The 67,604-nt window shown below is 56.0% G+C and overlaps 3 protein-coding genes across 4 annotated transcripts; 2 read left to right on the forward strand and 1 right to left on the reverse strand.

Annotated features, from left to right (window-relative positions):
* Nucleotides 1-6,866: 6,866 nt before the first annotated feature.
* Nucleotides 6,867-10,280, forward strand: ACTB (actin beta). The gene is made up of 6 exons (XM_033096527.1): nucleotides 6,867-7,000; nucleotides 7,691-7,819; nucleotides 7,964-8,203; nucleotides 8,641-9,079; nucleotides 9,165-9,346; nucleotides 9,525-10,280. The coding sequence occupies exons 2-6, from the start codon at nucleotides 7,697-7,699 to the stop codon at nucleotides 9,666-9,668; spliced, it is 1,128 nt and encodes a 375-aa protein (XP_032952418.1). The 5' UTR covers nucleotides 6,867-7,000; nucleotides 7,691-7,696; the 3' UTR covers nucleotides 9,669-10,280.
* Nucleotides 6,888-7,684, reverse strand: LOC117016811 (translation initiation factor IF-2-like). Its single transcript, XM_033096528.1, has 2 exons — nucleotides 7,282-7,684; nucleotides 6,888-7,030 (listed from the first exon to the last, which is right to left on the reverse strand). The coding sequence occupies exons 1-2, from the start codon at nucleotides 7,670-7,672 to the stop codon at nucleotides 6,888-6,890; spliced, it is 534 nt and encodes a 177-aa protein (XP_032952419.1). The 5' UTR covers nucleotides 7,673-7,684.
* A 3,416-nt stretch (nucleotides 10,281-13,696) lies between the features above and the next one.
* FBXL18 (F-box and leucine rich repeat protein 18) lies at nucleotides 13,697-45,022 on the forward strand. 2 transcript variants are annotated; one of them, XM_033096529.1, is made up of 5 exons: nucleotides 13,697-13,851; nucleotides 18,854-19,069; nucleotides 20,929-22,472; nucleotides 30,209-30,427; nucleotides 42,648-45,022. In XM_033096529.1, exons 1-5 carry the CDS (start codon nucleotides 13,834-13,836, stop codon nucleotides 42,802-42,804), a joined length of 2,154 nt encoding a protein of 717 aa, XP_032952420.1. In that variant the 5' UTR covers nucleotides 13,697-13,833; the 3' UTR covers nucleotides 42,805-45,022. The 2 variants fall into 2 exon arrangements, 1 of the variants encoding a protein (XP_032952420.1); XR_004421969.1 differs by lacking the exon at nucleotides 42,648-45,022 and having other exon boundaries at nucleotides 13,712-13,851; nucleotides 20,929-22,537; nucleotides 30,209-30,339.
* Nucleotides 45,023-67,604: the final 22,582 nt, after the last annotated feature.

Consider the following 67,604-nt stretch of genomic DNA (forward strand, 5'->3'; position numbering starts at 1 on the left):
GGAGCCATGATGAACCAGCCTGGCCCTGCCCTCTGGGCTCCCCCGGCCTGCAGAGAGGCAGCAGTCGGTCTCAGGAGCAAGTAGTGGGTGGCAAGGATGGCACCCCCTACCCCCTTTCTAGCCTGACCCTTTGAGGGACCTGAAGTCCCTCTGACTTGGGGAGGAATGAGGGAAGAGGCTGTGTAAGTCAGCAGGGCTAGGTTTAGCCAGGCCTGGAATGCCAGGCCAAGGCATGCAGCTTCCAGCCGGGAGAAGCAGACCCTGTGTGGCTGGCTGCAGAAGCTGTCTGAGTAGGTTACGTTTCAAATCATGGTCCCTTTTGGCTGAGGAGAGCGGGTCCTGCACCCATCCTGGACAGACCCGCCTGGCTCTCCCAGTGGCACACAAAATGCAAACCCCCAGCCCTCCAGGCCTGGCCACTGGCTTGTCACTGTGCTGTGTGATGTTGGGTGAGCCTCCGCCCAGCTGTGGGCCTTGGTTTCCCCTTTGGTAAGGGGGCAGGGGGGGCCGGCTTCCAAGGGGTCTGTGACAAGCCCTGAAAAGCCCAGAAGGCCCCCCCAGGTGGTGCCGTGCACACATGGTGTTACTGACCCCAATGGGCTCAGAGATGCTGAGTCACTTTCCAGTGAGTGAGTGACAGAACTGAATCCCACTTAACATGGAACCTGAAAGTGCTTCTGAGAAAGAAAGACCGGGTAAGTCCGGGGAGGACCCTGCATTCCTTCCTGGGATACCCCATCTGCTCTCGGGTGCTCTTTACTCTGGCTTCACTGAGAGGGCACAGTGTGATTGCCCGCCCCCCAGGCCCGGCACTGTGCACTGTGGGCTCGTTGCTGACCAACCCCCTGCAGTCTCATCATTACATGATCTGGTACACGTGTCCTCAGGCACATCTGTGTGCCCCCTACACTGTCACCCCCAATGCTATGGGTCTCAGGTGACTTAATCAGACAGCCAAAATCATTCCTTAGTAACCCAGGAATTGAGGGGACAGGGAGCCCTGGCTGCTGCCCCCCAGTCCTGAGCAATGGCCAGTGTGCCAGGGAAAACCCCTCCCCACTTGGCCCATCAAACCCAAGCCTGCAAGTTGGGTGCCTTTTCTGGGCTTGCATAGGACCACTGTCACCAACTCAGGACTGTCCCCAGTGGACAATGCAGGCTGTGGGGGAGGGGGATCCCCTAGTGTCCACAGCAGCTGACACAGGGCCAGGCATGGGGGAGACGTCAGGAAGCACTGGTTCCTGGCGAGCCCAGTGGCAGCTGAGATTTCTGGCTGAGGAGGGCCTGGTTACACAGGAACGTGGCCGTGCCAGATAGGGTTTCCACTTGGATGGGCCCCAGGCCCCACGGCCAGAGGAGTGTCCCACATGGAGCCCCGTGTGTGCCCTACAGCCAGGCAGGGTGGCTGGGAAGCATGGCTCTGCCACTGCCCGCTGGCCACTCTGAGCCTCAGTTTGCCCATCAGGAACATGGTGAAGGCCTCAGGGGGCCCCTTCAAGGCACGCTATGGGCCTTGGCCCCTTGCCAGGCCCTGGGCTCCTAGGTGCCAGTCCATTCCAGTAACAGTGTGCTATTAACTGCAAGGCCAAATCTCTCACTCTCACTGGTCTCAGTTTGCTTGTCTTAGAAATGGGGAGATTCCAGCTCAGCTGGCAGGGGTGCAGTGAGCTTTCTGTGTGGTGACATAGGCCGGGCTCTGGTTATAGCAGGCTCTCAAGGACTCTGCCTTCCTTTGTCCTCTCATGGATTGGGGAGGCCACGCTGTGCCCTGAGGTGGGTGAGGTAGTGGCCTCCCTGAGTCAGCCGGCCCCGCCCACCTACACGTTCCCAATCCCTCCCTTCCCCCTCCCATTCCCCTTTCACTCCCTTGGCTCCTCCGGACCTCCATGTCCCCAGCTCTTGTGGTTCTGAACCCCTGGGCCCAGCAGGGATGAGGCCATCCAGCTAGGAGGGTGCTGAGCTCCTCACACTGACCACGTCCCTGGGTGCCCACTCGGGGCCTGGGACTTCAGACTCCACGTCACTGACTGTCCTGGTCCCCTGGGTCCCAGTCGCCCCTCTGCCCTTTATCACAGCCCAGGGACAGATCCCTGAGATGCAGGGTCTGTATGGCAGGGCCTCCTATCTCTGAGATTCCTGCTGGCATGTCTGCTGACACCTGGGGTGTCAGGGCCAAAAGCCTCCAAAACCCCACTTGGCCTGAATCTGAAATTGCTGCTGACCTCACCTGACTTCGTCCAACCTGTCGCCCTGCTTCTCAGGCTCCTGTGTGGAAAGCCAGAGGAGCCTGGCGTCTGAGGGCTACCTTGACCTCCAGGTGACTTTGGGCAGGTCCCCACCAGCTCTAGGCCAGTTGCTGTGGGCCCAGGTGACAAATGGGCTTCAAGAACCTCCTGGAACCACAATTTTGGGGAGACCTATGAGGCCAGGATGCCTCAGCCTCCCCACACCCCCAGACTGCTGGGAGGATCTTTAGGCCCCAGGGATTTTCTCCTTTCCAGCACTAGGAGTCTGTCTGAGGCACCTCAGTTTTCTCATGTGGAGAATGGGGACAACTAGCCCCCCCAGGAGGAGGGTTGGGGAGAAGGAAGGGCTAAGCTGGTGTGTGTGTGGGGGAAGCCCAAGACACATTGTTTTCTATTTCTGAAAAAGTCAATCAAATAAGCAAGGCTGGGAACTCCCCAGGAGGACTGGGCATTTCTCTGACTGCCCTGGGGGACTGGAAGAGAGAGGGTAGTTCTTAAAGATTTTTTAAAACTCTCCCAAGAAGTGTCAGCAGTTCCCAGTTTCTCCAGGGCAGGGATCCCCCTTTCACAGATGACTCCATCAGGGAGCAGGGAAGGCCCAGGGCAGGCTGGGCCTGAGGGCCCTGGGAGGGGCTCTGGCTAAAGGCCAGGCCTGGGTGGGGACCAGGCCCCTGGCTGCTGCCCAGAAGAGCACACAGGGCCCAGCCCCTCCCTTCTGCCTCTGAGCCTCACTTCAGGGGCTGATCACCTCGGGCTGGTCACCTCGTGGGGGGACCTTCCCTGACTGCCCTTTAAGGAGCTCCCTCCTTCCTAAGGAAACCTGCTGCTTTCCTTCATAGGCCATCAGACTTTGTTCTCTGCTCTCTTGTTTGAGGTGTGTCTCAGGGATCACACCTGCTTTATTCAGGGTGTTACTCAAAACTGTTCGGTGCTGTTGTGTTCTGGAAGCATGCCTGGCTGGTTGGTGCTGGTGCGTAGGATGCAGGAGCAATGTGATCCAGGAGGTTTGGCTCTTGGCTGTGCCCTTGCTGTGTGATCCTGGCTGGGTTGCCTCCCCTCTCTGAGCAGGAAAGCTACAGCTGTTATGGTAGAGGATGGAGGAAGTCATGGCAGGCTTCCTGGAGAGGGCAGCCTGAGAGCTAGCCTTGAAAGCTGAGGTCAAGTTAGGCAGCAGGCAGAGGAATGGCAAGCCCAGTCCCTCCCAGAACCTCAGGAATCCTGAGGTCCAAAATCTCCTCTTGAGACCATCCTGGGAGCAGAGGAGGAAGCAAGGGAAAGAAGTGGCAGAAAAGAACAGGCTTGGAGCCTCAGGACCCATTTCATTACTGACTAAGGGCTGGTGGTTGTTCTCTCTGGGCCTCAGGAGATAAGAGCTGGCTGGGGTGGGAGGAATTTAGACTTTGGAGCAGCCTTTGGACCCAGTCCCTGGGGGCACTTCAGGGGACACTTTACCCAGGGAGGGGCAGTGTGAGGCCTGGTAGGGGGTGGGGGACTGGGCCTAGAGTCCTTCACACTGGACTCTGGGCCTGGGTGTCTCACCAGTCCTGCCTCAGTTTCCTCATCTGTAAAAAGAGTGTGTTTGCTGGAAATGTTTCATCCCTTCATTCAGTTACCCTTCACTGAGCACCTACTGTGTGTGTGTGGGTCTTTCTTCCACCTCTCAGCCCCACCTCAGTTTCTTCCTCTGAAAAATGGAGCTGGGGGTCCCCACCTGGTGGGGCGGCAAAGGGGCTCCAACACTCAGGGCAAGGGGACTGTTTTCCGGAAGAGGGTGAGGGAGTGGGCCTTTGGAATGGACTGTAAATGTCCCCTGGCCTGGAGGCCTTTGCAGGGTGGGGGAACCACAAAGAGAAAAAAATCACCAGAAAGGCAGGTGAAGTCCCCATTGGCTGAGCTAGTGTGGGCTGTGTGCCTGCCCCAGTGACAGCTCTGAAACTCCCTGCAAGGGCAAAGTTCCCAAGCGAAGAACCTGTTCACTTCCTCTCCCGCTGGTCTCCTCCCCCTTCCTCTGGCCTACTCCACTTCCTCTTTTCCTCCTCCCGCTTGCCTTTTCTCTGCAGCTCCTCCCCTCCTCCAAGGCTTGTGGCCCAGTGCCCACCGCCAAATACCCTCCATCTGCCTAGGGTCTTTTGTAAGGGCTGAGGAAGGACACCCAGGCACTCACTCATTCAACAAAGCAGAGCCCTGGGGTGGGTATAGTGGATGTGATGGCGACTCCGGAAGGGTTTGCTGAGGATGGACCCCCAGCTCTATTTTTCAGAGGAAGGAACTGAGGTGGGGCTGAGAAGGGAAAGAAACCGCACACACAGTAGGTGCTCAGTGAGGGGTAACTGAAAGGGGATGAAACATTCCAGCAGAGTCTGGTGGGGTAGGCTGAGTTCTAGATGCTGCCCCAGTGCAGTTGCTTTAAGTGGGGGGAGGGTGCATGTTGCAGATGCTAAAGGGCTCCCACTGAGGAGGGACCTTCTAGGCTGGGCCTTGAAGGATGCATAGGAGAGCACCAGGAAACGGCTGCTACAGATGGCCGGGATTGTCCCAGTCTCAGGTCAGGTGTCCCAGTCTTGGCCAGCCCTTGGTTTAGAAGAGGTGAGGTGGCAGCACAAGTCCTGCTTGGGGACCAGGTCTGCTCTCCACCTCGTGTCGCTTCCTGGAGCCATCCCAGAGTCTCCCATCCCATGCCCTGCAGCCCTGGTCCCAGCCTACCCAGCACCCCTCCAGGCTCAGCGAACAGCCAGAAGTAGCCTCATCAACAGGCAGCAGAAAGGGTCACCCCCTAGTCCCTGAATCACAGGGTTGGCAGGTCCCAAGGTGGCTGGCCAGATGCCCGTGACTGAGAGACACAGGCCAGGGACAGAGCAGTCTGGTCCTTGGGAAGCCGGGAGTGGACAGGCTAGGAATGTCCACCCAGGGCGGGGATGGTGACTGGGGAGCTGCAGCGAGTTTCTTGGCAGTTATCTGGGAATGCTAGCATGTGGCTCTGAGCCTGTGGGCTCTGCTGTGCACTAGGTGACGGTCACCCTTCCCACCTGGTTGTGGCCTCCACAACCTTCAGAGACCTGCCACCAGCCTCCTAGGCAGTGGGCTGGACCAAGCCACCTCTTCCCTGGACACACATTCCACTCCCATATATGGACTAATTGGTCACTGGTTACAACACTCTCTCAGTGAGCACCTATTATGTGCTGCAAAGCCCTGGGCAGGCCTGGCTGGAGACAGACCAGTGGTGACAGGTCAGTGCCCCCACCTAAACCACCTTTCCCATTCTCATTCCTGTGACAATGCAGCTTCTTGTCACCACCTCTGAGAAGGTGCATGCTCCTCTAGGCAGAGCCACACAGATGTCCCTCTGGGGTCCCACAGCCCCTGGGCTTCTGTCTGCCATACCCTGAGCACTGTTGGCCACCCTCTGGATACAGGCTCTGCCTGCCTAACTGGCAGCTCTCAAAGCAGGGAACCACCCAGAACAGGACACCCAAGTTTTGCCTAGTATCTGGAATGTCTCAGGGCAATAAAGAGTGACAAGGAGAGGGTCTCCTCTGAAGGCAGCTGCTCTTCAGCCACTGTCCCTTATGCCACGCCCCCCCAACCCTAACTCATCTCTGGCTCATTGAGTGCCTTTCCCCAGGCTTCGGGGACCTCCAGATGGTCCAGGAGGGCAGTTCAGCTGTGGCTACACATGACAGAGGATGGATGGGCTCTAGAGCTGTGCTGAGCAGTCCTGCCTGCCTACCAGTGCCCACCAGTGTCTGGCAGCTGCCCTGGACACCGGCCTAACCTCCCAGGCCTGGCCTTGTCTGGGTGTGACCAGGCAGCCCTGAGAGGTAGCCTGGCTCCATGGGAACAAGTTTCTGTGCTCTATAGAACCCACCTCTTCCCAGGCCGGCAGCAGGGAAGCCTTGGAGGCCTTTTTACAGGCAACTAACTTCCAGCCACTGGCTCCTGGGGGCCTGCCCTGTCCCTGGGGACTGTGGCCCTGAGGCCCTTGTTAAGTAGCTACAAGCCCCCTGACTCCCCCAGGCCGTATCATATTTCGCAGCTCCAGGTCTCTGAGTAGAAACGATCCCCATTTAGCAAGGTGAGCACCCCGGGCCAGAGGTACCCTAACCCAGGCTTTCTGGGTAGTTGAGCCAATGTTGGGAAGAGTGGATGGTGACTCCCTAACCACCCCTCCCCCACAACTGCTCCTTAAGCATGCGTCCACAGCAACCAGGGACCCTCGCATCTATGTTGACTCTTGTGCCCACGGGGGAGCGGGGAGCTCACGGCACATGTGACATCCACACCCGGAGGGTCCCGAGGTGGGGGACACGGAGAGACCGGCAGGCCGAGTCCAGGCCTGGCTACGCCTGGCCGGACTAAGCACTGCCCAGCGGGGCGGTGGCCCACGGCTTGCACCTTTCATCCGCGGGCCCAGCTCCTAAGAGCGGCCAACGCCAAAACTCTCTCCCTCCTCCTCTTCCTCAATCTCGCTCTCGCTCCCAGTCCATCTCTCTCTTTTTTTTTTTTTTTGCAAAAGGAGGGGAGAGGGGGTGAAAAAATGCTGCACTGTGCGGCGAGGCCGGTGAGTGAGCGGCGCGGGGCCAATCAGCGCTCGCCGTTCCGAAAGTTGCCTTTTATGGCTCGAGCGGCCGCGGCGCCGCCCTATAAAACCCGGCGGCGCGACGCGCAGCCACTGCCGAGTCCGCGTCCACCCGCCAACACAGGCCTCTCGCCTTCGCCGCTCCGCCGCCGCTGCCAGTCTACACAACCTCCAGGTAAGGCCCCAAGCCGGCAGGGCGAACTGACTGGCGCCGGGCCCCGGCCTCCCCCGGGTACACAGCGCCTCTCGCCTCGGCCCCGAGGGCAGCACTTGAGCTTGGGGAGTGGGGCTCGTGAGCCTCCCAGGTCGGGGCCGGGCTGCGCCCGGGCCGTGCGCCCAGGGTGCTACCGTCGGGGCCGCGGGCCTTCGTCGGAACGGACAATTAGCTCCATTGGGCCACCGGCTGCTAGGGTGGGTGGGTGGGTGGGCGCGGCGGGACCGCGGGCCGGGTGGGGGCTGGGGCCACCACTGATCCTGCGCGTGCGCTTTCGGGCTGGCCGCCGCGGTCGGCCGGAAGGGGTGGGTCGCCGCGGCGCCAAGGCGCATGCGCACATTTCTTGGCCGCGCCGTCGGCTCCCGCGGGTGTGGCCTCCGCGCGCCTGGTCGGCGGCGCTTTTTGAACGGGGCAGGGGCGGGGCCGGCGGCTGGGGAGGGGCTGGAGGCCTGGCTTCGTGCCGCGCGCCGCGGGGCCGTCTCTAACCAGCGTTTGCCTTTTATGGTAATAACGCGGCCGCCCCGGCTTCCTTTGTCCCCAATCTCGGCGCGCGCCGGCGCCCTCTGGCGGCTCGAAGGCGCGTTTTGCCGGAAGTGGGCAGGGCGGGGGCCGCCCCACCCGACGCGGGCTCATGGTCCCCTTTCCTCGCAGCTCGCCATGGATGACGATATCGCTGCGCTCGTGGTCGACAATGGCTCCGGCATGTGCAAGGCCGGCTTCGCGGGCGACGATGCCCCCCGGGCTGTCTTCCCCTCCATCGTGGGGCGCCCCCGGCACCAGGTAGGACGCCAGCCTCGGGTCTGACTTGGGAGGTGGGGTCTCTGAACGGGCGGAAGATGAAGTCGGCTCCTCCGCAGGGGAGGCCTTGGGCTTTCTGCGTTGGGTCGTGCCCATGCTGAGGGCGCCTTGCTCCTCCCTCCGCAGGGTGTGATGGTGGGCATGGGCCAGAAGGACTCCTACGTGGGCGACGAGGCCCAGAGTAAGAGAGGCATCCTGACCCTGAAGTATCCCATCGAGCACGGTATCGTCACCAACTGGGACGATATGGAGAAGATCTGGCATCACACCTTTTACAATGAGCTGCGTGTGGCTCCTGAGGAGCACCCTGTGCTGTTGACTGAGGCTCCCCTGAACCCCAAGGCCAACCGTGAGAAGATGACCCAGGTCAGTGCTCTACTGGCCTTCCTCGGGAAGCCACTCCTTCTTTTCTGGCCCTTCTGTGCCACGCCTTTTCTCACTTGTTCTTTCTTCTGCCATTCTCCTAGGATTTTCTTCTCTGACCTGAGTCTCCTTTGGAACTCTGCAGGTTCTATTTGCTTTTTTCCAGATGGAATCTTTTTCGTGTTTGGTTTTCTGACTAGGTGTTTAAAGTATAAAGTGCTGTGGGTGTAGGTACTAACACTGGCTCATGTGGCAAACCCAATGAGGATGGTGTGAAGTGGCCTGGGAGTGTGTATTCAGTAGGTGCACAGTAGATCTGAAAATCCCCATCTTGGGGTCCCCAGCACACTTAGCGGCGTTCCTTGCACTCTGCATGTTCCCAGTTTGGCCTGGCTGTCTGATGGCTTCCTGAGAGTGAAGTGGCCCATCTTTCCCTACAGATCATGTTCGAGACCTTCAACACTCCAGCCATGTACGTGGCCATCCAGGCTGTGCTGTCCCTGTACGCCTCTGGCCGCACCACTGGCATTGTGATGGACTCCGGTGATGGGGTCACCCACACTGTGCCCATCTACGAGGGGTACGCCCTCCCCCACGCCATCCTGCGTCTGGACCTGGCTGGCCGGGACCTGACGGACTACCTCATGAAGATCCTCACAGAGCGTGGCTACAGCTTCACCACCACAGCTGAGCGGGAAATTGTGCGTGACATCAAGGAGAAGCTCTGCTATGTCGCCCTGGACTTCGAGCAGGAGATGGCCACTGCGGCCTCCAGCTCTTCTCTGGAGAAGAGCTACGAGTTGCCTGACGGCCAGGTCATCACCATTGGCAATGAGCGGTTCCGCTGCCCCGAGGCGCTTTTCCAGCCTTCCTTCCTGGGTGAGTAAGGCTTTGACCTTGCCACCACACAATGGTCACCCTTGTGGCCACACTGGAAGCTAAGTCTGGCCTCTGTTCCCCTCAGGCATGGAATCCTGTGGCATCCATGAAACTACCTTCAACTCCATCATGAAGTGTGATGTCGACATCCGCAAGGACCTCTATGCCAACACAGTGTTGTCTGGTGGGACCACCATGTACCCAGGTATCGCCGATAGAATGCAGAAGGAGATCACCGCTCTGGCTCCCAGCACGATGAAGATTAAGGTGAGTGTCCGCGCAGCCTGTGCTGGCCTGGTCACATGGAGTGTTAGAGAGTTCCCATGCTGACTTTACTGTAGGATGCAGCCACCTGTGGTTGTCAAGGCAACCTTTCTGGGGTAACGCACAGCCCTTGGGGCTGTTCCATCAAGGTCCTTATGCTAACTGTCCTGTTCTCTCCCAGATCATTGCGCCCCCTGAGCGCAAGTACTCGGTGTGGATCGGTGGCTCTATCCTGGCCTCGCTGTCCACCTTCCAGCAGATGTGGATCAGCAAGCAGGAATACGACGAGTCCGGCCCCTCCATCGTCCACCGCAAATGCTTCTAGGCGGACTGTTACTTAGTTGGTTACACCCTTTCTTGACAACCTAACTTGCGCAGAAAACGAGATGAGATTGGCATGGCTTTATTTGTTTTTCTTTGTTTTGTTTTTTTGATTTTTTTTTTTTTTTTTTTTTTTTTTTGGCGCTTGACTCAGGATTTAAAAACTGGAACGGTGAAGGTGACAGCAGTCGGTTGGAGCGAGCATCCCCAAAGTTCTGCAATGTGGCTGAGAACTTTGATTGTACATTGTTCTTTTTTTTAATAGTCATTCCAAATACCATGAGATGCATTGTTACAGGAAGTCCCTTGCCTGCCCAAAAGCCGCCCCACTTCTCCCTAAGAAGGGCCAGTCCTTGCCCGAGTCCACACGGGAGGGTGATAGCATTGCTTTTGTGTAAATTATGTAATCCAAATTTTTTTAATCTTCGCCTTAATACTTGTTCTTTTTGTTTTGTTTTATTTGAATGGTCAGGCCTCATGGCCTCCCTTTTTATCCCCCAACTTGATGTATGAAGGCTTTTGGTCTCCCTGGGAGTGGGTTGAGGTGTGGGAGCAGCCAGGGCTTACCTGTACACTGACTTGAGACCAGTTCAATAAAGTGCACACCATAAAGAAACATGTGGCTTCATGGCGTGGATGGGTGTTGGGCAGCAGTGCAGCTGGGAGAAGGGTGGGGCTGTGGGTGCCCGGCCATCCCTATCAGCAAGGGGGGTTGAGGTGTTCTTAACCCTGACATTGAACAGTGAGGACTTGTGGGAGGAGTAAGGATCCTGGCCTCAAGACCTTAGTGTAAATGAATTACCTGGCCTGGCCCTTGCACTTGTCCTCCAAATATCCATTTTTTTTCTTGGTGGGTTCTGAGGTCCAGATGTTTTAAGAGGGAGGAGACTGGGTTCTTAGGAGTCAGGTGTTCCAGGTACCACCTCATGGGATTGAGTGAGCACCTTTGTACCACCTGCCAGTGGGGACTCTGCTCCCTCATAGGGTCTGAGTTTGGTGTCTTGGGCTGGGAGGTGCCTACAGCTACACAGTCCATGGACTTGGGGCTCAGGTTGAGGACAGGGTCACAATCCTACCAGCTCACCTGCAGTGGTAACTCGCTGCACAGCAAAAAAGGGACTTCTCTAGGGATTTGTAGCCTGGCACTCTGTGTCCAGAGCTGGGGGTGAGGAGATGTCAGGTTGGCAGTGATGGCTCTATTTGGCTCTGGGGAGTTTGGGTTCTGCCTGTGACTCCAGGGTGGATCCCTTTGCATCCTCAAGTACAGGCTTATCCTAGTTCTGAGACCTTAACTTCCACCTCCAGCTGCTGCTGCTACCAGCAGAGAATAAGGGAGATAAAGCAGGTGAGCCCCCCCCCACCCCCCCGCCCCATGAGTGATGCCCCATTTCTCCAGAGGGAGTGAGGAAGAGAAACGATCTCCAAGCCAATCCAGATTTGAGGCTTGACTCCAGGGCTGGAGGGACAAGTCATTTTACTTAGTGCAATGTGATGGTGGTGGTGGATGGGAGACTGTTCTAAGACCTCATGGTGGCTTCTAAAACCAGGCTTCCAAAACCAAACAGGAGCCTCTAGTCCCCTAGTTTACCCAGGCAGGCTTTCCTAGTTTAGTACCTAAAACACCGCAGCAGATACAAAGTGAGTTCTCCAAAATGGGTCCGGTTCCCGTGGGCCCAGTGGTAGGAACACAGAGCACCCAGGACACTCTCTGGCTCTGTCCCCCAACCCCATGCATTGTTAGAGGCCCCAGAAGCAGGGTCTGTGAAAGGTAGTCTCCTGGGCCAGTTCCAACTCTTTGGGCCAATTCAGGGGTGGTAGTGCGCCCTGGGCTGTGCTACAAGTAAGTTTCTACCTTGGGCCACTTATTCCACGGACGTTTTTTCATTGAGGGCCCAGTATTGCTGAGCCTGAGGCTACTGAGATGGCCTGGACACAGACCTCCCCTGGAGGAGCCATCAGTCTGGAGAGCGAGACTTCCTTTTTCCAATCACTGTACCAGGCTTGTTGCCAGGGTCGGGCGCAGTGGAGAAAAAAGCTAGTGTTTCCTGCCCTCATGAGGTGCCCAGTTTAATGAGGGGAGACATAATAAATATGTAGGCAAAGAAATGAACATACAATTACCAGTTGTGATAATGAAGAGTGGAGTGGTGGCTCTGTGGGAGAAAGAAAGATCATGGTGATAGGATGGTCATTGTGTCAATTGTGACAGTGTCACAGGCATAGACATAATCAAATTGTACCTTAACAAAGTGGGAAAAAAGTGAAAAAGCAATCATCATTTTGTTTTTTGAACAACAGGAAAGGTAATAATGGATCATAAATCCAGATGACTGGTGAGTGGGGAGCTGTCACTCTCCCTCACAGGCTTCCTGTGGGAAGGATGCCTGAGTTGGCACAAGAGGCCAGACGGCATCACCTGGGCAGGTGGATTGATTAGTGGGCACGTGTGTCTCAGACAGAGGTCTGGATTGACTGGGGACAGAGGCTCAGGGACTGAGGACACAACCCTCAGAGAAGAAGGGGAGGGTGGTTGGGGACGGACATCTCGGGAAGTCAAGTCACTGGAAAATGGGACCATCAGTAACAACTGGAAGGGTGGTTGTGAGCAGGTGCTCCATTGATCTTTTGAAAAGCTCCAGAAGTGCAGCTGAGATACACATTTGAATTTGAGTCCTTTAGGCCCGCTCCTTCCCTCCCAAGTCTGCAGCCGGGCTGACCACCTACCTGATGCCTGGCTTGGAGCAAAGGCCCAGCATCACCCCTATTCAAGCCAGGCTACTCGAGACTAACTCTTCCTCTTAGCATACATTTTACAGGTTAGGAAAATGGGGCTCATAGAGAGGACAGGTGGCTGCCCTGGGTCATACACTTTATAAGTGAGAAAGCTGGACTTGGACACTAACTCCTATCAAGTATGATCACTGCCTGCTTCACAGCCTTCCCGGACAGATCAACAGACCAGATACACCAAGGTTTACGTCTGCATGACTGTTCTGTTTTATAGAAATGTGGACTCTCCTAAACACTCTGCAGCTTCCTCTGCCCTGTTGGTAACCTCTTTCTCAAGTGGCTAGCTCCCCCATGAGGCAGCTCTGATCACCTCAGGTGCACCTTTTTTTTTTTTTTTTTAAACTTAGGAATTCTTTTTTATTTTTCAATTGGGGAATATTGGGGAACAGTGTGTTTCTCCAGGGCCCATCAGCTCCAAGTCGTTGTCCTTCAATCTAGTTGTGGAGGGCGCAGCTCAGCTCCAAGTCCAGTTGCCATTTTCAATCTTAGTTGCAGGGGGTGCAGCCCACCATCCCTTGCGGCTATTGAACCGGCAACCTTGTTGTTAAGAGCTCACTCTCCAACCAATTGAGCCATCAGCCGCCTCAAGGTGCATCTTTTTAATGAGCTGAGATCCTTCTTGCTGGATTCTCTCTCCTCTGCAAAGCAGCCCTGCCTGGACAGAACTGCACCCCAACAAGCCTCTCCGAGTGGAGCGGAGTCCTGGCTAGTCCCAGGGTCATTCCCTTCATCCTGACACTTTCCTAGAGCCTGGTGGTGAGGACTCAGGGAGGATGTTCATAGTCACACTGATGCAGGGCAGTCATCTTTCTAGTGGGGCAACTGAAGCCTGGAGGGTAAGACATCTCCCCAGGCTTCAGGAGTCGAACACATGTTCTGGTTTGGAATCACCCAAGGGACATAGGGTCTGGAATCAGAGACCCCTGCCAGGGGCTGGTGCTTCCTTCACTCATTCATCATTCAGCTTGTATTTTGAGCAGCCCCGCAGTGGCTGTGGTACATGGCAGTAACATGGAGACGTTGTCCCTGCCCTCATGGCCCCATGGGGGGGGCCACTAGCTACATGTGGCTATTTAAATGAATTAATTAAGAGATGAGTTTAGAGAGCAAGCGGGAACCCTTAGGAGATGCTCTCAGGCTCACTACAGGCCTTAGCGGGGCCTTATTGGCGGCGCCACACCCAACATGGCTGCCGCACAGGGCAAGCCCGCGAGCGAGCGGAAACGCGTGTCGGAGGGCGCCGGAAGTTAGGGGAGGCCCCGCCCCCTGCCGGGGTCTCTGTGGAGCCGCGGACGCGCTGGCTTTGAGCATCCCTGGCGGGCTAAGCGGGAGACCCTGGCGCTGCGGCTCCCGCGCCCGCGGCTCTGCCCTCCTTGGACATGGCCAGCTCCGGAGAGGTACGGCCGGCGCCTCTCTCCGCTCTCCTACCTGCCCGGCGACCCCGGCCCCGCTTTCTTTCCCATCCCGACTCTGGTCCTCCTGCGTCCTTTTCATTCCACCTCCTACCCACTCCGTCCTTCCCGGCCCCGCGTGGTCCTTTCCACCCCGACCCTGGCATCGTCCGGGCTTTGGTCTTTCCTGGTCCGACCCTGGCCTTGGCCTGGCCCTGTCTATCTATCATGACCCTGGCCTTGCCTCATTCTCCCCTCCCCCCCGCCCCCGGCCTTCACCCTGACCTCTGAAGGCACAAGCTCTCTCCCCATTCGGTTTTCCATGCCTTTCCCAGCCCCACATTCCAGGTCGCTAGAGGTCTTCCCCGCCTCTCCGCCTCTAGTTTCCAGGCTCCTCTAGACCCCCCCCCCCCGCCCCCGCCGCCCCAGGCCCTTTTCCCTGTGCCTCTGAGGCGGTCCCCGCTCTGTGACCACTGCACACCCCATCCTCTATCTCTGAATGTTCGGTTTAATTAAGTCCAGCCCACTTTTCTCTGAGCCTGCTTGTTGTGTGACTTGGTGGGTAGTGGAGGAAAAGACATTTCACCTGGGGGACTTAGGACTTCCCCTGGAATTCCTTCCCCAACCTCCACAAATCTGGGTTCCATAGAGAATCCCACCCACTCCCTGTAAAGTAGTACAAGGTATTTTCTCTGCAGATCAGGGTATGGGGGAATCTGGTCTCTGACTGGTGTCTTCTCTATCGTTGCTTCCCGCCTACCTTTATTGGTACCTGTGTTTAATATCTGGCATCCAAGACTCAGAGCCTGGCTTAGGGGCTTGCTGGTAGCTGGGGAACAGGAATGGATGGAATGTGGGTATGTGGAAGGTGGCTGGGGTTGCTGACAGCTCCTCTTCATTCAAAGTGAATTTGGCTCAGAAGTGGCCCCTGTGGCTCCTGGATTGAGGGAGAGGTTGTGGGACCCACCTGTTGACTGGTGGTAGGGTGGAAGGGCCAGAAAGGCACAGCTCCCCTGAGGAAGAGTCCTGGGGTAGCTTGGCTACGTTAGCAGATTCTGGTTGAGTGTACTGGGGAGAGCAGTCTGGTACCCTGGTCTTGGGGGTCCTGGCACAAGGGTCTCCCTGTTCCTTGAAGCACATGTTGGGCACCTGGCCAGTGAGGCCTCTTGCTGCATTGTGGGCACCTCTTGGGTTGAGAGGAGAGAGGGGAGTCTTTTTCCACCCTGGCTGTGGAGATCAAGGTCCCTTTTTTCGGGATGGTCCTTTTTTTTTTAATTGATGGAGATATAGTTCACATACTATGAAAGTCACACTTTTAAAGTGTACAATTCAGTGGTTTTAAAAAATATATTCACAAGGCTGTGCAGTCATCCCCACTGTCTGATTCCAGAATGGGTAATCTGATTTTGAAAGTCATTGCTGGCTTTAAAATGCAGGTACCCAGGACTCCTCCCAGAGTTTCTGAGGAGTAGGGCTCCGTTTTTAAGACCATTTCAAATGATTCTGAAGCAGATGGTCCGTTGACTCACATGGTTCAGTGCCTTTCTCTTGGGCATTAAAAAGTGATCCCTGTTCATGAGCCATTCCTGGCCTAGTGAGGAGATAAGCAAGCAAGCAAACCTTTGCAGTTCATCTGATGAGATTGGGGTCTGGAGGGAGGGGGTGACTTGTGTGTGTGTGTGTGTGTTTTGAGGGGTGGATGCCGGGAGGGATTCACTGGGGAGGGCGCATTTGAACTGAAGTTCTGAGAGTAGCAGTTTCTCTTGGGTGGTGGCATGTCTGATGGAGGGAACAGCTTTTGCAAAGGTTTGGAGGATTGAATGCTGTGTACTAGGAGACATTCCAGAAGATGCCAACTAGACAAGCAAAGACCTAAGAGGAAGTAAAGAGTGGAGACCTTAAAACTGTGTGTCCTTTCAGATTGTTCCTGTGATTTAAAAAATTTTTATAATGTGAAATTCCACACACTCGCAAAAGAATGATGTCATGAGCCTGTGTGTGCCCACTGCCCGGTTTCACAGTTGTGGACACGTGATCAATCTTGTTTCCTCTGTCTCTCCCGTTCCCCCCCCCCCCCCCCGTTACTTAGATCACATCCCAGAATCTCATCTGTTCATTCGTGAATCCTGTGACTTCTTTGGGTGCCTGACTGGTAAACAGTCAGATGGTAAACATCTGGGAGGGGATCTTTATTGGGCAGGTACTGAGGTTTCAGTATTTAATTTTGCTTAACTTAAAAAAAAAAAGTGTGGGGGGGTGGGAGATGAGGGTAAGGGGGATCAAATATATGGTGATGGAAGGAGAACTGACTGGGTGGTGAACACACAATGGGATTTATAGATGATGTAATACAGAATTGTACACCTGAAATCTATGTAATTTTACTAACAATTGTCGCCCCAATAAATTAAAAAAAAAATATTAGCCACCCAAGGAACTAAAAAAAAAAAGTGAAATATTACACATTCTGAAAAGTACATAAAACAGAGTTTAATGAGTAGCTAAACTCTTTCAGCCCCTTTCCAGTTGTCTATCTGGTTCCCACATGTGCCTGATAAAGGTCACACCTGACCCCCGGAAGTGCCTGGCTGTGATCTTTCAGGAAGCCCATCAGCCCCCATTTCTGGTGGTGGAAGGAAGGGCAGGTTCGATTCAGCCCTGCCCTAGGTTTTACTTGCCTCTGACCTTGGGCTACTTTTTAAAGATGGAGAATGGATTTGCCTCTGTTTCCCCAGTAGCTGAGAACACATTGTCTTCAGTGGCGGAGGGAAGCGTGTAAGTGTATTTTGGTGTGTGTGGAGGTGGGCATTCCCTGGGCCACATTTTTATGTCACAAATGAAGACACTTGGAGGTCTCCCCACTCCCTCCTGGAGGTCACCTCTGGTGTGCTGTTGCCTTTCCTGGGGAACCACGCACTGACTTACACACGCTGGGAACCTTGTCTCAGGGAGCCTTCATTCCAGGAAAAAGACTCAGCGCTTGCAAACTCAGCTGCTGCCTCCCAGCCTGGTACCAATATGACCCGCTGCCTGGGCAGCTCCTCCTCCACCAGGCCCACCCCAGCATTAGGGGCACAGCATGTGGAGAAAGCCATCTTGCGGGGGTGCTGAGACTGGACAGAGGGAGCCAGTCTCAATTATTGACTTTTTTTTAAAATTCTTGTAATTTCTAGGTGGTTTTAAGAAATTTAGTATTAGTAGTGTGACTGGAAATTATACGATTTGGAATTTTCTGTAGCGTTTTGCCCTATATTCTCCTCACTCTGCGATGGCATTTACTTTGGTAAATACGCAGATTGGGGATCAGGAAGGGTAAGCCTCAGGCCCCACCTCTTGTCCCCAGGCTCTCTCCAGTGCCAGAGCCCTGTTTGCCAAGCTTGCCTGCTAAGGATTATCTGTGGGATCCTCTCCCGGGGGATGGAGTCCCTAGGTCTCGGGTAGGGTCTGGGAATCAGATTTTCAGCAGGTGCCTGGGTGATCCCAGGTGATTGGTCTGGGAAATTTCTAAGTAAGGTCACTTATGGCCTGAAACACTGGACCCAAAATACAGTGACCCAGGGCTGCTGTGAACTTGGGTCTGCTGGCTGTCTTCTGCCCTTGTAAATGGTGGGAGTAGGAAGACAGGATTTGGGGCTGGTCAAATAGAAAGGGGAGTGAAGGCATGTCTGGCCTGGCTGCTCCCTCTTATGGAGAAGGGAATGTGGGAAGGGCTGGTGCTGGTGAGCGGGTGGGAATACTCATGGGAACCCTTTCCCAGCCTGGCAAGGGCTTGGCCGGATGCAGAGCCTGTCAGGACAGGGTAGAGAGGTTCCTGGGAACTCTGCAGTGCCTTCGTGGGGGTGAGGCAGGCTCTTCCTGCCCAGACTTCACAGTTGCCATGGCAGCACAAGGGCTTTCCAAACCTCAGTGCTTCTATCCATGAAAAATATGGATGGAAAGATGCAGGCTGGAGGAGGAGGGGCTTGTAGGCAGAATCACTGGAAAAGGCAGTAGCAGTAATTCTGGGCTCTGCTGGGAGGAGCCGTCAGGGAGGTGGCCCCTCTGTGAGGAGTTTCAGGAGGATCCCTTTGGGATGCAAGGGGAGGTACAGGTGTTGGGATTACTGCCCCCCAGGGACTCCTCTTAGAGCCTCCGAATTCCCTTGGCCTTGATTTGGGGATTTCATGTCACACTGACCGAGGTCGAGCCCCTCTCCCTCTTGGTTGGACCAGTAGGACGGAAGGCCCACATTAGGGAGGAAAACCTTTTGCAGCTGTCTACAAAAGCAACATGAAATGTGTGGACACCTCATTGGAAACTGCAAGGCGGGTTTATAACCAGGTGTGTGATAAATGGAGATAAATAGTGCAGTCCCTATTATTTATTACTAATCTTAAGATTTAAAAATGCCACTAGTCTAGTCGGTGCTGTTCCTTATTTGTAAGGACTTTAGAGTTTCTCAGTGGTGGTTCTTCTCGTTTTACTTGCCCTTAATGACAGTGCAGAAAAGAGCTACCATCCAACAGCGTTCTGAGGGTTGATAGGCAGTGACTCGTTTGTCCACTCTGTGAGGTGAAGACCCTGTCACTGTCCCCAGTTAGTGTTGTTTCTTGATAGAACTCTGCTACCCAAGGGTTGTAAGAATACAGCCTGACATTTGGGATAGAAAGGGGTCGGGGTAGCAGCTTTCACAAACGGAGAACCTTGGCCAATGGTTCATAAGTTGAGTGTGAAACATGCCAGACTTGACCAGAGACCATGAGCAGGAAGGAAATCTCTTACATTTCAAAAAAATTTGAAATTTCATTTAGAATCTTTTGCTTTTGGAGAGAGATCCTGGTGTGCAGATTGAAAAGGGGCTTTTGAAGAATGTCATGGGTTCTCGCTCTGTAGTTAAGGTTTTTGGTAAAAGCACCTTCTGACCCCTGGACTGCGGTGAGGGCTTTTCTTGGCGTTCTCTGTCTGGGGAGGCTGGGCTGAGGGCCGCCCTTGGGGATCCCATCGGAATTTGGTGCCCCCCTGTTTTCAGGACATGCCTAGTGATGGCGACGTGCCCCCTGCCGCGGTCGCAGTGGCAGGCGGTGCCCACCTGCTGGGCTTCTCCGATGAGATCCTCCTGCACATCCTGACCCACGTCCCCAGCACAGACTTGGTTCTGAACGTCCGGCGCACCTGCCGGAAGCTCGCAGAGCTGTGTCTGGACAAGAGCCTCACCCACACTGTGCTGCTGCAGAAGGACTACGAGGTGAGGGCGCGTTGGGGGCTGGCACTCGTGTGTGGGGGCAGGAGACGGGGACCCAGGACGCTCGTCTGCACAGGGGGGCCCTGTGCAGCTGATGGCCAAGGAGGTGGGCGGGCACTTGGAGTCCTGACAGGGTCAGGCTCCAAGATACGTTACGTGACAGAAGCTAGGGGCCGAACATACAGGCAGTGGCCACCTCACTTTTGGGTAGTCCCCACGCATGGAGTGGCCAGGTCCCATGATAGGTGTGGGACTTTCCGGTAAAGTCACACATCCGGCTCTCCAGTGGCACGGGGGTGGGGCAGGGCACCATCCGACACCCCAGCAGTGTCCGTGGGTTCTGGTTGCTCTGCATCCTCGGCAACACTTGGTGTTGTCAGACTTTTAAGTTTTAGCCATATTTATGGACGGGACGTGGTAACTCACTGTGGTTTTAACTTGCGTTTCTGTGACGAAGGCTGCTGTCGATTATGTTGTCATTCACATGTATGGGCCATTTGTACATCTTCTTTTCAGAAGTGACTGTGCACGGCTTTTGCAGTTGATGATGGCCTCCGTTTTTCTTAGTGAGTCACAGGAGCTGCGAGAGCATGCTGTCTGCTCCCGGTGGGGGTGGGAGGCTGCGCTCACTGCCAGAGACCGGGCGGGCTTCCTGCCCATGAGGGCTCTTTGCTGTGGAGGGAGGGGCAGGTGCTGCAGCACGGGCTGCAGCACAGGTGGCTTGGGGGTTTCCACTGTGTGTGGCCCCCGCCTGCACAGTTCCAGGTGTGAACATTTACCTTAGAGCAATGGTCACATGCCCGAGCGTGATGGGCGTGGATGCTCCATGCCGTGTGGTCCGAGGGCCTTGGCTGGCAACAGCACAGTGGCCAGCTGTTGGCGACCGGCCACTGGGCCCCTGAGCAGGCCAAGCCGGGTTTCTGAGGAATATTTAATGCTGTGAAAATGTGTGTGTTATGAAGGAAAGCAGCAGCCAAAACAAGCTTCCAGGGCATGATTCCACTGTGTGGTTGAAGATACCCCACAGAACATGAAATGTGCCACCTCGTCCATTGAGGGTGCAGTTCCGTAGCGTGAAGTACGAGCACAGTGTCGTGCAGTCAGCATCGCTATTTGCAAATCTTTTTCATCGCCCTGGTGGACACCCTGGAGCTATTTAAGCACTAATTTCCCATTCCACTTTTCCCCAACCCCTGGGAATCTCTGTTCTGTTTTCCGTTTGTGATGTTACCTTTTCTGGACATTTTATACAAGTGGAACCCTACAATATGTGATCTTTTGTGACTGGCTTCTTTCACTTAACTTTATGTCCCCAAGGTTCATCTGTGTTGTAGCATGTGACAGTTTCCTTCCTTTCTGTGGCTGAGTAGTATTCCGTTGTATAGATGGACCCCATTTTGTTCATTATTTGTCCGCTGACAGACGCTTGGTTGCTTCCACCTTTTGGCGATTGCGAACAGTGCTGCGATGAATATGGGGGTGCAAGTATCTGTTTGAGACCCGGTTTTCAGGTACCTTGGGTGCACACCTAGGAGTGCAGTTACTGGGTTGTCACACGGTAACTCTGTGTTTTAGCATACTTTTCCACAGCGCCACACTGTTTCACGTTCCACCCAGCTGGGGACTCGCCTGCAGGCTGAAGGTAAGCGTGTGGGGAGGGAAAGGAGGCGGAGCTCCTCGAGGGAAAGGAGGCGGAGCTCCTCTCCCCACAGTGTCCCTCCGCAGCTGGAGGAGGGGCCTCCGCAGGCCCTCATGCTCCCTGATTGTCTGGGGCGAGGGCGACCTGAGGGGAGAAGGCGATGGAGACTCCTGGGTGCCTGCAGCCCCTTTCCTTGCTCTCCCCACCCCACCCTGTCCTGCAGGTGAGCGAGGATAAGGTGAGGCAGCTGGTGAAGGAGATCGGCCGGGAGATCCAGCAGCTGAACTTGGCCGGCTGCTACTGGCTGCCAGGCGCCACCATCGAGCACGTGGCCCGCTGCCACAGCCTGGTGAAGGTGAACCTCTCGGGCTGCCCCCTGACCTCCCTGCGCCTCTCCAAGATGCTGTCGGCCCTACAGCACCTGCGCTCGCTGGCCATCGACGTGAGCCCCGGCTTCGATGCCAGCCAGCTGAGCGGTGAGTGCAAGGCCACGCTGAGCCGCGTGCAGGAGCTCAAGCAGACGCTGTTCACGCCCTCCTACGGCGTCGTGCCCTGCTGCACCAGCCTCGAGAAGCTGCTGCTCTACTTTGAGATCCTGGACCGCACGCGCGAGGGTGCCATCCTGTCCGGCCAGCTCATGGTGGGCCAGAGCAACGTGCCCCACTACCAGCACCTGCGCGTCTTCTACGCCCGCCTGGCTCCCGGCTACATCAACCAGGAGGTGGTGCGGCTGTACCTGGCGGTGCTTAGCGACCGCACGCCCGAAAACCTGCACGCCTTCCTCATCTCTGTCCCCGGCAGCTTCGCTGAAAGCGGGGCAACCAAGAACCTCCTGGACTCCATGGCCCGCAACGTGGCACTGGATGCCCTGCAGTTGCCCAAGTCCTGGCTCAACGGCTCGTCTCTGCTGCAGCACATGAAGTTCAACAATCCCTTCTACTTCAGCTTCAGCCGCTGCGCCCTGTCCGGCGGCCACCTGATCCAGCGCGTCATTGACGGAGGGAAGGACCTCCGCAGCCTGGCGAGCCTGAACCTCAGCGGCTGCGTCCACTGCCTGTCCCCAGACTCCCTGCTGCGCAAGGCGGAGGACGACATCGACAGCGGCATCCTGGAGACGCTGGTGACGACCTGCAGCAACCTGCGGCACCTCAACCTCTCAGCTGCCCACCACCACAGCGCCGAGGGCCCGGGCAGGCACCTGTGCCAGCTGCTGGCCCGGCTGCGCCACCTGCGCTCCCTTTCCCTGCCCGTCTGCTCCGTCGCTGACTCGGCGCCACGTGCTGACCGCGCGCCGGCCCAGCCTGCCATGCACGCCGTGCCCTGCGGCTTTGGCAAGAAGGTCCGAGTTGGTGTGCAGGCGTGTCCCGTCCCCTTCTCGGGGCAGGCGGGCCCCCAGCCTTCCTCCGTGTTCTGGTCTCTGCTGAAGGACGTGCCCTTCCTGGAACGCCTCGAGCTGATCGGGTCCAACTTCTCCTCCGCCATGCCGCGCAATGAGCCCGCCATCCGCAACTCCCTGCCTCCCTGCAGCCGGGCACAGAGCGTCGGGGACTCGGAGGTGGCTGCCATCGGCCAGCTGGCCTTCCTGCGGCACCTGACGCTGGCCCAGCTGCCCAGCATTCTGACGGGCTCCGGGCTGGTCAGCATCGGCCTACAGTGCCAGCAGCTCCAGTCCCTGTCGCTGGCCAACCTGGGCATGATGGGGAAGGTGGTCTACATGTCTGCCCTCTCGGACATGCTGAAGCATTGCAAGCGGCTGAAGGACCTCAGGTGAGGGCGCCCTGGCCACTCCTCCGGCCTCGCCCGGCCCTTTGCAAGTCTTTGCGGCGCTGGAAGTGAGTAGTGCAGCCTCTCTTTGGCAAGTGTTGGCATCCCTGCTGTGTGCCTGCCCTCCAGGGGCTGAGAGTATTGGCATGGGGGCTTGACAAGGGACTGTGCAGTGACGGGGCTCAGGGAGGTGAGGTTGGCAGTGCCCGGGGAGGGTGTGCAGGAGGCCATGATGTCTGAGATCGCCCACTGTCCTCATTTTTGTGGCTGTTTGAGTGATTGCACCATATGATATGATGTGCTGCGAACGTAACCTTCAGCCAGCAGAGGGAGGGGCCCGATTTCCAGGCATCCCGCCTGGAGTGGAGGGGCCAGGATGGAAGAGGTAGAGTGCTGGGCCCAGAGTGGGGACCACACACTACTGAGAGGTGACGGCGGCTCGGGGCAGAATGGTAGGGCTGATGCGAGAGTGGAGGAGGCAGAACCCACCCCAGGCTGATGACATGCGGCCATTGGCATGACGTGGGTCCCACAAAATCATGCTGTGGAGTGAAGAGTATTCTCGTGAGGGCCCAGCCTTTAAAGGGTAGGTCTTCATTAACTGGAGACGTATTTGAACATCTTGACAGACCTGATCTTAAAATATTGCATCATTTCCCAGAAATTACCCAAGTGTAGTGGAGGCAGCAGACCTCAGGCCTACGAGGGTTTTGGGTTCGGGGAGGAGGTGATGACGGGCTTAGGTCAGTTAGCTGGCTGGTCTCTCCTGAGAGGCCGGCGCTGGCAGGGCCCTGAGACTTGTGTGTCATTGTCCGCACAGTGCTTAGCGCTCACTTTGTGCCGTCACAGCGGGCCAGAGCCAAGGGCTTTCCGGTGCTGTCTGGGTAAATCCCCACAGCAGCCTTGAGTCAGGGCCCGTCATCATTCCCGTTTCACAGACGACGCTGTGGAGTCGCAGGGGAAGAGCTAAGGTCCACCCAGATCAGTCTACTCCAGGGCTTGACCTTCGCCCTGAACCGTGAAAATGCAGAACTCCACTCTTCCCCTCGGAAGGCATCGCGTGACAGGAAATGAACCAGATTTGAGCTGGAGCTCTCAGAGTGCTTTGCTGCTCAGAGCTCCTCTGCCAGGCCGCGTGCCGCCCTCCCTCCACTGCCCGTGCGGGCACAGCAGGCACCACCTTAGCCTTCCAGTGGCAGAGCAGGTCGCATGAGCATTAGGGTTTTCCTGCCGTGTTGGGTCAACAGGCCCTGGGTTTGCAGCTTCGGTTCTCAGCCTAAGCATCCACAGAGCCCCGTGTCGGGAGGGGGCCATCACTTATGCTGTGTCCTGTGCTCCCCAAATACACTTGCTCTGAGAAGCGGAATGCCATTTTCAGATTCCCCTGGTTTAGAAATCTGAGTCAAAGTAACTTAATGCAAGTTGTGAGCCCCGTTTGTTGAATAGCCATGTGTATTGTAGCTGTGTGTACCCACAAATACGGGTACTGGGTGGGGCCTCCCAGCCACTTTCGGATCTTGCTGGGAGGGGCTGTAAGATGAGACAGTGAAGCATGTGCAGAGCCTGATAGCTCAGCTGGCTAGAGCTCTGAGCTCTTAACAACAACTCAATTCGCACATGGCCCAGTGAACTGCACCCTCCACAACTAGATTGAAAACAACGGCTTGAGCTTGGAGCTGAACCACCAGCTGGTTTGCTAAGTGGTTAGAGCACTCGTAGGAGTGCTCATAACACCAAGGTCTCCGGTTCGAGTCCCACATGGGCCAGTGAGAAACAACGGCTGAGCTTGGAGTTGAGCCGCCAGTGGGCGGCCCAGCTGTTTGGCTCAGTGGTTGGAGCGCGGTGCTCATAACACCAAGGTCTCCGGTTCGAGTCCCTCATGGGCCAGTGAGCTGTGCCCCCCACAACTAGATTGAAAAATGACATCCTGGAAAAAACACTGTTCCCAGATTTCCCCAATTAAAAATAAAACTGTGCAGGCAGAGTTGCCGTTCCCATCCCAGGGCCCTTTGGGGCCCTTGTCCTGCTCCAGGTGCAGGGGTGCTCAGATGGGCTGCTGGACTCCTGGCCGCTGGCTTCCCAGGACCCAGCAGGGCTGAGGACTGCAGACTGGACCCTCGCTTCCTGATTCTGCCTTATGTCCCTCTCCCTGTTCACCTCTGCCTCGTGGCCCGAGTCAGGTCCTGTACATTAATTTCTCTGGCCAGGTTGGGATGGGGCATCACCTGCCTGCCTGGAGTGGAGGAGGGGCTCTGACCGCAGCAGTCAGCCCCTCCCACTCCCTCTGAAGGCCAGGCCTGGCCTCCCCTTTGAGAACCTTTCTGACTTGGGAGGAGCTCAGGTGCCCGCCTTCTCACCCGTCTCTGCCAGAGCCTCCAAGAATCGACTCCCGCTCTTCTCACTGCTTCCTCTCTATCCAGAGCCTCCTCCCACCTTTCTCTTCCTGTGCCTTCACTGTCACCTCACTGGCCTTTCCAGAAGGAGCGGTGATTGTGTGGTCAGTGGACCATGTGTAACTGGAAGCTGTAGATGGATCCAGAATACGTTTACCAAATGAAATACTACCACTGCTATCATGTCTCCCTATTGGAGTCTTGTGATTAGGAATTGAATATTTCTTAATTTGGGGAGCCCGAGTGAACATTTTTTTTTTTAATGGGGAACATTGGGGAACAGTGTGTTTCTCCAGGGTCCATCAGCTCCAAGTCAGTGTCCTTCAATCTGGTTGTGGAGGGCGCAGCTCAGCTCCAAGTCCAATCGCCATTTGTAGTCTTTAGTTGCAGGGGCACAGCCCATCATCCCATGTGGGAATTGAACCGGCAACCTTGTTGAGAGCTCGCGCTCTAACCGACTGAGCCATTTGGCCACCCCCCCGTGAACATTTGAGTTCTAATTTAACTGAACTCAGAGCCAAGGTATTTCTGGATTTTTGAATCTGTCATTTTTGCCAACCCGTTAAACTTTGAACTGCAGTCAAACCATTTGGTCATCATTGGGGAGACTGATAAAAACAGAAATCAATGAAAGTAAAGTAATGCAGTCACGTGGTCTAAAAAGTCAGAGTACTTCAAGGAGGGCCATGGAAACCGCCCCTCTCCCCTCGCCTGCCTCGTGGCCAGAGCGTTTGCTGAGTGTCTGCTGCCTGCTCGCCGGGGCTGCAGGGCTGGCTCGTCGCACCAGGCGCGACAGTGCCCTTCAGAGGGGAGTGTGCGTGGCATCTGAGCTTGTCCTGTGTCCTCGAGCCTCACCTCGCCTTACCCTGCTCAGGGCCCTGTCCCTGCTCCCCTGCCTCCTGGGTGGAGGGAGGTCCCACTGGACAGGACCCGACCCCCGCAGCAGAGGCCCTGGAGTCAGACGGCCTGGGCAGGCCTAGGCTTTGTGTGCCCAGCTCCCTCACCTGGAAAGTGGGGCTGTTATGACTACAGGAACTGGTACTTACAAGGCACTAGGCGAGGGCTTGGCACCTGTAATACATATTCTAGTTCTTTATTCACCCAACAAATATTTGAGCACCTGTGATGCCAGGTACTGTTTTAGGACCTGGGACACTGAACAAAACAGATTACTGTCTTTGGGGATTACATTCTAGTGGGGAAACAGACCAGCAGTGAACATAAGAAATGAAATGTATGGCGTGTCAGAGGGTAACGAGCTGGAAGAAAGGGCAGAGCAGGATGAGATGCCGGGTGCACGGCTGGCATTGGGGTAGATTTCATGGAGAAGGTGAGATTTGAGCAAAGAATTCAAAGAGTTGAGTTAGCAAAGCAGAACCGGGGGAAGAACATTCGGGCCATTGTAGGCAGGTGGAGCTGCACCGGCCGGCACAGTGCCCACGAGCCACAGGGCAGCTTCCATGTAAATGAAGTCAAATGAAGTCAAATCCAGCATCAGTTCCTTAGCGGCGTCGACCATGTCTCAGGTGCTCGGTAACTGCCTGCATGAGTGGCCGCCATGTAGGACAGGGCATATGTGGAATGTTCCATCTGCATAGGAAGTTCTGCTGGACAGAGCTGAGTTAGCGCCAGGGCCCTGAGGCAGGGGTGCTGGGGTCTTCCAGGGGCAGCAGGGAGCCTGTGATGCTGGAATGGTACTTTGGAGGGGAGACAAAGGGCAGGTCACACTGCTGTGTTGAAGAAGACTGAGGTAGGGGTGAGGGCAAAAGCGGGGTGACCAGAAATGGCGGGATTCTGACTTTACAGAGAATTTGCTGATTGATGGGATGCACGGGGTGGCTGGGTGGGGTCAGCGTGGGTCAACAGCTGAACCGCAGGAGCTGGTTTTGTTGAGAGGAGGAAGGCCGGGTGGAGCGGCTGTGCACGCATACACGTGAGTTTGAGGTGCCCTGGACCCCGGTAGAGGAGCCGCCTCCTAGCCAACACGTGGGCCTGGAGAGACCACGGACTGGGGACAAGATTTAGGCAGGAAGGGGACGTGAAGAATCAGCACAGGTGACTGAGCAGGAGCCAAAGGAAAAGAGGAGCAGGTGTTCCAGAAGCTAGAGGAAGAGATGGTAGCGGCTGCTGGTTGGTGCGTGTGTTGGCTGCCAGGTGCTATTCCTGTGCTTACAGGTATTGACCCCTCTTCACCAACCCCAGTAGTGTAGATTTCATTGACCCATTTTGCAGATGAGGAAAGTGAGGCCCAGAGGTTAATGAACTTGCCCACGTGACAGTTGGGAGTGTTCCCTGCCTCCTGGGCCACTGGGCATTGAACAAAGGGTAATGTAGCAGCATTTAGTGGTCACCAAGTAGTTTCTGGGGTCGGGACGTGATCCTTGTGGCCAGGGTCTTGCCTAGGAGTCGGGCTGTGCACGCAGCCTAAGTTATGTGGCTGGAAGGCCTGCGGGACACGGATAAATGGGCTTTGTAGGCTGGCCCAAGAATCTGACTGCAGCTCATAATGGTCTCTGTGCACGCCGGCCGCTGAGAACCACGTCTGATCGGGGCCAGTACTGCCTGTTCAGAACAAACACTGGTCTCTAGAACGCAGCCAAGTGGCCCCGTTCCTCTGGATCCCTGCCTTGTGTGTGCGTGTGTGTGGCAGGGCCTGGAGTGAAAGGAGCAGGTGGTGCTGTCTGCGTGGGCAGGAGTTGCAGAAAAGAGATGGTTTCCACGCTCAGGAGAGGCTGGCACTCGGGCAGCTCCTGCATTTCCGGTGGGATGTCCCTGAGATGGCAGCCCTGGGATCCCAGGCTGGGCAGCTGCTGCCACCTCTGTTCGCACCCATGAGGCCCATGAATTTTGAGCTTTGTGCCAGCCAGAGCCTCAGGCTGGGAGCTGCCTCTGTGCAGCCAGGGCCGCTCCTGTGGGGAGGTGGTATGGGGACACGTCCTGCTGGGGCCTTGCCCGCTCCAGATTCAAGGCACACCTCGGCAGTGAGAGGATTACAAGTTGGACAGAGAAGGGCACCTTCTTTCCTGAGACTGATTAAGCCCTGCCTTCTGGAGGGGGAGGGAGGAGCGTTACCCTGACTCACCCTGAGCTGCCGGTCACCTCGGAACCAGGGCAGTGTCTGGGCGGAAGCGAGATGGCCTTTTGGAGCCAAGCTCTGGAGGCTGTCCCAAGATCGTCCCAGAGGCCTGCGTGGAAAAGTGAGGCTCTGAGAGGTAGGTGGGTGAATGAGAGGGGCAGCCTCGAGCCCCTGCCTGTGCCCTCAGAGCCTCAGGGAGACCAAGCCATCTCTTAGGGAGTGGGCTTTGGAGGCCAGATCTTTACTGGTTGGGAGGTTGAGGCCTGGCTGGGAGGGAGAAGGGCACGCGCCACCCCCCCCCCCGCCCCCAAGGCGAAGCCAAACACGGGGAGACCTTTTTCTCATTCCTTACCCTACCCACAGATCCCGACGGTCTGTTCTGCCAGCCCCGCACTTGGACAAGCAGAGGGAGGTGTGGTTGTGCTAGCCCCACCTGCCCAGACAGCTGGTGGAGTGGACAGGACAGTCCCACCAGGCCCACCCCCGTTCCGAACACCTGTAACAGGTGGCTTCCTTCAGGGTGGGGGAATCTGGAAGTGGCTGGCCAGTTGGAAACATGTTCCAAAGTGTACGTACACAAGGTGCTTGCTCGCCCTCTGCCTACTTGGCTTGTAACCCAGGAGGCTGGCAGGTCTTTGGTCGGTAGCGCAGACCTGTATCGCCACCTAGTGACCGAGGTGCCGCAGGCCTGTCCCTGCTGCTCGTCTCTGTCATAGCCTTCTCATTGTGACTTTGCAGCTCAGCGCCCCATTTCTGGACTTTTTGCCCCCGCCAATTTTTCCACTTTTCAGGTCTGTAAAGGGATGCTTATATTAGGATTTTTTTAAAAAATTGGTTTTAAAAGGATGAGATAGTGTGTTTAATCATTTCCTTGAGCAAAATGAAGAACTCCCCAGTCGTAGTGGGGAGGACACTTGCTTCCTCTCCGTGGCCTTATTGCTGGTTGGGGTGAATTGGAGCCCTACATGGCCGCCTTCGCCTCCCAGGCACTGCTCTGCACTCAGGACTGAACCCCCGGTTCTTTCAGGATGAAACTCATTCGGTGGAGTCCACTGAGGCTTGTGCTGCGTGTCACATGGGGCATTGGCTGCATGTCCCCCTGACGGCTGTGGCTGCTCGGGCAGTTCTTTCCTAGTGTTTGTGCCCAGACATCCCTGCCGGGGGCTTCCTTCCTGCGTGCCGGTGCTGTTGGTGGGAAGTGAACGTGAGGCTTTTCAAAATCGCACCCCAGAAGGAGCCGCGTTTCCCCCACAATGTTAGCGTCAGGAGCTTACTAGACTTTTACTTACATTTCATTAAAATAAAATTCAAACCCAGTCTCACTAGCTGCATTTCGGTGACTGGCTCCCGGACGGAGGACTCAGAATAGACAGTCTGGCAGCTTCTGTTGGCTGACTGCTCTCGACAACCAGGATCTTTTTCCCTCACAGGCCTGATTTTAAAGTCCCTTCTCTTGTCCTGTGACCGATTAGTATCCCCAGGTGTCAGGGCGATGGAGACTGGAGAATAAGGCCCACGTGGCTCTTGCTTGGGGTTGGGGGTTGGGGGCTCCTGTTGACTGCCCCTTCCCCGCGTCCTGGTTGGGTCAGCCTCTCTCAGGGTGTCACTGTGTTGAGCACTTAGGCTCCACATGGGGACTCATGGGGTCCTGCAAGAGGACACTGGCCCCAGGGTAGACCTGCTGCCTTTTAGGGGTACGTGTAGGCATTCCTTGCTCACTCTGGAAGCTTCTCTCCTTTTATGGTGAGAGTCCACAGCCACAAACCACCTTCTCAGGGTCGTCCCAGAAAGTCACCAACCTGGCCTTGTCAGTTTACGGTGAGAAACAGGCCTTGCGGGGTTCCCTACAGGTCTTGCACGCAGACAGAGGTCTTGCTGGCTGCCCTGGCACACCTGGGTGTGTGTGTCTGCTCCATGGGCAGGGCCGTGGCCCAGAGAGACCCACGGGCCCAGGTCTGACGCAGTGTTTCCACAGGGAGTGATTTGCATAGTACCTGGGCCTTGGGGAGTGGGGTGGCTAGATAGATTTGCTTGGCTGGACAGGGGGAGACTCGGAGCGTCCCAGGAAGGGAACAGCATCACCCCAGCCAGCACGTGGCAGTGTCCCCACAGCTGGGGCTGCAGCCTGGTCTCAGGGCCTGGTTGCTTGCTAGGGAAGTCGGGTCCCCGCTGTGCTGGGGGGCCCTGGACCACGAAGCCCCCCTCACCGCCCACCATCACATTGTCCATGAGCAGCAGGGCGCAGGACTCACGCTGCCCTCTCTCCGCAGGCTGGAGCAGCCCTACTTTAGCGCCAATGCCCAGTTCTTCCAGGCGTTGAGCCAGTGCTCCGCGCTTCAGCGTCTGTGCCTCGTCTCCCGCAGCGGTACTCTGCAGCCCGAGGCCGTGCTGGGCTTCATGGCCCGCTGCCTGCATGTCGTCGTGTGCCACATGTTCACTGGGGAGTCTCTCGCCACCTGCAAGAGCCTGCAGCAGTCCCTCCTCCGAAGGTGAGTGGGCGCGGGCCCGGTGGCGCTGGGGGTGGCCGAGGCCTCGGCAGCAGCACCGTCCCCAACGAGGTCCTGCGTGCTGTTTCTCTCTCAGGCTTCGTTGAATGCCCGACAGTTATTTCCTGGAATTGAAAACTGCTGGGCAGAGAAGGAGTGAGAACACAGGGTTGGTTTCGATTCACAGCACGAGCTCATCCCCCTGGGAGTTCTCTCTGTGCCATGTGGTCAACTTTCTGTGCAATTGAAGCCCCCTTGCCCCTGAGTACAAAAGTATTTTCATCTTTCCGTTTCCCATAATGTGACCCCGTGTCCCCGCAGCGTGGTCATCGAAATGAGGGGTGAACGACGCCGTACGGTGAGTCCACCTGGGACCTGGGAATTTTACCGTTTCCTCACTTGTCCTGTTCAGGATTCAATGCAGAACGTTTGTCGGGCTCAGCTGTCGGGTCTCCTTAGCCTTCAGTTTGTCACTGTCTCGGTCTTTCCTGGTTTTTTGGGACCTTGACACTTTTGGAGAGCCGTGGCTGGGTATTGGGTAGAATGTGCATCAGCTTGGGTTTGTCTGATGTTCTTTTTGGCCGGCAAACCCGAGGTGACACTGTGTGCTTCTCAGTGTAGCACGTCAGAGACACATGGTGTCCCCATGTCTCGTCGCTGGTGAGGTGAACCTTGATCGCTTGGGTAAGGTGGTGTCTGCCAGGTGTTCCCTGTTAAGGCACTGTTGCTCCCTTTCTGATGAATAAACGTGGGGAGATTCTTCGGGAGTCTCCAGATACCCTGTTTCTCAGACTTTGCCCACGAATTGTAGCATCAATTGGTGGAGCTAATAGCAGTTTATACTTTGATGTTTGCCCAGTGATGGTTTCCTGCCTCCTTCATCCCTTCTACGTTTGTTACTGGGAACTTCAGTAGAAGAAAGACCTGTCCCTTCTCCCATTTATTTCTGTATTCATTCGGTTATTTACTTACATCAATGTGGGCTCCTGGATGTTTGTTTTATTCGATGGGTTCATGTCACTCGGATTGTTGCAGATCCGGCCGGGAGGGTCTTCTTTCAGATGGGGTCCTGTACCGTTCAACATGTCCCTTCCTTTTTTGAGCACTTCTGTACTTTGTCACGACAGGACATTCCAGGCTCAGCTTGCATGTTTCCTATCCCAGCCCTGAGGTCAGCCGTTTCTCTAAGGAGCTCTGGTTCCTTGTATGAGAGAGTAGTATTTAGAAACCAAGGTCAAGGCATGAAGTGTGCTCATTGCTACTGGGCTGTCATCACCTGTAGGCCCTCTCCTGGATGGAGTAGGAACCTGATCTGTGTATGCCACACACACTCACCCACACACGCCTATATTTATTTCCGTATTATCCGTTTTCCTTTCTGTTGAAAACCAGTTCACACTGACACCTCTGATTCCAACCCAGCGTCACAGCGTTCCTTGTGGCCTGTCCCTTCCTGACTTGTAACTTCTCCCTCCAGCAGCGAACAGCCCGCTGTCATTCTCCACAGTCTGTTCGCTGATTTGTTCAGTCCTGGCAGACGCGTGAGCACTTCCGGAATTCCTAACTCCCTGCCCTGTGAGAGACAGATCTGCTACATGGAGGACAATGTTTGTGCACACCCTTCGTCTTAGCTTCGCGCTGTCCAGGCAGAACACCGCTCTCCCAAGTGGGCAGGGTTGTTCCTTGCTTCCCGCCTCCTTCAGTGTGGTCCCGTCACGCAGTCAGGCATGTGTCTTGCTGTGTAACATTCCGTTTTGCGTTCACCCCACATCCTGATTGGTTTGTTTCTTTGGTTTTTGGTTTTGTTTCGGTGTGCGAAGCTTTGCTGTGGTTCTCAGTCAGCTCTGTAAAAAGGGGTGCCTGGTGAAGTCCGCCCTATCCCTCCTGCCGTCCCACCTCTCTCCCCAGCTCATCGCACCCACCCCAGAGTCACCTGTTTGGCCATTCTCTGTTATCCTTTGGACACGGCCTCACTTCACTGCCTCCCACAAATCATAGGCAAAACCGAGCTTACCATCTAGAGTAAACACATACTTGACCAAAGTTATCTGGCAACTTGTTCAGTTAATACACGAGGGGCCTCTGTGTCTGCAGGAGGTCTGAACCTGGAACTGCTGTGTGTGCTGTGTGTGCCTTCTGCACAGAGAGGCACGTACGTGAATATTTTCTCCTATCCCCCGCCTCATATGCACTTTGCTTATTCACCTAATACATCTTGGAAACCATTCCTTACCAGTTCATACAGCTTTTGCTCATTCTTTTTACAGCTCTGCATTCCTTTTTTATTGTGATATAATACATATAACAAACTTGACCATCTTAACTGTTTTTAAGTGTGCAGTGGCATTCAGTGCATTCACACGGGTGTGCAGCCATCCCCACCGTCCGTCTCCAGAACGTTCTCATCTTCCCAAACTGACACTCTGTCCCCATTAAACACTCATCCCCACCCGCCTCGGCCAGCCCCTTGGAACCTCTATTCCACTTTGTGGTTCTATGAATTGGTTCAAAGATCTTTGAATTCTAAAATTTTTGTGCCCCTGCACTTTATTTAGATTTAGGAGCAGTGGTTACTTGGCGGTAGGTTTACAGACAACCCTCCCTCCCGGGGCAGCATTTCCCCTCCTCATCCCCTGTCGAGGACTTTGTGGAAAGTGCGCGTTCTCTGCCTGCGCGTCTTGGAAACCGGGGCCCAGCTTCCCCTCGTGAGGGTGGCCTTCCTGGAGTTGGAGTCTAGGTGAGCACCAGAATTTGAATGCAGGTGAAGAGGAAGGCTTCCTGGGAAGACTAGTGCCCAAGCAGGTTCGGGAGTTGAGGCGTTCAGATGCCTCTCCTGAGGAAATGCCACGGCACCCCCCGATGGAGGTTTGAGTGGATGCCCTCGTGTCAGCATCCCGACAGGGTCACAGCTTCCTCCCCCAGCTGTCTGTGTCTCTGCTGGTGGGAGAGGTGACAAGGAGGAGGCCCCAGCTGTTCTCAAAATTTGGAGAAGAGCCACCAGCCAGGAGGTCTCCAGAATCATGGCCCCGGCACAGCTGGCACGCTGCATGTTGGTCTGTTGTCTTTGTGGTTTGCTGCTGAATTTCCCAGAAGAAATCCTAGCTAAGGTTTTCCCCTCCCCTCCCTGGTTGTAAAAATAATGTGTCTATAATATTTCTAAAAATTTAGACTATGCATTGAGCTATTTTTAAGTGAAAGCTCCCCATGGCTCCACGTAGCAGAGGTCACTGTGGCCCCAGGCCGGGCTGAGCTGTCATATGGTTGCGTGGTGTGATCCTTTGATTTAACAATACATCATGGATTTATTTGGTGTCAGTAAGTTAAAGCTGCAGATGGTTTTTTTAATGCTGTTTGGTATCCATTATGTGGCGATCATGCTGGTTTCTGTAGCCGGCATCGCTGACTCTGGATCAGTGACTTTCCTTCACGTTAGACCTTGGTCTTCTAGCTGTGGAACCTGGGCAGAGGCTGGGTGTTGGGAGGCATACCTGCTGCTCACATCGTGTCCGCGCCCCTCGGTGGCCTGTTCTGTGCGATGGAGCCAATGCCTGCTGGGGGGCTCAGTTTTCAGGGGACTGTGGGAAGGGGGTGCAGGACAGGTGGTGTGGCCAGTCCACCTTTCTGCCCGCTGGGCTGGTGGCTGGCGTAGGAGACAAAGGATGTCTTTTTCAAGTGTGGCGATGAAATGCCACCATGCCCAATTCTGCTGCTGGGAAGAGCGTTGGTTCTTCGTCACCATACGGCCCATTCACTAGGACCCTGATTCATGGCGCTCCAGCTTTGGGGGGTTGACAGCTCCCTGGAGGAGTGTTCTGTTGAAGGAGCCGGGCAGCTCCCTCCTGTGGTCGAGGACCTGGGCTCTGAGACCCTGTGGGATTCTGCCACATCCCCCCTGAGGGGGACTTCCTGCAGGGATGGGGACCAGACTTGGTCGTTGCTGGTTGTCCCATTGTCTGTGCACATGGGAGTCTTCTCCAAAGCAGAGAACATCCGAGGTCACTAAGCAATTCAGGGGAGCTGTGCTTGTGACAAGAGAGGGTCCGAACTTCTCCCTCCGCTCATGGGCATTGCTCCTTGTGGTCCTCAGAATCCTTCTCGACACCGAGCTCTCGGCCAGTCGATCGGACTGGGCACTAGATGCCAGTCCATGCCCCAGGCTTCTCTTTCTCACTCTTAGTTCTGTCTACAAGGTCCCTATTTGTCACACCTCTCCTTGCCTGCATCCTGCTCCTGTCCTTGTGGCCTGTCCTAATGGCCCGCTCAAGCACGGCCCCCCCACCCCCCCCATGGGCTGTGAGCTCCCTCCTCCACCCTCCTGGACTGCACACCACCTGTCCCTTTCTTAGGGCACATAGCACTTTCCCCCGATATGGTGCTCTCTGCATCCTCCTTCAGATACTGAGGTTTTTGAGGGCTGGCACACAATAGCTCTTCCTTACTTGTCTCTATATCCTGAGCACAAACCAGGCCCAGGGCTGGGTGGCTGGTGGCCCCAGTAGGTGCCGGTCACGCTGATACGTGGAGGGCTGTCGATTGCTGATGCTGGGCGTATGTGAGACCAGGTTACCCGATGTTGGCCCTGGGTAAGTGGATGTCCTGGGTGGAAGCTGTACCAGTCTCTCTGTCCTGTGTCCCAGCGCCTGGCACAGACTCAGGCCCATGGCAGGGACCCACTGAGCAGCTGGTGGTGGCTGAGGGGCACTGGGGGTGCTCTCTGGCCCATGGTGCGGAGAGCCCTGCGTGATCCCAGCGTGGCCCCCTTGTGTGCTCCCAGCCACTGCTCTGGGCCCCACCCTGGGTTCGGGGGGGCCAGGCTAGCTTCTCTGCACCAAGCACTCCCTCTGTGCTACACTGTTACTGTCTCTGTCGTTCAGATGTCACAAAAGCCCTGTGAGGTACGTGCCCTTTCCCCAGTGTACAGATGGGGAAACTGAGGCTCCGAGAGGCAGGCGAGTAGTGCAGCCGGGATCCGAGCACTGGAAGGACAGGCGTTTATGTCCAGAGGGGGGTAGGGCACCCACACCCTCCAGGGGCTATGCTGGGTGCTGCACGGGGCCCCAGCCCTCACGTCCTGACAGGCCCACAAGCTGCAGAATCTTCCATGCTCACCAGAGCTATGTTCAGACCCAAGTATGTTGAAGCCTATCTCCTCCAGCCATGCTGCCAGCGGCAGGGCTGAGACGCCAGTCAGAAGGAAAGGCCCCTTGGCGTACATCCGGTGGCCTCTGTGCCACAGGTCCGGGCCATCCAGCGTGGCCTGCAGAAGCCTTTCCTGGCTGGGGGGCAGTGTGACTCCGGGCAGCTGGGGCCCTTACAAGAGACCTGTGGCCCCTGCTTAAGGCCTTGCTGCTGTGCCATGGGGTTCCAGCTGCTTTTCTGTGAGGTCCCAGCAGATGGCGCCATGGCTCCCGGTAATCAGTGCTTAACCGCAGAGCAACTAGGCTGTCTTCTCCAGGACTGCGGGTCACCAAGTGGAAAGCAGGAAAAGGAAGAAGCTGGAGTTCGTCATCACTTCTTCTGATGCCTTTCTTTTTTCTCACCCTTTTCCTTGCTTCAAGCTCAGAGAATTACTGAGTGGGAGGAAGCACCTAGCGCCAGAGTGCCACTCACCTGCCCGCTCACCTGCCTGCTGTTGAGGTGTCACCTAGTTCTCTGTGACCCAGCCCGTGGGGCTGGTGTCACGTCTGCAGTCCTGTCATTGGCAAAAGTCGCTTCTTTTCATGTCTGACCTATGTGTGGCCACGTCTCAGCATCCCAATGGGTGTCGTTGCCGTCATCTCTCCTTGTGGCTGTGCCCTTTGCACGTTTGGCACCGGGACCTGTGGCTCTGGCTCTGCCGGGACCTGGGTTTGAGTCTCTGCCTCTCGTGAAGCTCTGGCCTCAGGTGGCTGCTTCCTCAGATGTCAGGTCGCCTGGCGGTGGGAGGTGCGTGTCCAGCACCAAGCACAGCGCCCTGACCGATGTTCATGCTCTTTGTTTAGCTCCCGTGTCTTGACTTTGCTCTTTCTCGTTTAAAATTTAAAATTCCGGACCTTTCTCTGACTTCCCGTGGCAGTTAGCCTTCACCAGGTTTTGGGGCGGCTTTTTTCTGCATCTTCCCCCACTTCAGGCCCTTCTGGTGGCCCTGGTGCTGGGTTTGGATTGAGAGTTTGGGGCAGTGCCACGGAGAGCAGTGACTGCTTGTGGGCACTGGAGATTCCACACCCCACATTCATTGGGTTGGAGTGTTTCTCCACACCTCTCTCCTGGCCTCAGTAACAACCTGTCCAGTGGCCAGAGCCAGCCTCTCTGTTTCATTCCCCATTTCCTAGAAACCGAGTCATCCTGTTCCAGCCAAGTTAATAGCACACAGCCCCCCTGCTGGACCTGCCCACTGAGGAGGCTGTGTGGCCTCTGTTGTGGGACTGCTCTTTGATTCTTCTTCTCCATGCTGTGCCCTGAGCCACCCTTCCGCTGTCCACTTTCCCCCAGATGTTGCCCTGGGCGAAGAGAGTCCTCCTGAGGGCATTTCACAGCTTTTCCAGTTTCCTTTGACTCTCGCCCTCCTGAAAGCTTCCTGCAAGGCCTAGTGGCATCTGGGGTTGGGTGAGGGCAGTGTCAGCAAGCCAGTTCTCTCTTGATCTCCTACATGGAGTGACAGCAGTTAGCTTTGGTCCGTGTGGCATCCTGCTGAGGTCAGACCCACCTTACGCCCTCAGATGGCATGACCCGAGTTCACGTTCTGGCCTCTTCACCTACTGGTTCTGTGACTAAGCAGGTCACTTCCCTCTCTGAGCCAAGTTTCCTGTCTATAAAGTAGCAGTATTGTCCCTGCCTCCCAGCTCTGCTGTAGCCTTCTGGTGCTGGCATCACTGCCGCCTCTCTGCCTGCCCCGGTGAACGATGCACGGGGCCCCCCAACTCTGTGCCCGTCCTGGTGAACAATGCACAGGGCCCCCCGACTCTGTGCCCGCCCTGGTGAATGATGCACGGGGCCCCCCGACTCTGTGCCCGCCCTGGTGAATGATGCATGGGGCCCCCCGACTCTGTGCCCGCCCTGGTGAATGATGCATGGGGCCCCCCGACTCTGTGCCCACCCTGGTGAACAATGCACAGGGCCCCCCGACTCTGCCCGCCCTGGTGAATGATGCATGGGGCCCCCCCGACTCTGTGCCCGCCCTGGTGAACAATGCATGGGGTGTCCCAGCAATCGTGTTGTGGTAGTGCCTTCTCCCCCCTTTGCAGATGAGGCAGCCAGCTTTGTGAGGTGTGTGGATTGCCGTAGTTGTCCTACAAGTAAGTGACCGAGCAGGCATTGGATGCCGGTGTGGCTGCCCACCACCCCTGCTGCCTCCTGACATAACCACCAGTGCCCTGTCCCAGTGGCAGAGACCCTGACTTGAGGCAAGCGGATGGTAGGACAGAAGAGGCTCGTCCCTGACATTTCTCTGCCTGTGGCTGGAGCCGTCTGAGGTGAGGGGGTGCTGGTTCTGAACGTGAGCACCTCCCCGGGGCCCCCTCAGGGGGGCCTTGTCCCTCCTGGTTGCTGACCGCTGTCAGTCTGTCAGCCTGAGGGGCGTCGGGTCTGAGCGCGGCAGCCTCTTTTCTCGGGAACGTCTCTACAGGCAGGTTCTGTTCTCCTTTTTAAAATTTTTATTGTGGTAAAACACTTATAATGTAGTAGTTATCATTTTAACCATTCGTAAATGTATAATTCGGTGGCATTAAATGTTTTGTACCCATCACCACAATCCACACCCGAAACCTCTTTGTCCCCAAAACAAACTCCACGTGCATTAAACAATACGTCCCCTTGCCCTCCTCCCCCAGCCCCCACGGCCACCCTCCTGCTCTCTGTCTCTATAAACTTGACTCCTCTGGGGGCCTCACAGAAGTGGATCCACACAGTGTTCGTCCTGTTGGGACTTGCTTCTTTCACTTAGCGCAACGTCCTCAAGGTCCAGCCATGCTGTAGCGAGTGTCACAATGTCCTTTTCTTATGGTTGAATAATATTGCATTATATGGATAGACCGATTTTGTTTGTCCATTCATCTGTTGATGGATACTTACTATTTTCAGTTTGTATTTTTTGTGAGTGAAGTTGAATATCTGCATGTTTTAAAAGTTTATAAAAAATGAGAAACTAGGAAAAAAGAGATCTGTGAGTCATATCACAGGCAAAGGTCTGATTCTGTCAACAGGCTCCAGCTCAGTGAGGGAAAAGGCCAGCGCACCATTCAGAGCAGGCACAGGGTCCGAGGGCGCCGTATGGGGGCTACAGGGGACTCCCGGCCCCAGGAGAAAACACTCAGCCTCACCCATAAGAAAAACGTGACTCACATTTCACTGAGACTCCACTGAGAACGATTCTGTTCCTGGGATGTTCACAAGCAGGTGCTGGTCCACTCGGGCAGAAGTTGCGTGACTGCCTTTGGGGACGGTGAGTGGGGGCCGCCCGAGGGGCTCCTGGATGTGGCTGGTGTCTGTCTAGCGGTGGGTGCTGGTCACACGGTGTGCTCCGTCTGTGACATTCACTGCGCATGTCACACTTCAGTGTGGGGTCAACGGCAGCAGCCCATCTGGCAAAAAGCACTCCGTGTGGTGGCAGGAGGGGACAGGCCCTGTCGTCCACGGTGGGTGGGCTACCTCTGTGGAGGCTGAGCCAGCCACCTTTGACCCACACGCGTCCCGCCTCCAGGATCTGGCTCTACACACGGGCGCGTCCACGTGGTTTGTACAGTTCTGCATGGCTGTGCTGTTGGTTTTAGCAAAAGATAGAAAACAATCCAGATGTCCGTCAGCAGGAGACTGGGAAAGAAATCACGAAGCAGCCAGTCAGTGAGATGATACGAGCAAGCTCTTGATGTCTTCCACGGGGGTGTCTTTCAAGTGTGAAAAAGCAAGGTGTGTTTAAAACAAAGTGGGGGTGTAATATATTTCTTTGCTTTTATCTGCATGAAGGGTTTCTGGAAGGAGCTGAGAAGTCTGTTGTCCGTTTTGGGGAGGGAAAGAGAAGGAAGCCAAGGGATGCCCCACACCAATTCCTCTCTGTTCTAGTTTGTTTGGGAGGCGCGCTTATTGGTCAGGCCTTTCTGGTCCCAAAGCCTCTCACTCACGTTACCGGCTCCAGTGATCCAGGGCCCGTGGATTTAGAATCTCGTCCCTCCAAGTGGGACCTGGGGACTGTGCGACGGCCGACACCGAGCATTTCAGAGCCCGGGTCCTTCCCACCCCTGTCCCTTTGCGAGGCCCTGCAGGCTGTGAGGGCGGATTGTGGGGCAGAAGCTGGGCCGGCTGAATCCAGCTTGGCTCTGGGTACCCCCAGGTCAGCGCCGGAGTGCTGTGAACCTTTGCTGGACGTTCCCGCGTCAGCTCCAGGTTGGCTGTCATTCTCGGCCACCGTCTCCTTGGTGTCTCTTGAGCATGGTGGTTGCAGTGCGGGTGGCTTTTATAAAATATCTTATTACTTTGGCTTTTCTATAAGACCTTTGTTTTGGGGGAAGAAGCTGTCAACTTTAATTTTGTTTCTAGTTTCTCGGGCAAAGAAAAACCCCCAGCAGGTGTTTCTTAGGTAAAAAAACCTTTTCTGCCTCCTGAAGTGCTCAGAGAGGCATTGGATAGGTGAGTCTTTAAACGCCCTTGGTGTGTGTTTAAGGGCCTCGAGTAGGACTTTTTCTTTAGTGCAGTGCATCCCTTCCAGCCATTGCAAGTGGCAGAGAGTTGGTCTAACTTGTCTTAAGCTGTGTTTTTGAAAGCCCTGAGTGAATGCCCTGAGACCCGCCTTGAGGGGCCAGCCTTTTTGTCCAATCCACGGTGACCACGTGGGGATTCGTTCCTCACGATCTCCTCTCGCCTCTCGCTGTCACTTCTTGCTGCCTCATGTGGGAGCCAGGCGGCCGAGTGTATGGCTGCTGGGTTTCAGATCGAGTGAGCAGACCCTGTGCCCACGTGGGCTTTGTGCCTGGTCTCTGTTGGTCTTGCCTCTTTGGCCCCTAGGTTACAGCCCCGGCGAGCACAGTCCCAGGGAGGCCGGGGCTCTAACCCTCTGCTGCAGGACACACGTCCCAAACCAGCGCCGCCGCCCACGACATCACGGGGCATAGTCGAGGGCAGAGCCAGGCCTGGGGAGTGCACCAGGGGGCTGCTGTGGGCGCTGCACGCCAGCGCCTGGAGGCCAACCTGTCACTGCACAGGCCGGGCCTTTGTCCTGGTGACTCCAGGCCAGAGGCCGTTAGTGATGCCATTAGCCTGTCAGCGGAGGGATCCCAAGGGGTGACCTGTCCTGCCATCAGTCACCAGCCCAGCCTGGCTTCTAAACACGGATAGCTGGAAGGAGTTTTGTTTTATTTCATCACATTTATTTACTTAAACCTCTGGATATATTTCAATCACACAAAAGCACAGAACATTATAACACATATGCAGGTTACACAGCAGAATATAGGGAGCTCATGGCCCACAGGAGCCCGGCCTGGCCGTGAGCAAGCCTCCACCATGGGCCCTGCCCTCCTTGAGGGAGCCCCAAGCCTGCGCTTGGGAGTGAGGGACTTTTTGCTCTGCTTTTTCCGTCTTCCCCACTTTCTTGTCACTGACTCCAGGCTTCGCTCGGGGCGAGGCCCGCCTCTGTGTGGGGACAGTGAGGGTCCAGCGAGAGTGTGGCAGGCTCCAGGCTCCATGAGGACCGGGCGGGGCTTTACAAAGAAAGACGCTCCAGTGTGCTAGCTGGAGCTCTGTCCTGGCCCAGGGTAATCCAGGTGCGAACTGAAGGGAAAGCCTTAAGGAGGAAGTGGGATTACTTCTGGTGGCGGCACCTCCACCCGCTGCCCGGGGCCCTTCTGTGCAGCCTCCCAGGTGCTGTTCCGGGGCCACCTGGGCAGCTGCAGCCGCCTGGGGCTGGTGGAGGAGCAGACCTGCAGCCATCGCATTCCTGGCTTTGCTGAGAAATCCGTCCCCTTCAGCAAATTGACAGCAGCTTGTTAAGCCTGGGGAGGGAGGGAGGGAGGCGCCTTTGCACGCACATCCCACATCTGAGAATTTTTTGTTTCAAGTCAAGTCAGTGGCGCGGCGGGTGTGCAGGCAGGGACTTGCCTGTGAGGTTCACGGTCACAGGCATTGCTGCTGCGAGCAGAACACCGCGCACAGACTGGAGGCATATTTCCTCAGCACCTTTATTGCCAAAACATCAAGTTTTATGAGCGCCTTTCTGGCATCTACTTTGCATGTGTCGTTAATCCAGCGCTGGGGCCACGGGGAGAGGCTGCGACGGGGTTTCCTCCTTCCTGTAAGCAGGCGCTGCATGGGGGCACTTGCTTTATTTTTGGCAGATGCCCGGGTTCCCTATTGTGTGGCACCTTCACGCCTCTTGCCCGCTGAGAGCCATGGGACAGACGTTTCTCCAATGAACAGAGTCGCTCTGGGTTCTGGACACCTTCTGTCTCGCTCTGTGGGGACCACTGCGTGCCCCGCTGTCCTCGAGCTCCTGGGGAGGCACTTGGTTTTGTCTCATGGCCACCACATGGGGTGGCCCTGTCCCCTTCTGGCTAGGGAGGGAGGGGCCCCATTCTGCTTCTGACTGTGGCCTCGTCACCTTCCCAAGCCCCACTTCCTCAGGGAAGAGGGTGGTCACTGCCGGCCCGCTTTGTGGTGTCTCAGGGAGGGTGACGTGAGGTAACGTCTCTTGGCGCCTAGCGCAGTGTCTGGCCTGCAGACCCTGTGGAAACTGCATATTCACGCTTCGTGTCCACTGCACGGAGGGGGACCCTGTGGGTGTATTGGTGGGGAGGTAATCCGACAGCCATTTGTCACGTGTTCAGACGATGGCTCCTGGCCCCCCGGCGGCTGCCTTGATTTCCTCTCCTGGCAGAGTGGCTGCCTCACCTGACTTGGGAGTTTGTACCTCTCCAGAGTGGCCTGTGGGTGTGCAGGTTTGGCCCTGTCCCTTCTCTACACCCCCTGCAGGTGCTATGCTTGGTTCTGCAGCTCCCTGGTGTCCCTCTATCCGGGGACACCCCGCCCTCCCACTGCCCAGGAACGCTGGGGCTGTTCTGATAGGGCCTCTCTCCTGCTTCAGGCCGGCTGCCTTGGTCTCCATTCCTTTGCCTGGCATCCTGTGGGTGCCTCCTCTGTCTGGACAGAAGCTTGACAGCCCCCAACCCCAGTAGGGAGACGCTGGAGCCCGCAGCCCATGCACCCCGCCCCTCAGGTGGCCCTCCAGGCCCTGCTAATGGCTTTGCCTCTGGTTCAGTTTCCAGGCCGAGCGGCCCGCGCTGAACGTTGTCATCTTCCCTCTGCTGCACGAGGGCCTGACCGATGTCATCCGGGACGTCCCCATGGTACACCTGGACGAGATCACCTTATTTAAAAGCAGAGTGGCCGAAGAGCCGCCAAACCTGTGGTGGTGACAGGGACGGCTAGCCTGGGCGAAGCTGCTTCCATCGCCCAAGCCTCGCCACCCGCCGTCTGTCGTCTCCGTGGCCGAGGAAGCAGGACTGCCTGGACGGGCGTGTGGCCTCTGGCCGCAGTGTCACTGATGCACGTTGCGTGTCCACAGACCCCCGGGGAGCCTGTCGGACACCAGACCTCTGGCTGAGGAAGGGAGCCCTCTGCCCCGGCCATCCTGCACACCCATCCTTTCCCCGGGGCTTCTGATGCTTCCTCTTGCTTTTTCCTGTGAGGACTTGTCTCCCTGTGAAGTTTGGGTTGAGATGGAGTGAAGAGCATAGGCGGGAAGAACCGGCTGTCGGCCACTCAGGCCCAGCCGTGGGCATCCTTCACCTGACACATGGAACATGCGTGCTGACTCCTTGGGGCCCTGACCAGGTCCCCAGGGCGCCGCACAGCCCCAATGCTGCTCCCCCCACTTCACCCAGGAGTGTCCCTCTGCTCATGTGTTCCTGGTCACCTACATGAGGGGTGACCTGGGGCCCAGTGCTGGGGGTGACCGTGCGTGTGTGTGGACACGCTCACCCTGTGAGGTGTTCACACTGCTGTCCTCGATGGCCAGGCCAGTGACCGTGGGCCCGGGGGCCCCGGGGCCCCGCCTCGGTTGGCTTTGGGTGTGATGCAGTGAGGCGCTGTAGCTCGGGGCTGTCCTTCTCAGAGAGACACGTTTTCACCCAGTTATGTCTCCGGTATGTTTATAGCCAGGAGATGTCGGATGAAGCAGGGCCAGTGCGGGCAGGGACCCCTGGGGCAGGGGCTGCCAGGATGGGTTGTCGGCTTCGGAGGCTGGAGCCCCCCTGGAAGATCTGTATTTCTGGGGAAATACAGAAGCACAAGGCTTCATTAGAAAAACTTGAAAGGAAGTTTAAGGCTGAGTAGTGATCAGATTACCCCATTTCAGATAGCTTTATTTAGCACTTTAAAAAAATTCAGTGCAGCTATTCCAAAAATGAGGACCAACCTCCAGTGTCCAAGGCCTCCCTGTGTGCCCAGCTGCCGCCTCTGCCTTCTCCACTGCAAGACCCTCCCCAGACCTGGCATCTGTGGCTGGGGGCCCCTGACACTCAGGGGACATGGGGTGGCTTCGGCCAGGGCGCCTCAGTCTCCACAGGGCTGCCCCCCCAGGACCTTCATGCCTGCCTCCCTCACCCTCTCGGCTGGGGGTGCAGAGCCCACCAGGCCCTGCTCACACTGCTGGTGCCCATGCTCTGTGGCCTTCAGCCTGGCCATCTTTCTACTCTGTTTCCATGGTGACGGTCACCCCCATTCTCTGTAGCGTGTCCTGCAGTATACCTGCTATGAAAGGACCAGGGACTTGGCCCCTGGGCATTCCTTTGCCTGCCCTTCCCTGGGTTCTTGAGGGGCCAACAGTTCAGCAGCCCCCACCCCACCAGGCGGAGGGGTCCAGGAAGCCTTTCGACGGTGGCCACAGCACATGGGCACTCCTGGCCTGGGGACGCAGGGCCTCCCTGTGCTCTCATCTTCCTTAGCGCCCAGCAACTCCGGTTTTGCTCCGCGTCCCCTGATGAGTGGACGGTGTTTGCACAGGGGAGCTGGGCTGATCATGCCTCTCCTTCACCCTGCTTTTCTTGCCACGGGTGCAGTCATCTCTTCTGCCCCCATCCTGGGCTACAGCTGGTGGCTCTCTGCCTCCAGGCCAGTGTCTGGTGGAGTCCCCCACCAGACTCCAGCCTTCACCTTCGCCTGAGAGCCACAACCTGGATCCGTCTCTTCTGACCTCACAGGCACAGGAAAGGCTGCCCTGGGCCCCAGGTAGGGCCACGGTCCCTGATAGGACCACACGGCTGTGGGCGAGGGTCTGAGAGGTGTGGGAGGGCCCTCCTCCCAGATTTCTGGGCATTTCTTTCAGATGGCGCCTAGAGACCACCAGGCAAGGGTGATCAGGAAGGGTGATGTGGGGACTGACCACTTCTTGTCCTCAAAGCAAGAGTGTGGCTGGTCACAGCTTGACAGGCAAGGGGGACACAGCCCAGGACGGAGGCAGGACCCTCATGGACCAGGCCCGGCCCACCCCCTGGACCCTGGATGGCTCTAGGTGCCCTTCTCCTTTTATCTAGAGCCACCTGGGCTCAGGTACAGGAGTGACCTTCTCACCGGGAATTTGTGCAGAGGCTGCGGTTGTGTTTTCTCGCTCTCGCCTGGACGGCTGTTGTCATGAACAAGCAGTTTTACCCAGTACCAACATTTGTGCCAATAGACAGCTGGGAGGGGCCATTCATGGGAGGCTGGGGTGCAAGCTGCCTTGGGAAGCAGCCCCCAAACAGTATACCTTGTATTCTGTGTCCCCGGCAACCATCCTTTTACTTAGAGCAAGAATTTCCGCTGCTTCTACACCCAAGACAGGACTCACCAGATGTTAATAATGTGCTTATTCTCGCTAAGTGCTATTTTGGCACCGGTGTTAATTGCAATTTATATTCTGCAGCATTTTACGCTGGGAAAAGAACCCACCCTAATGGTCCCCAATTGGCAGAACAGGGCTGTTAAGCGGCAGACCATATGCTGCCTGCTGAGAGGGGGCTGGTCAGCACTGGCGCCTGTGTGTGTACACGTGTGTGCGTGCATGTGCATGGTGTGCTTGTCTGTACACATGTATGTGTGCATGCTGTGTCTGTGCATGGATGCACACTCGTGTGTGCGTGAGAGACCCTGGGGGAGAGGGAGTAAGCAAGGAGGGATCAGAGCATTTATCCCTTGTTCAAAGGGACCCCTGCCCTCCCTGGCCGCTCCTCCCTCCTGGGCTGTCCACCAGGCCACGCAGGTCTGCAGGTGCCCCAGGGAGGCACTTGAGCCTGAGGGAAGCAGAGACCACGGGCTCCCTCCCTGCTCTCAGTGGCTTTGCTCATTTTCACTGCAAGTGTTTCTGTTCCAATCCGAAGGAGGCTGCATTGGGAACACATCACTCATGCAATGGAGGGGTTTTATCCCAGTCTCCACCAGGCCCCTGAGGCCACCGTGTGTGTCCGCAGTGGGAAGGTTCTCTCTGCTCAGGCCCGGGATTGCAGCCCAGGACAGGCCCTGCCGGTGGGCTCGGCACTAAGGGCAAAACTCCCGTAATCGCCCCCTGTGCCGGGACCCAGAGCTGCAGGGCACTTGGCGGGGGCGGCCGACGGGACAGAAGCTTGGTGGAGGCCTGGTCTGCGAAAGCCATGGTGGAGGAGTGGGGCCACAGGAGGGTCTGAAAGCAACATGCTGCGCCCCGATCGCGCGATGCCCTGTTGCAGGAGGGACCCTGCCCCACGGGCACCTACAGGTCCTCTGGGTGGCGCTGGGCAGCGGCATCCTCCCACTTCCTCTCGTTCTCGTTACCTGCTTCGTTAGGATTTGAAAATTGTGGAGACCTTGTGAGAAAATAATAAATTAGTGGATGAGGGTGATGAGTGTGGCAGTTGGCAGTGAGTCCCAGCGGTTGCAGCCATAAAGCCCGAGTTGAGGGAGACGTGGGACAGGCAGGGGGACGTGGGTGCCCATGTTCTTGTGGCCTCGCCCTGAATCCCCCCCAGCCCCTTTGACGGGAAAGGCACAGGATTGTGTGGGAGGGGCTCGGGTACCCCTTGTGATGGTCTCTGGTCCCATGTACATTTGGGACGCAGGATTCTAATTCTAAGTGTCCAGAGTCTGCTGGGCATGGTGAACAAATTCCCACAAAAGTTAAAAAAAAAGAACCCAAATATGGGTTTGACACCAGCCAACCAATGTCATCTAAATGTTGACCCCACTGACCCCACTTTCTAAAGCTCTTTCCAGAACCACTGAAGCATGGGGCTTTGTGTGAATATCACAGCGTCAGCGCACCTACCATGCCCCGTTTCAGGACTGGCCCACCCGGGCATGCGGTGACCAGGGGCTGCTTGTGGGCTCTGTCCAGGGCCTGGCTGAGCGGGTCGGGGCAGAAGCTGCTGCTGTGCTGAACCTGGCAAGAGAGTGACTTTCTGTGGCCCCCTGGCAGGGCGGAGCCGAGGTCCCCCTGCTGTGCCCACCTTGGGGGGCGAAGGGTGTGAGGAGGTGATCGTGGGCGGGCGGACGTGTGGACACATGACACGCCCTGCTGCGGTGGTGTTTCCAGCCCCAGCACCCGCTGTTCGTCTGACTGTTGCCCATCTGCATGTGACTGACTGGAGACAATCAAGCTCAGCGTGTTTGTAAGGCCGTGGGGGTGAGTTGGCCAGGGATCTTATGGTATGTGTGTGACCTGGTGCTAAATGACCGAATACGTGTCACCTGCCTTTTGATGACAGACCTTGTCCATCTGGTGATGCCCACTCCTGAATTTTGTGTTCAAACTACATTTTGAATGGGTATTTTCATGTAAATTTGTGGCATGTGAAAAGTTTCAAATAAAGTGGACTTGATTTAGAAAACCAGGTCGCTGTGTGGTCCTTCCAGTAGGGACACTCCTGACCTTTCCCCTGGGACACCCTCCCCAGTCCCGGACAGGGCAGATGCACTGCGGTCACCGACTGCTATTCCTTGCGGAGGAAATGCTGTGCTCGGCTGGGTCGTGGGTACCTGGGTGGACCTGAGACCCAAAGAGGCGACCAGACGCTGCCTGGGACCACCTGTAGGTGACAGCTGAGTCGGCCTTTGCAGGCTGGGTGAGGAGGCAAGGCCAGGCCTGGGCTCTCTGCACAGACTGCTTGTGGCCTGGCATGCCTGGGCACCACTAGTGCCTAGTGACTGGCTGAAGGCAGGCAGGGCCCGAGGCAGTGTCAGCATTATGCGAGGGCCATGGGCATCGAATCACTTGTTTTCATTTAATACATCTCTCTATTTTAATTGTCACACATACAAAATTTACTGTCTGAACCATTTGTAAGTGTCCTGTTCAGCGGCATTCACAGTGTTGTGCAGTCGTCACAACCATCCGTCTTCAGAACGTTTCCATCTTCCCCAGCTGCACTCTGTCCCCATTAAACACTCCCAGCCCCTCCCCTAACCCTTGGCACCCACCCTTCTACTTTCTGTCTCTAACAATTGGACTCGTCTGGGAAACTCACACAAGCGGAATCCTGCAGTATTTGTCCTTTTGTGACTGGTTTATTGGCAGCATCAGTTTTAGGCAGAAACTTCCTTCTCCAGACCTGGGGCCTGAGGAAGGGCCTCTGGCCGTAGCACAGAGGGGGATGGGAGGTGGTGCGTGAGGCAGGGAGACCAGGGCAGGTGGGGAGGTGTCCACGGAAGAGTGGGGACCTGGACTTGGTGGGCCAGGGGAGCGGGTGGGCTCCAGGAATGCTGCAGGACAGGACGGCGACCGTCAGGTGGACACAGGAGGTGATGCCTCCCAGCTCCTGGGTTGGTCCTCAAGGTGAGAGTCACCTGAACCTTCCTGGTTGTACCTGAGCCAGTCACCCATGCTTGGCATGCATCCACGGACTCCCCATGATGGCTCACTTCTGGCCTGCAGCCAGGGAGAACACTGAGGGGAGTCCTCAAGGGGTCAGCGCTGACCTTCCCCCTTGGCAGGACTGACCCTCTGCACTGCAGAAGCCAAACTTGACAGCAGGGAGAAGTTAGACGGGAGTGTGTGTGCAGCCTTTCTTCACACACAGGTGTGACTCGGTCACGAGGGCGAAAGGTAAGAGGGAGGAGCAGCCAAGGCTGACAAACGTGGAATGTGCCACCTGTGTGGTACGGCAAATCAGCCAACATCGGGGTGTGGAAGAGCCCTTTGGAGAGGCTCACGGCTTCCATGGGCAGGTGTTTGGACAGGGCACAGCACGATGCTTTGCCTCTGTTCATGGTGTCTAGAGCCTCTGCCAGGGGCTGGAATCTTCTGGAAGCATCTGTACTCAAGTGTCTGGTAGTCAATGCTGGCCGTCAACATGGCCCTCAGCTGGGCCTGTGGCTGGAACCCCTGTGTGTGGCTTCTCTGTGTGGTCTGTCCATGTGGGTGGTTGGGCTTCCTCACAGCATGGCAGCTGGGTCCCAGGAAGACCCAGAGGGTGTGCCTTCACCTTGGACATCCCATAGCGTCCCCATTATACACTGTTGACCGAGGCAGTCACAGAGGGCGGGGACACAAACCCCCACCTGTCAGGAGTCGTACTAAGGTCTCATTGTAGGTGAAACAGGAGGTTTAGCAAGTGCGTCCTGGTGGGGAGAGCCGCTGAGTAAGGCCGGGGCTGTTGGTCTCGCCCTGCCAGCTCAGCCCATGGCCTTGCTAGGGGTGGGGGGCAGCGCTGTGCTTGGGGACAGGGCCCGGAAAGGCCAAGGGCCTGCACTTGGAGTTGACTGAGTTAATAGGCTGAGTCTCAAAAAAATCACACTGACCCCAAGTAAAGCCATTCTTTGAAGCAAAGATGAAAAAGCCAGGAGCCGTGTGTTCTGAGGGTTTGCTTGGAAGCCTGGGAATCAAGGCTGGAGGAGGGACAGACAGCAAGAACAAAAAGCTTTGTCACCAGGAGCTTTGCACAGGATTTATTTATTGTCAGTGTTTCCCTTTCCTGATGGCAGAGGACAGCACTGTGGAGTCCTGACCTTTCAGAGCTGGAGGGACTGAGGCCCGAGGGGCTACGTACCAGTTAGTTAGTTAGTTAGTTGTCTGTCTCGGCCACAGAGCCCAGGCCTGAAGACAGCCGGGTTCATGGACAGCACATCCCCTCCACGTTTCTGTCAGATTCGTGGCCAGAGCCCCATGGAGAAGTTGCTAGATGTGTTTGGCCTCTCCTCCCCACTTTCGAGGCAGCACACAGTGCAGCCAGTGAGTTGATCAAAAGGAGGACAGACCACCTGCCCCTTGAGGGAGGAGTAGGAGGGTCCTACAAAAGTCAGCCCTCGGCCTGAGAGCCCCACGGTTTGCTTGGCCCCTGCAGGCCTGGGGCGGGGATGGGGGAGAAGGAGCAGGGGCCAGGGCTGGCCCTCTCAGGTACTAGATGCCCACCTGAGCCAAGTTCTAGGCTGACATAAATGCCACCCAGGAGGGGACAGGGCTGAAAGAGGGGAAAGAGCCACAGTCGGGCTGGGGATCAGCATGTGGAAGGGCCAGGTCCCTCTTCTCAGATGGGCCTTTTGTTCCAAAATGGCCTGACACCTCTTGTGTGGCGTCTCTCGCCTTTGTGACCCCATAGCAGGCCGGCACCCTCTGCTTCAGGACTGGTGATGCTGAGGCATGTGACTGAGGCCGGCCCTTCCTGGTCGTTTCTGCTCCATTGCTCAGCGTCACAGTTGGGCCACTGGCTTTGGCTCCTGCAGCTGCTCTGGGCCAATCACGGGCCTCCTCTCTCCTGGGGGACAGGATGGCTGGATGGGTGTGCGAGCGCACAGCCAGCACCGACGGGGCGCCAGGGCCCAGCTGTCCCTCAGCGGCTACTGGTGGGCTGGGCTCTAAGCCAAACCTGCAGGGAGGGCCTGTCCGTGGAGAGCTGGGTGCCACCGCTGCCCCTCCAAAGACACGCTGTCAGTCACGCTCAGGGGCCTCCACACTCACAACACACACGCCCAGCATTCACACGTATTCACGTTTGCCTGCACACTCATTCACACCTGCACACTCAGATTCAGACACACACTTGTACATATACACACCTGACATTCAGTCACGTGCACTCACATAGCCCCACACACTCACTGACACTCACACCTGCACGCTCACATATTCATACTCATCACAGGCTTTCACAGTCTCACCCATTCTCACCAGCACGTGAAAGGATTCACACGTTCACGGCACAGCCACACGCTGCCACTCACACGTGGACACCACACACATTCTCATCCATACGCACGCTCACACACTGGCATTCATACGCACCTGCTCTCACATGCACGCACACGTTCACATAGTTGCACATTGGCTCACACACCCACATGGACATTCTCACAAGATGCCCGCACACATTCACACTCGTGCAGACACATTCGCTCACACGCACACGTGCACACACCACTCTTACACATTCATACAGTACACACATGGTGTTCCCATATTCATTGCCCATTGCTCTCTCGCATGTACGAGAGATATTCCTATAGTCACACTCATACGCATTTGCACACTAATGTAACATGCACATGCTTACACAAAGGGACCGAATTAATTTTACACACCAGTGAGTTTACGTAACCAATTCAATTAAACGTAAACTTTTCCATTATGTTCATCCCAGGAAATCTGAAAACCAGAGAAGGAGAATCCAGGGCAGAAGAAATCACCCACATCCTCACCAGCCAGAGAACCTCTGCTGGCGTTTCACTTGCGTCCTTCGAGTCCTCACGTCATGCTTTTAAAAAACTTCTATAGCTGTGGTCATTCAACTTAGGGGCCTGGTTTACAGCCGCCACAATGAAAGCACCTTGTGTTCTTCCACACTCATTTTAATGATGTGGCTTTGCTGTCATCTGCTCGCTGGCCACCCCACTGTCAGACAATTAGGTTGTCTCTAATTAGTTATTCTTCCAGGAAGGCTACTCCAAACATCCATGTGTTGGAGCGTTTTTCTATATTTAGAATTATTTCTTTGGGAGAGACTCGTTTGTGAAATGTCTGGTCTAAGGATGGATTTTTAAGGCTGGGATGGGTGAGCTTTCAGAAGGCTGTAGGAGCTGAGTGACATCGTGGGCGTGGGCTTAGCCTCTTTTGTTAGGATGGGCTGGCCCACACCTTTGTCCCTGGCTTCAGAACGCAGAGGTCACCTCCCAACTGCAGACTTACTTCCCTGCTTTCAAATGTACTAGTTGCCCAGGACATAAAGGATTATTAAGGCTATACATTAGCAAATGCAGGTAAACTGAAATTCATCAACTTCAGATGATGTCAATCCTACCCAGTGGTGCGTCCCCACAGTCCCCAAGTTTGTGTCCCGGGGCCAGCGATCTCCAGCTGGCTATGCCATGAGAGGACTGTGGTCTCAGGCAGAGCCCAGACGCCTCCCTCCCACTCACCTCTTACGCAGGCCTCGGGCCTTGGTTCTGGCGGTGTCACACCGGCCATCTGAGGAGGTAGGATAGGGCCCCCAAAGATGTCCACACCCTGATCCCCACCTCCCATGACCAGCTTACGTGGCAAAGGGAAATTAAGTTTGCTAACCAGCAGACTTTGAGATGGGCAGGTTACCATTGTGGGCCGTGTGTAATCACTAGGGGCCTTGGAAATAGCAGAGGGAACAGGAGAGAGGGACGCACAGATGGCCGCATCAGGACTCAGCCCAGTGTTGCTAGAGGAAGGCGCCATGAGCCAAGGAACGTGGGTGCCTCTAGAAGCTGGAAAGGGCAAGGAAATGGATTCTCCCTGCAGCCCAGATGACACCGTGATTTTAGCCCTGAGAGACTCGTGTCAGATTTCTGGTGTCCAGAACTGTGAGGAATTAACCTGTGTTGTTTTAAGCCACTAAATTGTGGTAATTGACACACTATTAGCAATAGGAAACAAATATACCGGCAGAGGCTCCTCTGCCTCTCCCATCCTTCCTGCACTCTAGCCCTCCAGCAAAGTGAGAGAGAAAAACAGCTGGGCACGAAAGAATGACGAGAAGGAAACCGCCACCATTTCTCCTGAATGGAAGGTTTTCTGGTGACTTCTTTTTCTCTTCTGTTTTTTTCCAGATTTTCTACAATAGACATGGATGAACTAATTCTGAGATGTAAACAAAACAAAGCACATATAAAACTAAAATGAATAGTATCGCTTCATTGAAAACACGTGACAGTGTGGGATAGGGACTAAGAGCAGGCCACGTCCATAGCTAGTAAAACAAAACGTCCTGGCCGTCTTGATCCCCCAGGCAAGTTGCAGGACTCATACAAGACATGATGACCTGTTTTGGTGAGGAAAAACATCCCATCAGGATAAGTTTGTGCACTGGCCGGCCATTATTGGGGGGGGTCTTGGCGGAAGCAGGCTTGCAGCATGAGACTGGATGCAGGCTCTTGGTGGCTGGCGAGCGGCAAAGTTTGGGCTGTTCAGACCCATGCTGGGGGTGGAGACGGCTCTCCTTAAATTGGGATGAACAGAGCCCAGAGCCAGCCCTTGGGTGGGTCCAGGCGTCCCCCTCTACCCCCCCACAGGAAATGGGGAGCCAGAAAAAGAGTCCTGAGCTTCGTGAGAAGCTCAGGTCTCCTCCCCCGATAGCCACGACCTGCCTGCTGGCCCCCCGCCCCAGGCCCCATGCTAGTGGACACTCGGTGCATCTCCAAGGCACAAAGCAGCCGTCCCCTGCCTGGCTAGCAGTGGAAGGCCTGCATTTCCTTTAACCTTCTCTGTTTTAAAAAAGTAAAACACCAATATAAAAAAATCACACAAAACAAACCGTTTGATGAGTTATCATAAAATATTGAGAAGCAGATTTTGCCACTCACCCTCAATCCTGTGATGACCGCCTTCCGCACTCCCTCCTGAAGTAGCCAGTCCCCCACCTGTCCGAGTGACCCCTGCGCTGTGCCGCTTTACCCACCATTCCCTACGCTGCTGCCACTCGGTCCTGAGCGTTTCAGTGTGCTGTATCTTTTTTTTCCCCCCAGATCTCTCTCTCTCTCTCAATCTCTATTCTCAGTTCCTTGCTGTTATTCATAGTTTGCTGCATCTTTTAAGTCTTATTCAGCGGTTCCTGTCCATCCCTTTCTTTTTTGTTGGCCCGGGGAATTGCTCACGTCTGGAGTCTGCTGATGGCATCTTGTGATGCCGTCCAACACGTCTGTATTCCCGGTAAATTGGCAGCTGGATGCAGAGGTTTGGGTTCACTCCTTGGGTTCAGTCGGACCTTTGGGTTCAATTTTTAAACATTCTTCTTTTTTTTTTTTTAACTGATTTTGTTTTAAGTGTAATTTTTGGGATAGGAGTACATTTGTGTGATTCAACAATGAAGAAGTATCAGCAGATTCCTAGTAAGAAGTCCCTTTCTTACTCCTCTCCTGTCCCTCACCCTCCTGGTTCGCCTGCTGTTCCTACCAAGATTCAGGGATTCAGTCGTTTTTCTTGAATAAACAATTTCTAGTTGCTGCAAGCTTCTGATTAATTTCCAGAGTTCTAAAAAATTTGATTCTGACCATTTTTTGCCAGTTTTTCCCGTTGCTTTTCTGGAAGGGTGAATTTTCAAAGGTTTTTCCTCAGCTACTTTTGTCCATCCCACCTCTTCAGTCCATTTTGACAGCTGTGTAATATTCCACTGGATGGATGGATGACGACTTAGTAGCCTACCCCTGTGCTTGGACACTGAGATTGTCCTCAATCTTTTGTGATTACATACAACACTGCAAATGAATAACTTCAATATCTGTCATTTTGCACAAATACAAGTGTCCATAAAATAAATTTCTAGAAGTGGAATTGCTGGGCCAAAGGCTCCATGCATTTGTAATTTTGATAGATGCTGCCCGGATTGTCTTCCATGGTGGCCGGTGGGACCAATTTACGTCCCACGAACAATGTACAAGAGTATCTGTTTCCCAGACTTGCCAATAGAGGGTGTTCTCTAACTTTTGTATTTTACCAATTTGATGGGTGAAAAATAGTATCTCAGTATAATTTTGCCAAGCATTTCTTTTATGAGTAAAGTTGAGCATCTTTTTATATATTTAAAAGTCATGAGGATTTACCTTTTTCTGTTTTTTTTTTTTTTAATTGATTTCCAGGCTCTCTCAATATTAGTGCGACGAGGGCCTTTATTTTTATATAAGTAAATGTGTGCTTCCCCACCTTTCTTACACACCTTGCTCCCAAAGGACCTGGAGACCTCGGACATCACAGATTCTCTTAGCTCCACACAGGCTGCGCCCTTGGTGGGAGGCCAGGGCCCTGGGCCCTCCTGGGGGCCTTCGCTGTCTGATGAGTCAGGCTTGGGACACACACGGGTACCAGTGGTCTCCTGTCGTTTGGATACGCTTTGCCCTCCGCTAGGGTTGCCCTTCTCCTCTTGTGACTTTAGCAGTCTTTACTGTGTCCCCCCAAATCCAGAGGATTTTGACGGTAGCCTTCCAGGAGCTCTCTCTCCCCTTTGTCCCGGGCCTTCCAAACAGAACGCCCTTCCGTGTGCATTACTTCTGTACCTTGTTCAGACTTTCACTGCTAATGTCTGTTATCCTACTGAATTCGGCTTTCCAATCATTTTTTTTTCCCCAGTAAAATAATGATCCTCATTTGAAAAACATAGAGAATATAGATAAACAAAAGGAAAAATAATTTAGTCTCAATGTTAATACTCCAGAATGTATCTTTGGACTTCTTTATGTGTGTGTGGATATAATGAAAAATTAAAATGAGATATGCCCTACAAGCAACTTTGCCCAGTGCCCTTTATGTTTTGTTTGTGTGGGGCATGGGTTTCTGCCTCACACACTTTTCTACACCATGATTTGTGACAGCTTTAATTTTTCATGAGTTGTTTAACTGGTCCCCAGTGGTTGGACATTTAGGTGGTTTCTAGCTTTTTGCTTCTATAAACAGTGGCAGCAAGTGTTCTTACAAACTTAATATTTGTGCATCATTTTTCCTTCAGAACAGAAAGCATTCTTAGAAATAAAATGTCAAGGTCCAGAGTTCTGTAGGATTTGAGGTGTCAGTGCACACCGGTGTGTTCACCCCCAGAAAGAACAGGCGCCGTCCCCCCGTAGTGAATAGGAGCATGGCTTCGTGTCAGGCGGCCCCGTTGGCTCCTCTGTTCCCTCCCCATTGGTCAGATTGCCCCAGGGAAGGTGCTGACCAGTCTTTCCTGTCCCAGCGCCCAGGCTGGGCATGGGCTGGGGCTGGTCGCTGAATGTTTGGGGACATGGAATCAATCAAAGAGGGAGGGAGGAGAGAGTCCCTTCAGTCTCATTTGGCTCATGTCAGTCTCCGTGCAGCGCTCGTGTCTGGAAAAACAGATCTGATGCTAGGGATTTTTGTTCCTAAAATGTGTTTAAAATTCTAAATGTTAAAACCAACCAACCAACAACAATGACAGCAAACCACGGAAGCAGGAATGCAGCTGCTCTTACACACATGGCCCGTCTTTACACGGTGGTGGGTTGTTCTGGGCGGAGGGCAGGCCTGGTGCAGGGCCCGCTGAGGCCACTGGGCAGGCAGTAGGCTCTCCAGGCCCCTGACCCCTCCCAGGCCCCTCTCCTTAGCTTGCAGCCTCAGTTCCTTCTTCTCTGTCTCCCAGGCCCGGCGTACAGTAGGTCCTGAGTAATTGTGTGCGGTTGGAGCTGGTAAAGTTGTGCTGTGGGCACGTTACGTGTGTGTGCACTCCTCAGAATGACCCAGAGCCAAGTGCTGTGATACCCGTTAGAGATGGGGAAACCATGGCCCACAGCAGGCCGGCTGGGCTGGGGGCTCACATGTCCAGCCCACAGGTCCTGCTGAGGCCGTGCACTGGTCAGCACGCAAAGGGCCCTTCCTTGACCCCCTCCTGGAGCCCCAGCCAGGCTCTGCTTTCCGCCTCCCACTGACTGCGCCCAACTCGGGAGGTGGGGACAGATGCCAGAAGAAAGGTGGGTGGAGGACAAAAGCAGAAGGGGCGATTTATGGCATAAACATACCACTTGTGTGTAGAAGAAAAATATTTTCTTTGAACAAACAAGACTCTTAGCCCAGTTTCCCAGAAGCGCCTTTATCTCAGAATAGTGCTGCTTCCAAAGGAGAAAAAGAAACTACGGTGAGGGAAAAAGGGATAAGAAAAAGCCTTTGGGGAAGAAGGGGGGCCGCTTGAAGCCGGCAGAGACAGGGCTGGTGGGATGACAGGCCGGGTGCCTCCGCCATCAGATTGGGCCAGACCCTGCTGTCAGGACTTCAAACCTGTTACAAACACATTTGCTGATGGGGGTCAGGGCAGGGGCCCCCACAGACATTGAGTGCCCTGCAGGTTAGGATTTGTTTGGGGTGATAGGTTGTTTGGCCTCTCCTGCCTTTTGGGGCCAGCTGTACATTTGATCAAGCAACTTCTATGCCCTCGTGCCAATTGTTTAGTGGACCAGACCTGCACCGGGGCAGAGCCCGGTGGCCCACCTCTGCAGACCTGTCTCCAGGACGGCCATCAGCAGCCCCTAGGAAAAGCCTGGCCCTGCTTTGGTCTCCCACGTCACACGTGTATTTGCTCATGAATGCTGTCCAAGTGCCTGCCCGCCCACCTCGAGCAGTCAGTGTTGGCATTTCTGCTCCGTTGAGATGTTTCACTATCTCGGCACAGGCTGGCGCCCCTCTTCTGCTCCCTGTCCCTCTTGGGCCCCACATCCTTAGGGGTGAAACTCCTCTACAATGAGAAAGGCCTTGGGGAGCCCTGGGCCTGCTCATGCCCGGCTGTCCTGTTGGGGGGCAGTGGGGATGTCCTGGAAATGCCGGGCATTTCTCCCAGGGGGCTCTCTGCTGTGTTGCCCGGCAACTGGCTGCTCCTTATCAGCTCTCAGACAAGCTCCAGCCAAATTCTGAAATGGCCCCACCTGTTTTTCAGTTTGTGGTTTAGGTTTTTTAATTTTATTTTAGGAAGTGAAATGAACAACACTCATTCTGGAAGGGGAAGATAAGGCTCGGATCCACCGGAGCGATGTCTGCTGGAAAGAAATCTCTTTTAACTTGTGGGCAATTTTCCAGTGCAGCTCAGTGGTGCGGAAGCTGGCGGCACACTTGCGGAGGGAATTGGATGGCGGGCTGTGGGCGCGGGCCAGCCCGGCGCAGAGGCTGGGGTGGCATTCTGCCGGGATGTGGCCTGGAGAGCTGGTGAACAAGGGGCCTGACCCCGTCCCCAGGCCAGCCATCGATGCCACCCATCCTGCCACTTGAGGCAGGCCTTTGCTACCCAAGAGCTAAATTTCCCAGGCCAGTGTCAAAATAGAGCTTGATCCTCCCCGAAGCTGGAGAGGCATCCCTTGCTTTATTGCCGCCTGAAACTGTTCTGTCTGGCTTCTGAGGGGACCTCATTGCTACTTGAGTCTCGGGGGAAACTCCATTCCACCTCCTGCTTCAGAATGTGTACGGGAGCAAATAGCAGATAACCTAGCTCAAAACAGTTGAACAACAGAGGGGATTTATTGTAATGAAGAAATGGTATGGGTGGACTTCAGGTCAGGATCAATCCAGCAGCTCAGTGTCTCTAAGGGCTCAGTTTGGAATAGTAACTGACCAACTGGGCTGTGGGATTCCTTGTTTATTCTCACCCCTGAAGCAATCGCTATGACTGGGAGATGAGCACACCCTGATTTGCTTAGACCAGCCAGGGCCCACCCAAAACATGGGGCTACTACAGAATGGGGGTGGGACAGATTGGATTTTGAGGAGCACACAGCATCCCCTAAATCCTTTCCTGATACACAAGTGTAAGGACTATCGTGGATCGTCGTCAACCTGCAAGTCTGTGTGTTCTTCGAGGGGACGACTCTTGCTCAGTGCTCAGTGCTGTTCCCTCCCCATCTCACGCCCTCCCCTCTGTATGCTCTCCTCTGCCGGGCCTGTTTCCTTTCACGTCTTCTGATACTCTGTACTCCAGCACAAGCCTTTGCACAGGCTGTTCCCTCTCCTGGAATGCTGGAGAAAGAGCGAGAGAGAGACAGATACAGAGAGATAGAGAACGAGACAGAGAAAAATGAGATTAACAGGTTAATAGGGTGGAGAGAGGAGGAAGAGGGGCCAATAGGGAAAGAGAAGGTGAGAAGGGGTGCCTGGGAGGCCGGGTTCGGCTGCTGGCCAGTGCGCAGAGCCTCTCCCAGCCTGACCTGTGGCTGCTGTTAACACGCCATGGCCGTGGCTGACTTGGCCAAGCTCCCCTGACATTCTCAGTGCCTGTTTGGATGGGGGGGGGACGAGCAGGTACTCAGTGCTGCCGTCGGAGTGATGGTTGGGGCTAGTCTGTGCCGTGGTGGGGGGATGGGAGAGGAGGGCAAATTCTAGCCCCTTCCTTCCCTCCATGGACCAGCTTCCCCTTTGCGGCCAACTGAAATGGAGGCTTTCGGGACTTTCAGGGCACCAGGCTGTCGGATGTGAGGCTGGGGACAGTTGCTGGACCAGACCTGGAGGGCAGCTGGGCTGCAGCAGTGCGCCATGGTACCCAGGGTGTGGTGGGTGTCAGAGGAAGGACTGGTGTCCCCTCGGCCACCAGGGTCTGGCCAGGCATTGCCAAGTTGTTGGAATCAGAAGAGCCCAAGCTGAAGAGGGCAGATCGGGAAGCTGAGGCCCTGGAGGCGGGGGCCAGCCCAAGACCCTGGGCCTCCTTGGGGCTCCTGAGCGCGGCCCCTTCCCTGCAGCCACCTATGGCCCACCACCCTCTCCCGAGGGCCCAATAGGGGAGGTGGGTCAATGTCTATAACCAGCCCCCGCCACTCTGAGGAGCCATGTCAGGGAGTCTCCAGAAAGGTCTCTTACTCTCCCTCTTTTTGTGTATTGAGGCCCAGTGCAAGGCTCCAGGGACGGTGGGCCTGGTCAGACCCGCCGGGCATGTGTCCAGCTGTGTCTAGCTGGATTGAGTCTCCCTGTCATCCCATGAGATGTGGGCACCAGTCCCAGGGAGACCCCTGGAGCAGGGGGAGGGGCCTGGAGGAGGCAGCACCTCAGCTGGAAAGGGGTGAGAGGACCTCCCGCTGCTCAGCCCAGGCGCAGCAGGGATCTACAATCATGGCAGTGCCGTGGGAGCACCTTGGTGGGGGGGACAGTCCCCAGGTGACAGCAGGACCTGGGAGGTCACGGCTGGTGGGGTGTTCTAGAAGGGTTTGCTGGAGATAGAGGAAGCTGGGAAAAGCATGCTCAGAGCCCCCAGGTGGGACCAGCAGGCCACATGGCCTGGCCTGAGGGAGGGTCTGGGCCTTTCCCTATAGGGTGCACGCAGGGTGCTGAACGGGGCCACAGGGAAGCTGGGGCCAGGGCTGGGCTGTGTCAGCCACCCCAGTGACAGCTGTTTGGGTGAGTGGTGTCAGCTGCCCAGGTGAGGGGTGATGGGCCCATGTCAGGGCATAGAAGAGAAGCCAGAGATGTGAAGGAGGGGAGTACCCAGAGGAGCTGGGGTGCGTGGGAGGACCCCCACCTTCTGGGCATTCAAGTGAGGGGCGGGGTCACCGTGCCTGAGATGGGACCCCTGGAAGCCTGGGGTATGATGAGGATTCAGCTGGGGCTTCTGACTAGGGGCCTGTGGTAAGGACTGGGGGCTGGGGAGGCGTCAGACAGGGGGTGCAGGAGTGGGAGGTGGCTCGAATAGGAGACACAGGTGTTGGATGTGGGGTGAGGACAGATGAGGCAGGCGGGCGTGGGGCACAGGGTTTAATGGGAGTAATGGGAGCTGTTCCCAGAAGTGGCTGCTGGGCCCCACCCATGGATCCACATCCCCATCTGCCCCAGGCGACCCCCACCCCAGCTGCCTCTTGCTAGGGGGCTGCTAGGTCCACCCAGGTTGCTATGGTGATGGGATGCGTGGCCAGCAGGTGTCAGCAGAGCCTGAAGAACCTATAAGAGCAGGGGTGGCTGGGTGGGGGGCACCCGCAGCCCCTCTCCTGGGCCCTCCTCCTGCTGTGCCATGAGGGACCCTCTTGAACCCTGCTAGGCCCAGCAGGGCCCTCAGAGCCTGGGGCAGCTGCCCCACCATTGCTATGAGGTGCACAACCAGGGTAGCACGACCCTGGAATGGGCCTGTGGGGGGATCCTGGAGGAGTTTCTGCCCGTGGTAGGCCAATGAGAAGCCGGCTCTGCCACGGAGGTGCCTGGGGCAGACACCACTCTCTCTGAGCCTCAGTTTCCCCACATGAGTGCCACAGAGGGTGCTCGAAGGCTTGTCTGGAGCAGGGGCCCCGTGAGAGTTCGTGCCCTTGTTTCCCCCTCAGGCCGGAAGCATGTCTGGGTCAGGCTTTGCCACAGGAAGCAAGGCACACACACTCCTACACATGCACGTGGACGGCCCACACAGAGGCACAGTGTGCATCACTCCAAGCCACCGTGAACCACTAATCCCATCGCACAGAATGGTCTCTGAGGCCCTAGGAGGCAGGAGCCCCCTGCTGTGCCCCTCTCTGAGCCTCAGGTGGGTTCCTGGCCCAGAGGCTCTGTGAGAGGGGCCCTAGGAACCCCTCCCCTTCCCCTATCTGGGCCACAGGACTCAGGCCATGTGACTGAGAGATGGGGAAACTGAGGCGGACTGGCCTCAGGTGAGTGGTGGAGGGAGCAGCCAGGGAGCGAGTCCGTGCAGGAACGAGTTGAATCCACAGGGCTCTCTCTCCTCCTCCCTGAATATTGCCAGTGCTGGGAAATGCTGAATCCTGCTCTTTCCTAAACAAAGTCTCCACTGCCTCCATTCGCTTATTTCTGCAGAAGTTAATTGATGAGGCTGCGGAGTAGCCAGGTATGGGTGTGTAGGGGCTTCCACCAAGTCCCTGCACCTGTCCAGGTGGGTGCACCTAGCCTGGTGGCCTCCATGGCCACTGGGGCCCACCTGGGGCAAGGAGGCCCAGCTCATGGTCAGTGGTTCAACTTCTAGATCTCCAGCCTTGGAGGATGCAGAACGTCCTCCCTCTCCTGCCACATGGCAGGGCGGACAGCCTCGGGCCCCAGGCTTCTACCTGTCACCTGCCTGGAGCGGGCCTCCCCCCGGCCCCACCCTGCTCCCTGCGTGTGCCCCTCTAGGCCTACTTTTCCTCCCAAGGCCTCCCTGGCCATGACGGGCAGGAGTCTATGCCAGAGCCCTGCCCATTCCGTGCCCAGCTCACAACAGGGGACTAGCCATGTGCCTGTCTCTCTGTGGGTGTCGGCCTCTCAAGGGCACAGACCGTGTCTCTACGACTATATTTTCCTGATTATAAAAGCAATTGCTGTCACTGTAGAAATGTTGGAAAACGTAGAAACAAGAAAGGGGACAGACATCGCTACACCTACCTCTGCTCTGCTTCTGGGCACATCCTCCCAGGCTCGTTCTGGGAGGCCCTGGATGGTGGATGGGGCCACGGTGTAGGGTGAGGTGGGTGGAAGCCCGTGGGCTTCTCCAAGGTCTCCTCCCCCACTCCTGATCCCTTTAGCTGGCCGAGGACGCTCCTACAAAGCTGGGCTGAAGCAGCGGAGTTTCTACTCTCTGCCTTCAGCAAGTTGAAACATGTAGCCATTGGAGGTAGCCCCGCCAGTAAAGCTCCACATTGGGGCAGATGTGGCTCAGGGAAGGCTGAGAGAGAGGAGAAGACTCAGAGGCTCTCATCTGTCTCCTGCCAGGGATGGCGGGCGGTCTAAGGCAGGTGTCCTGGGGCCCTATGGCGCCACCCAATTGAGGAAGTGCTTGCAGGCCAGGCCAGAAGCAGAAAAGACTGGTCCACCCCTCCATCATCCATCCATCCGTCCATCCATCTGTCCATCCATCCATCCACCCACCCACCCATCCATCACGATCACCATCACCCATCCATCCACCTACACATCTAGTCATCCCTCCATCATGCACCCATCCACCCATCCAACTGACATCTGCTGTCTTAGGGCAGAGACTGAGGCAGGGCTTTTTTTTCCTTTATTTTTTTTTTTTGGGGGGGAAGGGGAACAGGACTTTATTGGGGAACAGTGTGTATTTCTTTTTATTGGGGAACAGTAGTGTGTTTTTCCCAGGACTCATCAGCTCCATCCGAGTCAATTTGTTGTCCTTTCAATCCTAGTTGTGGAGGGCGCCGTTCAGCTCCATGTCCAGTTGCCGTTGCTAGTTACAGGGGGCGCAGCCCATGTGGTTGAGAGGACGTGCTCCAAACAACTGAGCCATCCAGGAGCTCAGTGGCAGCTCAGCACAAGGTGCCGTGTTTAATCTTAGTTGCAAGGGGCAGAGCCCACCATTCCTTGCGGGAGTCGAACCGGCAACCTTGTGGTTGAGAGCCCGTGCTCTAACCACCTGAGCCATCTGGCCACCGGGGAGCTGAGCGGCAGCTCATTGACTCATTCTAGTTGTGGAGGGCGCAGCTCACTGGCCCATGTGGGAATTGAACCGGCAGTCTTGTTGCCCAGAGCTTGCGCTCTAACCAACTGAGCCACTCGTCTGCCCTGAGGCAGGACTTTTGTGCAAGGGCTCCACTGAGGGAGAGCTCTCAGGTAAAGCCTGCAGGGAGTGAGGGAAGCAGGACAGGGCAGGGGGAAAGCTCAGCAGAACGTGACTTTGTCTGGAGCTGTCTGTCTTCAGCTCGGAGCTTTGTAGCGTGAATAGCACCCAGAATCGTCACGGCCTTGAGGCTGGGGGCCAGCCTTTTGAAACCCTGTATTAATCCACCACTGGCTGTCGGAGTTTCCTGGGGCCGCTGTAACAAAGTGCCACAAACAGAGTGGCTCAACACAACAGAAATTTGTGTCTCAGTTCTGGAGCTAGAAGTCTGAAATCCAGGTGCCAGCAGCTCCCTCTGAAACCTGTCTGGGAGAATTCTTCCTGCCTCTCTCCCAGCGTCTGCTTGTGGCCAGCCATCGGCTTGCAGCTATATCACCCATCGTCACCTGGCTTCTTCCTCTTCTCATGGGGACATAGTCATATTGGATTAGGGTTCATCCTAGTGACCTCATCTTAACTTCCTTCCTCTGCGATGCTCCTATTTCCAAATACGGCCACATCCACAGGTATCCAGGGTTAGGAGTTCTGCATGTCTTTTGCTGGCGGGGGGGGTGGGGGCACGATTCAACCCACAACATTGGCTCTGGGCTGCCGCAGCTCAGGGGTGGAACGGAGGGCTGCGTAACCTCTCGGGAAAGCCAGCTCCCCTCAGCCGAGGGCAATTTTTGGAGAAGGGGCAGCTGTGAGGCATTAGCTGCCAAAACTCACAGAAGCAAGAGAAGGTGCAGCTGTTGGCAAGGGCTTTTGGGAGGAACACCAACCATATCTGTCACACCAGGGGGCTGAGTTGGCTCATGTCACCGAGAGGAATGAGCAGGCCCTCACAGAGGGGACCTTCTAAGAGGAAGAGTGTAGGGTAGACCTGCCAACAACGTGCTGGTGGCAGAGTGCCAGTGAACTGGGCCGTGGATGGAAAGGCACTGGGTGGTGGTGGGCAGGGTGCTGTGTAGGAGTGGGCGGTCCACAAAGCCCCCCCAGGGAGGAGACCAGGCAGGCCCACCACCTGTCCCTCTCTGAGCTGTTTCCTCTGCAGCAGAGTGGAGGGACCACAGTGTGACATCAGTCCCCTGGGAACATACAGAAGGGACAGCTCTGGGCCAGGAGGCCAGGAGCCCCCCACTGGGCAGGCAGCGCAGCTTGGTGCTCTGGAAAGGCTATTTGTTTTTGGAAATGGGGCTCCTGTGATTTGTTCCCAGATACCCTAGGGAGGCCCCCTCCTGGCCAGGCTCTGGCTGGGGAAAGGGGCTCAGTGGACAGGCTGGGCGGGATCCTGGGGAGGTCTAGACTCAGGGCACCACCTCCTGCCCACCGGGCCCGGGGAACCTGCAGCCGTCCCTCTCCACCCTTGCCCCATCTCCACCATCTCAGAACCCCCTGGGGGCAGGAACCCACTTGCAGAGTCCATTGCCCCAAGTTCATTAGAGGAAAATCAGGAAGGACAGATAATGACAGAAAAAAGAAAAAACCCTCAACAAACCACAAAACATCTCTCCTCCCCCAACACTCTGCCCTAAAAGTCTGGGCGTTCTCTTCCAGACTTTCCTTGGGTGAGAAAAATGAAATTCAGTTCAAAAGAGTGTTTATGGAAAACAGATTCTGTGCCCAGTGCTGGCTGAGCCAGGGAAGCTTAGCCCTCTGGGGCCCTTGGCTGGGGTCGGAGGTGGTACTGGGACCCCTTCCCCATGTCCCCTCACCGGTCGCAGGAGTGGGCCCCAGGGTTGGGCTTGAAATGTATTCTCCCCCATCATGGAGGTCAGAAGTACAAGGCTAAGGGTCGGCTCTTTCTGGAGGGTCTGAGGGGGCCATGTGCTCCAGGCCTCTCCCACCGCTGGTGGCGGCTGGCAATCCTTGGTGTTTCTTGGCTTGAGGATGTCTCCCTCCAATCTCTGCCTCTGTCTTCACACATGCCTTGTGTGTGTGTGTGTGTGTGTGTGTGTGTGTGTGTGTGGTCTTGTCTCATAAGGATACTCACTGGATGTAAGGCCCGCTGTAATCCAGGATGATCTCATCTTGAGATCCTTACCTTAATCACACCTGCCAAGACCCTATTTCCAAACAAGGTCACATTCTGAGGTTCTAGGTGAACATATCTTTTTGGGGGACACCACTCAACCCCCTACACCACTTGGCTATGGGTGGCAGGGGGCTAAGAGGTTGCCAGGACGTGAGATGGTCAGTGAGAAAAGTGGGACAGTCGTGGGCCAGCGGGACCGGTCGGTCACACCGGTATTAAGTGGGGGTGGTCTTTGATTTTAGGTCTTATATAATCAGCGGTGAGCACCTCTAGGATTCTGCACCACTCACATGCCGGGGTCGAGGGTGCCCCATGCCCTACCTGTAGGCTGGGAAGCCAGTGGGGATGTGGGAGCACAGAGATGGGGCATGGCGGCCCTGGGCACAGGGTGGGCACATGTCCATCGTTCCTGCGGGCACCGTGGGAGATGCCTGGGGCCTTAGGGAACCTCCTACCCAGGGCTAAAAACGCTCTTAATTAAAATGGAAAGCTGGCATCACCTCGGGCCAGGAGCTGGCCTCTTCCTTGGCAAGTCGGCTGGTTTTAAATCCCCAGAAGGGATCAGTCTCCAGGGACAACCTGGTTCCAGGAGGAAAAGAACCAAATTAAACTCCCCATGGTGCACTTTCCAGGCAGCTGGGTTCCTGCAGGAACAAGCCTGGCCCCTATTGCAACCCTGTGGGACAGACCACGGTTGAGGGTCAGTCCGCCTTCCAGGGGTCTCGGGGGAAAACACAGGGTGGGGCTGCACAGCTGTGAGGGCAGGGGATGGACTCCATATCTGGAAGTTGTGTCCCTGTCCTGGGCAGGGGCTGGCGTGTGGGGAGCACTCAAGGCGCAGGGTGGGGCATCGGGCTTCCATAGAGACACCTGTCCCTGACCTGCAGACCATGACCCAGTGCGGGGAGGGACACGGGAGTGTGGGGCTGACTTTGGGGTTTCTTTTATTCCCTGGGGGCTCTCCTCTTCTCCACTTTACAGACAGGGCCACTGAGGCCATGGGATATAGAGTGACCTGCCCTAGGTGAAGCGGTGACTTGAGCGAGACCCGTGCCGCCTGCAGCCCTGGCACCACATGGCTCTTCACCCAGCCGGAACTTTGGGCCCCAGGGTGGAGCTGAGGGTGGAATGTCAGGCATGAGGGGGCAGCTGGAAGGCGTTTTTAGAGGGGAAGGAGGAGGAGACACTGGTGCCGCCCGGGGCAGCAGGCCCTTCTGCCCACCCTGATCCTGTCATCAGCCCGCTGGGCCCCCACCTTACTTCAGCCTGGCGCCCGCTCCCCTCCCTGCTTGCCCCTCCAGCAGGAGGCCTTTCTCCCAGGCCGAGGAGGCCCTTTGAATCCTCTGGTTTTCGATCTGGGAGGCTGTGTTTTAAGCTGCAGAATTCTGGACCTTGTTCAGTCTGGTCTCTGCTCCTCTGGGTGGGGATGGGGTGGGGGTGAGGCCACACAGACCTGGGTCTGCCGAGCAAGCTGCTTCCTCCCTGCCAGTCTTAGTCCTTCATCCCAGAACTGGCCGGCCATGGGCCCTCGGGGGGAGTGACGGGGGGGCGGTATTTGATGAGCTTCACAGTGTCCACGGCCTGCTGGAGCCTGCACGCAGGAGGAGCCCAGTGTGTGTCTGTTTCCGTCCTGGCTCATGCCACCCTCTTAAGCTCTCACTGTCCCCCAATTCCCAATATGCTCTCGGACAGGAGGTTGAGGGAGAGAAGGGCAGACTGATGGCTGAGAGGCTGGTGTGGGTCACATCTCCCCACTGAATTACCTCATTTCAGCCACATTTCCTGCAGGTCCCCTATGGGACATTGCCTCTCGAGGTGGTAGTATCTTCAGCCCATTTTATAGGAATGGAAACCAAGTCTCAAGGGAGCCATGACAGGCCCAGTGCTCCTCTTGTAGGCCCCGCTGTCGTTCGCAGGGACTGCTTGCCGACTGTGGCCGATTGAATTGTCCAAAGGCAGCCGCAGCTGCGGCAATTCTTCAGGTCCGGGGCTGGGCCATGACCTGAGGAGAGAGTCATGGAGTCCACCTGTGACTGGTGTACACGTAGCCTCCCCACCCCCACCCTGTGCTAGATACTGTGGTTTTAACTTGGGCTCCTGAGAGGCAGGCTCTGAGGATTTGAGGGCCAAGGAGGAAACCCCTGAGGGGAAGTGGGACATGAGGCAGGAATGAAAGGAGCCCAGAAAAGGTGTGGTAGTGATCAGGGGACCCTGGGCAACTACAGCTCAAGCCCACTGGGGCCGAGGGAGACCGCGAGGAGCGCACAGCTCTGAGTTCTGCCACCAAAGGGCCAGGGGGCTGGGGAATGGACCCACCAACTCCAAACAGTTGAGGGCTGCCCCTGCGGAGTGTTAATGCCCACCCTCCCTGAGAGTGACCTTCGGCTCTGGGTGCTGAGAAAGCCCTCAGATAAAGAAGTGCTCGTGCTGGCCATCAGCAGGCAGCTGGGCCACGCACGCCGAAATGATGACGGCAAAGGGACGTGGGACGGAATGTCGGGAGCTTTAGGAGCAGTTTTATGACTGTGAGGCAGTGGCCCAGGGACGAGTCTGAAACTCTGAGGTGAATAAGCGCTGAGTTACTCTGTCTCAGTTCCCGGCCCAGGCTTCTGGCTGTGTGAGGACCATCAGTACCATTTTTTGCTCAAGACATTGTTAGTCAAGTTTTCTGTTACTCGTAGCTGAAAGCATCCCAAGGGATAAGAGGAGCTCAGAGAGAGCACAGCCCTGCTGTCACCCGATCTTGGACTTCTGGTCTCGAGGCTGTTGTTTTTAGCCACCC

This window comes from Rhinolophus ferrumequinum, chromosome 24 (genome assembly GCF_004115265.2).
Source record: "Rhinolophus ferrumequinum isolate MPI-CBG mRhiFer1 chromosome 24, mRhiFer1_v1.p, whole genome shotgun sequence".
Taxonomy (NCBI): Eukaryota; Metazoa; Chordata; class Mammalia; order Chiroptera; family Rhinolophidae; genus Rhinolophus; species Rhinolophus ferrumequinum.

Coding starts and splice junctions, on each gene's coding strand:
- LOC117016811 (XM_033096528.1), bottom strand. CDS start 7,672: ATGAGCCCGCGTCGGGTGGGGCGGCCCCCGCCCTGCCCACTTCCGGCA. Junction 7,031..7,281: donor AGGATCAGTGGTGGCCCCAG/CCCCCACCCGGC, acceptor GCCCGGCGCCAG/TCAGTTCGCCCTGCCGGCTT.
- ACTB (XM_033096527.1), top strand. CDS start 7,697: ATGGATGACGATATCGCTGCGCTCGTGGTCGACAATGGCTCCGGCATG. Junction 8,204..8,640: donor ACCGTGAGAAGATGACCCAG/GTCAGTGCTCTA, acceptor CTTTCCCTACAG/ATCATGTTCGAGACCTTCAA. Junction 9,080..9,164: donor TTTCCAGCCTTCCTTCCTGG/GTGAGTAAGGCT, acceptor TGTTCCCCTCAG/GCATGGAATCCTGTGGCATC.
- FBXL18 (XM_033096529.1), top strand. Junction 19,070..20,928: donor TGCTGCAGAAGGACTACGAG/GTGAGGGCGCGT, acceptor CCTGTCCTGCAG/GTGAGCGAGGATAAGGTGAG. Junction 30,428..42,647: donor CAGCAGTCCCTCCTCCGAAG/GTGAGTGGGCGC, acceptor CCTCTGGTTCAG/TTTCCAGGCCGAGCGGCCCG.